This window comes from Ornithorhynchus anatinus, chromosome 11, assembly GCF_004115215.2.
Source record: "Ornithorhynchus anatinus isolate Pmale09 chromosome 11, mOrnAna1.pri.v4, whole genome shotgun sequence".
NCBI classification, from domain to species: domain Eukaryota; kingdom Metazoa; phylum Chordata; class Mammalia; order Monotremata; family Ornithorhynchidae; genus Ornithorhynchus; species Ornithorhynchus anatinus.
The window spans coordinates 3317025-3377972 of NC_041738.1; the positions used below are offsets into that span (position 1 = coordinate 3317025).

General features: G+C 68.0%; 1 protein-coding gene across 7 annotated transcripts; it reads left to right on the top strand.

Moving 5' to 3' along the window:
* The first annotated feature begins 3985 nt into the window (after positions 1–3985).
* HIPK2 (homeodomain interacting protein kinase 2) lies at positions 3986–57732 on the top strand. 7 transcript variants are annotated; one of them, XM_029075305.2, is made up of 15 exons: positions 3986–4292; positions 22758–23844; positions 32286–32409; positions 38360–38479; positions 39205–39291; positions 40444–40628; positions 41861–42023; positions 45433–45559; positions 46744–46865; positions 47802–47953; positions 48064–48246; positions 48725–49039; positions 54875–55122; positions 55789–55982; positions 57060–57732. In XM_029075305.2, exons 1-15 carry the CDS (start codon positions 4232–4234, stop codon positions 57528–57530), a joined length of 3639 nt encoding a protein of 1212 aa, XP_028931138.1. In that variant the 5' UTR covers positions 3986–4231; the 3' UTR covers positions 57531–57732. The 7 variants fall into 7 exon arrangements, with proteins under 7 accessions (XP_028931138.1, XP_028931139.1, XP_028931133.1 ...); XM_029075306.2 differs by having other exon boundaries at positions 47805–47953; XM_029075300.2 differs by having other exon boundaries at positions 45340–45559; positions 57060–57731.
* Positions 57733–60948: the final 3216 nt, after the last annotated feature.

Below are 60948 nucleotides of genomic sequence, written 5' to 3' on the forward strand. Positions count from 1 at the left end.
CAATCGGTACCGCCGAACGGACGGACGACGGGTCCGCGAAGCGCGCGCGCGTCGGGGCGTGAGGACGGGCGGGACGGGGGTCGGCGAGCGCGCGCGACGGCGTGTCCCCGCCCGGGACCCCGGGTCCGTCCCGAGCGCTTAGGACGGCGCTCCGCTGGCAGCAGACGCCCGGCGCGTCGCCTCGAGGGAACGGACCAGGCGCTCGACGAATACCGTCGGGCGAACGGGCGCGCGTCTGGGAAATGTGGGATCGGGTCCGGGGCTGGGTGGTGGGTCTGACGGTGGGCGGGGACGGGCGTCTGGGAGTGTCAGCGAAGCGTGCGCGCGACGGTGGGCGTCCGGGTCCGCGGCCGTGCGGCTCTGCGTCGGCGCGCGGAGCCGGGCCGTGTGACGGGGAGGGGCGGCCAGGGTGTGCGTGTGACGCCGCGTGTGCGGGTGAGGGGGGACACGCGGGACCGGGTCTGTGATTGCCCGGGCGCGCGGGGGGGGGGGGGGGGGGGCGTGCGTGTCTGCGTGAACGGGCAGGAGCCAGGGCGCGCGTCAGTGCCCGAGGGCGCGCGGAGGGGTCCGGGCGCGCGAGCGCGTCCGTGTCCGCGGCGACCCCGGGCCCGCGGCCGGCGCCGTGCGGTCGCGGGGGACGGTTGGAAACGGGGGGCGACGCGGAGGGCGTCGCACCGGGCGCCTCGCCCCGGGGACCGGGTCGTCGGGGACCGGCGCTCCTGGGCGGCGCGCTTTCCCCAGCGCTGAGTGGGGCGCGCTGCGCGCGGTAAGCGCTTGGGTGAACGCGAGCGAGGGAGGGAGGGGGCGCCGGCGGCGGGGCGGGGGGGGGGAGCGAGAGAGGGGGTCGGGGTGGGGGGGGGGCGGCGGGGGTCCCCGGGGGTTCCGGGCCGAGGGGGACGGGGAGGAGGCGACGGCGCGGTGGCCGGAGCCGTCGGCTTGGTGCGGGGTGGGATCGGACGCGCGCGCCCGGGCGGCCTTTCGGCCATTTCGTCGTGTGCCCGTTCCCTCCGGGACGGATGGAGCCGGGGGGCGTCCCGGGGGGACCCCCCCCCCCTTCCTCCGGACCCCCAGGGGGAAGCCGGGAGGGGAGAGGGCCCGGCTGCCCACTCCGATCCTCCCGTCGACGCCCGGGGGCCGATCCTCCCCCCTCCCCGGAGGTGAAAACCCTACGAGGCGACCCGGTCGGCGAAGGGAATCCTCGCCGCTCCCCGCTTCCCGGATGAGACCGGGTCTCCGTCCCGATTCGGCGGCGCCCGCGTCCTACGGACCGTAGATATCGTTTGGTTTTCCTCCCCGCCCCCCCCGCCCCCCAACTCTCCCAGAAACAAAGGGGCCGTTGAGAAGGCCGCGGAGAAAGAGAGGAGCTTTCCCCTCTGGTTCCCGAGAACACAAGCCCCATTTAGGACTTCCCCAGATCGGGCCCGCTTGGGGAAGGCGCCGGGCCCCCCCCCCCCCCACCCTCGGGGAGCCCCGGCGGGGAGGGGGGCAGCGGGAGGATCGCTTAGAGCCCGACCGGGATTTCGGCGGGGGGGGGGGGGCGGACCCGTCGCTTCTGCGGAGAAGGCCGCCGCGGTCCCGGCTGGAACTGGCCGGAGGGTTCGGAGGAGACGATGTTTCGCTTTAAAGAGATCCCGTGGGCTCCCTCTGCCGGGTTCCTCGGCGGGAGAGACCTGGCGGCGGGAGGGTCTGGGGTCCCCTTCCCCCCCGGGTGGGGGGCGGAGAGGGAAGCGGGCGGGCGGCGGAGGGTCTCGGGGGGAACCTCTTTGCGGAGAGGACGGCGCGTTGGCGTCGACGCCAACCGACGGAGGAGGTCGCCCGGGGACGGGCGGGGGGCGTCCCTCCCGGCCTTCCCCTTCCGGCCCGGCCCGGTGACCGTTTCGCCCCCCGGCCCCTCGCCGCCCCGGCGAGCGGCGCGGCCTCGCGGACGGGGCCCGGGAGTCAGAGGGTCGCGGCTCCCGATCCCGCGGCCGCCGGGTGACCTCGGACGCGTCGCCCCTCCGGTTGCCTCCTCTTTAAAGCGGGGATGGGGGCGCGAGCCCCGCGCGGGACGAGGGACGGCGTCCGACCCGCTTGACCCCTATCCGCTCCGGGGCCCGAGACGGCGCCGGACGCGCGGGGGGCCCCCGGCGAGCGTCGTGACGGCGGTCGCCGTCACCGGAGGTCCGGCTCTTTGAGCGTCCGCCGGGGGCCCTCCCCGACCCCCTCGGGCCGCGCTCGTCCGCAAGGGCCGCGGTCGAACGGGCGGACCCGCGCGCCGCTCCGCGCGCCGTCGGCGCTTAGTCGGTACGCTCGAGTGAGGGGGACCACCGGGGCCTCTTGGGAGAGAAGCCGCCTCGGTTCCCCGGAAGAGGAGAGAGAAGGGGCGCCTGACGGGGCGGGGGAGCCGGAGCGGGAGATCGGCTTCGGGCGCCGCCTCCGGGACGGCGTCCGCGCCTTGCCCGTCGCGGGACACCTGGGGGGCTCCGGGGAAGGGGCTCCGGGAGGGCCCCGCGGGGAGCTTCGGGCTTCGGTCCGGGGACCTCTCCCGGCCAGACTGCGGGAGAATGAGATGCGGAAATCCTTCATCTGGGGAACTCGGAAACCGAGAGCGAGAATTGGCGGGTGGGCTAGGGCACCGCTAAAAGCGGCGGCGTGAGGACCCGGCCGCCTCGTCGCTGTCACTGGGGGAGAGCCGGGGGCGTCGGGTGGTCCGTGCCGGTGTCGCCGAGGGAGAATCGGGGACGGGGGGGGGGGGGGGGGCGTCGGATGGTCCGCGCCGGGTCAGCGGGGAGAGCCGGGTGTGTCTCGTCCCGCTTCGCTCTGCCGTCCGTCTCCCCCGATTAGACCGTGAGCCCGTCACCGGGCGGGGGTGGTCTCTGCCTGTTGGCGCGTAGTACGGCGCTCTGCACGGAGCAGGCTCTCGATGAATGCGATGGAGTGAAGTGAATGAAGGGCTAGATGGCCCTCCCAACCACGAGGTGGGTGTCCGGGCGGGCGGCCGGCCCCCGGGTTCCCACGCGTCCCGGTGCCCCTGCTTGGAGACGGAGAACCCGGGCATGGGTAGATTAGGAGGCTGAGCCGGCGGGCACCTCCTCGACGGTCTGACGTCCTTATGCCGCTCGCCCGGCTCAACCCCGCCCCCGGATTTCCCGCTCCTCTCGGGCTCCGCAAGGAATCCCGCCGTCCCGGATCTCGGCCCCGGCGCGGAGCCCGGCCCAGAGCGGCGCTCCTTCCCCTCCGCCGCCCCTCCCCGTATCCCGGAGGATCCGTCCGATGCCGGGTCCGGGAGTCCACGGCTGCCCCCCGCGTCTTCGATCTCGGGAGGCGAAGGACCGGTGAGCCTCGGTCGCGCCGGGGCGGGGTCGCGGCCCCTGAGAGGAAATCGTATTTTAATCGCCGGGAGAGCGCGATTGCGATCTCTGCCGGGGGAGGGGGCGAACTCCAGTCCGGTCCCTCCCTCCCTCGAACGGACTTCCAAGCGACGGTCCGGTCGGGGACCCGGGGCCCGCCGCCGGCTGCCCGCCGCGGACGTCCGGGGCCGCCCGTCCGCCGGGCTCCGGTCCCCGGGGTCCCCCGGGGGACCCGGCCCTGCCCGGCCCGACCCTCGGGGGGGCCCGGAGACAACGGCGCCTCGCACCGCCGGGCCCGGGGCAGTTGGGCGACTCGCCCGAGGTCATGCCGAAGCGGGTGAGCGAGGGCAGCCCCCGGCCCGAGGGCCGGCTTCTCTTCCCGCCTCCGCCGCCCCCCCGTCTGCCGCGTGGCCTCGGCCGAGTCGCCCTCTCCGATCCTCGTCACCTCGCCCCGTCACGCGGGGTCCGGGGGTCCGGAGCGGGACGGGAAGCGGTCGGGCCGATTCATCCTCTAGCTGCCCCAGTGCCCTCGCGTAGCGCCCGGCACAGTCGCTGAGCGCTTGGGAGAGACCATCGGAAAGAGAAATCGAGAGGGGCGGAGCCGGGACGAGAACCCGGTCCTCTGACGCCGGGGCCTATCCTGCTTCCACTAGGCCTCGCCGGCGTCTAACGGAGGAGACGATGGAGGAGACGGATAGGACCGGCAGAGCGATTTACCGGAGGAGGAAGGCCAGCGAAGAGCGGAGAGCCACGGACGTCCGAGAGAGACCGTCTCGCGCCGCAGTCCGGACCCCCGGGCCCTTGGGCCGCCCGCCCCGCCCGCCGCCCCAGAGAACGTTGACTCGGTTTGCCTCCCCTCCCTCTGATTTCCGTTCACGCCCGTCTTCTCCGTTGGAACCGAAATGCTCCCCCGAGCGCCGGGATCGTCCCCGTTTACCCTTTCGGACCCCTCCCCGGCCCCCGGTACGGCGGACCGGCGGGTACCGCCGGTCGACCCACCGACCGATGGCGAGACCGGCCGACGGGGCGCGGGGCCGGAGCGGCCTCGGGCCGCGGCCCGCCTCGGGGGGTTCGGGACGGCGGACGGGCCGAGCCCCGCTCCCGGAGACGCCCCCGGCCCGCCCGAGGCCCCGGCCCCGACTCGCCCGGCGGCTTCGGTTCGGGTGTCGCCTCCTCCCGTCCGCTGCCGGCGAAGAAGCCGCCCCGAGACTCTCTGGGAACCGCGTTTTTACTGCGCCGGCGGGCGGACGAGGCTACCTGCCGGGCCCCGCCGTTGAACCGTCCCCGCGGACGAAAGGTCACGGCCAAATGAAACGCTGGACCCCCGACCCTCCTCCGCCGGGTCGGAGGGCACGCCGGTCTCCCCGTCGGGATGGCGTCCCCCCCGGGCGGGTCGGTCCCCCCCGAGCGCCGATGGCGGCGCCCGATCCGTCCCGGCGATCCCGGCGCAGCCGGGGAGGGAGGATGGGGCCTGCGGGGGGGCCCGTCTCGCAGACGGAGAAGCGCAGTCCCCGAAACGAGAAGCGGCGCGGCCTGGCGGATGGGGCGCGGGCCGGGGGGTCGGAAGGCCCCGGGTCCCGATCCCGGCTCCGCCGGGTGTCTGCCGCGTGAGCTCGCGCGGGTCCCCTCGCCGCCCTGCGCCTCGGTCGCCTCGTCTGTGAAATGGGGGTTCGGCCCGCGGGCCTCACGCGGGGCGGGGACCGTGTCCACCCCGGCGGTTGGGACGGCACCCGGCGGCCCTCGGCGACCGCCACGCCGCCTGTTAGACGGCAGAGCCCCTCGGTCGATCCGCCGGGCGGTCCCGACGCCCGGCCCGGGGCCCCGTGACCGCACCGCAGCGTGATAACGTCGGCCGGGTTACCGTGGCGACGGACGACGGTGACGGGTCAGCGGGGAGCGCGGGCGCCGACGCGGCCGGGCAGCCCTCGTTGTTCCCGGAGGGCTGGCCGGCGAGCGCGGAGGGAAGGAAAGGCGGCTTCCCGGGGCCAGGGCGGGTTCCGCCCGCCGGCGCGCGTGCGCCCGGGTCCTCGTGCGCACTGCCGCCCGCCGGATGCCGCGGCGTCCGTTCCGTGCGGGCGGGGGCCGAGGGGCCGCGCCGGGAGCCCCTCCGCCGGCCACGCCGAGCGGGGCGTCCGGCCGGGGCCTCGCGGGGTAGGGAAGGGCCCCCGGGGCGGGGCCGGAGAGGAGGAGGAGGGAGGAAGTGGAAGAGCTGGCTCGGTGGGTTGGGGTCATCGCTCCATCCGTGCCGAGCCCCGTTAAGTTCTCGCGGTGGCCCGGAGAGCCGGTCTCGAGGCGGGACCGGGCCGGACCTTCGTTAGAGCGCTCCCCCCCCCCCCCGGCCGCCCCTCCGCCGACCCCTCTGTCCCGTGAGGCTCCGGACCTCCGGGACCCTGCGCCCGGAGGCCCCTTTGGGCAATCGGAGTCGGGGGTGTTGGATCCGCGGGGCATCCGGAGTCCTGCGAGACCGAAGGCCGTCCCGACGTCGGAGGTCACCCGCCCTCGGGAAGCCCGGGTCGCCCCGAGGTTCGAGCCCGGACCCCTTGGGAAACACGGGGTCTCCTTAGGGTCGCCGTGGGGTAACCGAGGTGCGGGGGGCCTCCTCTGACCCGGGAGCCGACGCCGGGCCCGTCGGCTGCCGCGGGCCGCGGGGCCGGGGTCGGGGGGCCCCGAGGCGGCCGTGTCTCTACCGGGGAGGCTTCTCGGCCCGCTCCGTCACTTTCTCGGTTGGCGGCGTCGGCACGGGGCCGGGGGGGGGCCGGCCGGCCCGGCGCCCGGCGGAACGCCTCCCCCGCTTCGTATCGGTCCGCCGTCCCGGGCCGACGACGGATCGATCGACTGCCGGGCCGCCGGGGCCGGCCTCGGGACGGTCGGGATCCCAGCGCCCGGGGGGTGGGGGACGGGGGGGGACGGGCGGGCCCCTCGCGGCCCTCTGAGCTCCGAAAAAGCGGGGAGGGAGAGCGGGAAGCGGGGGAGCGATCCAGCGGGGACGGGGGCGGGAGAGACCGGGCGGTTCGGGCCCGGGATGGTCGGCGGGCGCCGCCGGAGCCGGATGCCCCCCGGAGTTGCCATCTAGCAGCAGAAGGAGCGATCGGCGAGCGCCTCCTCGGGGTGCCGGGCTCGGCGCCCGGAGAGGATCCGTCCGCCCCGGCGCGGCGGCGGCGCCTCGGCCCGTGTCACCCCGGGAGCGCTCCTCCGCCGGAGAGCAGCCGGCTCGCCTCTCGCTCCCCCTCCCGCGTCTGCCGCGGCGATTCCGCGCCGCCGCCCGCCGCTCTCCCCCTCCCCGTCCCCTGACCGGCGGTCGGCCCCGAGGCCCGTCCGTCCACCTCTTGCTCCGAGCCGGTCCGGAGGGGGAGGCGGCTGTCGGCGTCGCCGCTGTCGCTTTACCGTGTTAAGCCCTCGCTTTTGTGGCGATCGCTCTTCCGGGCGCCGGGGTCGTCAGGGATCAGTCGGGTCGGACGCGGTCCCCGTCCCGCGCGGGGTCGCCGGCTGAGCTCCCCTCCTCTCTGCCCTCTCCCCTGCCCCCCGGCCCGGTCGTGCCGGGCGAGGGGAGGGGATTCCAGGCGACCGGCGGCGGAAGCGTCCCGGGGACGCTCGGCCGGGCAGCCCGGGCCAGTTCGGGGTGGTCGGAGGGCGGGGGGCCGTCCCCGTTACCGACTTGTCCGTTCCGGTCGCTTAGTCCGGTGCTGTGCGCGTAGTAAGCGCCCAGTGAACGCCGCTGAATGGATGAACGAATGGGGAGACGGATGGACGCAGACGACAGCGACAGATAGAGTCGAGGGGCCGGACGTCTCGTTGACCGGAACGAATAGGGAATAAAAATAGGTACGGACGACCGGCGCGGCGGAGGGCGGAGGGAAGGGAGAGGGGGAGGAGCGGGGGAAAGCGGGGAAAGGGGGCTTAGCTGAGGGGGGGGCACGAGAGGAGCGGCAGGGAAAAAGGGGAACGCTCAGCCGGGGAGGGCCTCTTGGAGGAGGCGAGCTCTCGGTAGGGCTTCGAAGAGGGGAAGAGGGTTAGTTGAGGGCGAGGATCTTCGGGGCCGCCGTGGCCATCCGACCTGTCCCCCGGGAGGCTGCGCTCGGGTTGCCCCGGGGTTCTCTGGGTCTAGAGCCGCAGAGGCCGTTGGTTCAGTCGTATTTATCGAGCGCTTACCGCGTGCGGAGCACCCCGCGCGCCCGGGAGCGGACCGGGTCACGCCGACCGGGGGGGACGGGGGCGGGGAAGCCAGTCAGGCACCCCCGGCTCGCCGCCTCCCTTGCTCCCTCCCGTCCTCCCCCCGCCCTCCTCCGCGTTCCGGCTCGCACGCGCGCTCTCTCTTCCCTTCCCCCCTCTCTTTTTCCCCTCTCTCCGCCCGAGTCCGCCCGGCCCGGTGGGCCGGAGCGGGGCCGTGTCGGGGGGGGGGGGGGGGCTCTCCCCGCTTTTCTGGCTCCCCTCCGTCGGCCCCCGGGGTTTCCGGAGCCGGTCAGAGTGCGGGATCTTCCCGCTTCCCGCTCGGGTCTCGCCGCCGTCTGGGCCTCGGCGGAAGCCAAGGGTGCAGACTGGCCCCCCCCGAGATCTCCCCGGGTGTGGGGGGTCGTAACCTGGCCAGGGCGAGTGGGAGAGTGTCATCGTTTTTTATCATCACCGCATCCGTGGAGCGCTTACCGTGTTGGCATCCGAGGCGCGAGCGCCCTTCTCGGCGCCGGGGCGGACACGGGCTCACCGGGGTCGTCCCGCGCGAGGCTCGCGGTCTCCGTTTTCCGGATGAGGGAACCGTAGGCCCAGAAGAAGCGAGGCGACTCGCCCGCGGTCGCCCGGCTGCCGGGCTCTTGCCGCACGACTCGGAGCGCTGGGGGGACGCACCGGTCGATCGGCCGGACGGCGCCGTCCCTGTCCCGCGCGGGGCCCGCGGGCCAAGCGATCGAGTATCGGAGGGACGATGGGCGCTCAACGGATACCGACGTTGTTTTTATCACTGGGCGCGGGGGCGCGTACCGATGCCGGCGAGGGTAGGGTGGAACGATGAAACGGACACGGCCCCCCGCCCTCGGGGAGCTTACGGTCTGGGGGGGGAACTGGGGTTTCCCAAGTCAGCGGAGGGCGATCCCCCCCCCCCGCCCGCACCGCCGCGGTCTAGCGATAGGGCCCGGGCCGGGGTCGGAGGAATCCGGGTTCTAATCCCAGCTCCGCCACGTGCCCGCCGCGTGACCCCTGGGCCAGTCGCTTCACGCCTCCGGCGCCTCAATCTGTCAAACGGGGATGAAGACGCGAGCCCACGTGGACGGGGACTGCGGCCGACCCCGTCCGCTCCGTCCGCCCCGGCGCTCGGGCCCTTGGTTGTTCAGCGGTACTTACGGAGCGCCGACTGTGGGCGGTCGGCACCGTACCGGGCGCTTGGAACGGACAGTCGGGGCGACGGAGCGAGACCGTCTCCCGAACGGGAGAGACGCAGGCGCGGCGAGACGGAGACCGGTGACCGGCGCCTGGTCGGCGCTTGACAGAGATCACGGTTATCGTCATCGCCTTCGTCGGTTATTCGTTATCCGGGAAGCGGCGCGGCTCAGCGGAAAGAGCCCGGGCTCGGAGTCACGGGTCGTGGGTTCCGATCCCGGCCCCGCGCCTGTCGGCTGGGTGACGCGGGCGGGTCGCTTCGCTTCCCCGTGCCTCGGTTCCCTCGTCTGTAGGACGGGGGCGGAGACCGTGAGCTCCCCGCGGGACACCCGGGTCGCCCCGGATCTCCCCCGCGCTCGGGGACGGTGCTGCTCGGCGCCCGGGAAGCGCCCGACGGACACCGATGTTATAATCGTTATCCTCTGTGCCCTCGGTTCCCCCGTCTGCGAAATGGGGACGAGGTCTGCGGGCCCTACGCGGGACAACCCGATCGCCCCGTGTCTCCCGCGGCGCTCAGAGCGGCGCTTGGCGCACGGTAAGCGCTCAACAAATACCGACCTCATTTTTATCACTGCTGTCGTCACGGTCCTTCGCCTTTGTCCCGGGGCGGGGGGGGGGTCCCGGTCCCGGCGCTCCCAGTTCGGCCGCCCCACCCCTCCCTTCGCAGCCCCGAGGAGCGGCCGAGGGTCCGGGCGAGCGCGGGGCCGGCGGGGGAGGGCGGGAGACGGGGGATTTCGAGGCCGACCCTCTCCGCGGCGCTCCGCGACGGGCGGCCGGTCCCAGGAGCCGATTCCATCCGCCCGCGGCGGGGGCCGTCCGCGGGCGGCGGGTGGGCGCCGTCGGGGAGACGTCTGGCGATGAAACCCGACGGACGGACGAGGACCGAGGGGCCGGAGCGGCCGACCCCGCCGACTGAGCCTCCGTCGCCGCGGCCCCGGCGGTCGGTTTGTTCCCTCCCCCTCCGCCGCCCCCCCCGGCCCGGGGCCCCGTGCCCCACGTCCGGGGGGGGGCCCGGTGACGATAATCACGGCATTCGTTAGGCGCTCACCGTGTGCCGGGCACCGTTCCGAGCGCTGGGGCGGATACGGGGTCGTCGGATCGTCCCTCGCGGGGCTCACGTCTTTTAGTCCCCGGTCTTACAGACGAGGTGGACCGAGGCGCAGAGGAGTCGAGTGACTCGGGCCGGGGCCAGGCGGCGGAACGAGCGGCGGACGCCGGGATCGGAACCCACGACCTCTGACTCCCGAGCCCGGGCTCTTTCCGCTGAGACCGCGCCGGTAGAGCGGGCGGACGTGCCCGTCCGCCTTCGAGGAGCCGACCTGAAGACGGAGGTCGATACGCCGGGGAGGGTGCCTTCGCCGGTGCGACGCGCCCGGCGTCCCCGTTCCGATCGGCCCGGGGGCCGGGGAGGGGGGCGGGGGGGGGGCCGCCCGATCGCCGGCCGCCGCTCCGGACGGGGGCCCGCGCCGGCGACCCGCCGGGGTGGACGGGCCCCTCGGGGCGTGTCGGGGCGGGCGCGGGCGGCCTAGGCGAGGTGGGGAGCCCAAGAGGCCGGCGGGCGGTCGGGCGGACGGGTCGATGGCGGGTGTCGGGGCGGGCCCGGGGCCGCCCCCGTGATCTGGACTCGGAACGCTGCGGTGTTCGTTGAGCGCTCACTCTGTGTCAGGCGCCGTACTAGGCGCCGGGGTGGATGCAGGCAGATCGGGGTGGGGACTCACGGGCCTAATCCCCGTTTTACAGACGGAGGAACCGAGGTCGCACGGCGGACAAGCGGCGGAGGCGGAATTGGAACCCAGGGCCTCCTGCCCTTTCCATTCGGGTCAGGCTGTTTCCTGACCCCGGTGGCGTCCGTCGACTGCTCCCCGGGTGCCGAGCCCCGGTTTAGATGCCCGAGGACCGGATCGGGTGGGTCCGAGAGGGCCGCAGCCGAAGAGGGAGGGAGAGCAAGTGTGACGGTTACGTTGGTATCCGTTAGGCGCCTACTCCGTGCAGAGCGCCGTTCTAAGCGCTGGGGGAGATCCGGGGTCGTCGGCTCGTCCCACGTGAGGCTCACGGTCTTCATCCCCGTTTGACGGACGAGGGAGCTGAGGCACGGAGAAGCGAAAGTACCCGGGCTCCGCTTTAATGACGACGACGATGATACTGGTATCGGTTAAGCGCTTCCCACGTGCCCAGCACCGTTCCGAGCGCTGGGGTGGAAACAGGGTCATCGGGACGTCCCGCGGGAGGCTCCCGGTTGATCCCCGTTTTCCGGGTAAGGAAGCTGAGGCCCGGAGAGGTTAGACTGACCCGAGGTCGTACGGCGGGCCAGCGCTCGACGGATACCGACGTCATCATCGTGACGGTCACTGTTGAACCCGCGGTCGGCCGGGGACCTCGGGCACGTCGCGTCGCTCCGCCCCGGTTATCTCCTCCGTGTACCGGGGGTGAAGACCGCGCCCCACGGGGGACGGGGACCGCGTCCGGCCCGATAAGCTTCTAATCCACCTCGGGGCCCCGGCGCGGGGCCCGGCACGTAGTGAGCTCTTAACAAATGCCACAGGTTATTATTACGGGGACTTGCCCCGGACGGGTCGCTTGGGGAAATTACGGGGAGAGGAGACGGGGCGTTCGGCCTCGGGAGGGTCTCGGGTGTCCCCGGGGGAGGCAGGCCGACCGGAAGACGGAGCCCGGGGACCCCCGGGGAGCGGGGACTCCTAGACCGGCAAGCGAAACGCCGGACGGGAGCGGGACCGGACCCGGAGCCCGCCGCCCGCCCCGTGGCCTTCCGGAGGACGAGGGGAGCGGATCACCGAGCCGGAGGGGGAGGCCGGCGCTCTGAGACAAGGCGGCGGGCTCGGCCGTCATCGGAGGAAGCGGCGGGAGTCCGCCGGGAGACGCTGCGGGTTGTTCGGCCCCGCGTCCGAGGCCCGCGACGACGGGCCCGGCCGACGGGCTCCTCTCTCGGCTTCCCGGGAAGAGCGAAAGATAAAAGGAAACGAGAGCGGGGAGCGGCTTGGGGCTCGTGCGGTCAGCGAGGCCACCCCTTCCGGGCCTCTCCTCGGCGGCGGCGGCGGCCGGGACTACCCGGGGAGGTCCCCGGAGAAATTTCGCCCTCTCGCCCGAACGGGCCCGGACGGACGGAGCGCAGACGCGTGTGAACCCGGCCGGATCCGGACTTGAGCGCCGGTCCGTGGGCACCGTCGGGGGGGGGGGGGGGGGGGCGCGGGCCCGCCCGGCTGGAAGCCACAGACCCTCGGTGTTTCCCCGGGTCCGGCCCGCGGTGGGCCCGGTCGATTCACTCACTCAGTCGTGTCTACTGAGCGTCTGATCGTGCGCAGGGCACTGTACTGAGCGCTTGGAATGGACGTCTCGGCAACGGGGAGAGACAATCCTTGCCCGACGGTGGGCTCGCGGTCTCTCGCGTCTCTCTTTCTCGCCCTCTGACGGACTCCTAAAGGGCTCTAATGGGAGCAGGCTTAGGGTTTCCTTTTCCCTTAATCTGCCTCCACTCCCTCATTCCTTCCCTCCTTTACTCCTTTCTTTCCCTCGGCCTCTCTCCCTCAACTCCCTCGTCCTTTCCCTCCCGTTCCTTTCTTTCCCTCGGTCTCCCTCGTCCCTTCCCTCCTCTGCTCTTTCCTTGCCCTCGGGCTCCCTCCCTCTCCGATCCCTCGTCCCTTCCCTCCCTCGCGCCCTTCTTTCCCTCGGTCTCCCTCGTCCCTTCCCTCCTTTGCTCTTTCCTTGCCCTCGGGCTCCCTCCCTCTCCGATCCCTCGTCCCTTCCCTCCCTCGCGCCCTTCTTTCCCTCGGTCTCCCTCGTCCCTTCCCTCCTTTGCTCTTTCCTTGCCCTCGGGCTCCCTCCCTCTCCGATCCCTCGTCCCTTCCCTCCCTCGCGCCCTTCTTTCCCTCGGTCTCCCTCGTCCCTTCCCTCCTCTGCTCTTTCCTTGCCCTCGGGCTCCCTCCCTCTCCGATCCCTCGTCCCTTCCCTCCCTCGCGCCCTTCTTTCCCTCGGTCTCCCTCGTCCCTTCCCTCCTTTGCTCTTTCCTTGCCCTCGGGCTCCCTCCCTCTCCGATCCCTCGTCCCTTCCCTCCCTCGCGCCCTTCTTTCCCTCGGTCTCCCTCCCTTAACTGCCTCGTTTCTTCCTTCCGTACGGCAGTCCGTTCCTCCTCTCTCCCTTCTCCCCCCCACTCCCCTGCCCCTCTCCTCCTCCTCCTCCTCCTCCTCCTCCTCCCCCCCCGGACGATCTCCCTCAGGCCTCTTCCTCTTTCTTCTCCTCCTCTCTCCCGGAGCCTGAAACGTCGGACGGTGGCGGAGGCCCCCCGCCCGCCGGCGGGCCGGCGGGCAACGACGAGGACTCGCGCTGGAGCCCCGAGGAGGCGGGGTAGAACTCGGGCGCTCAGAGCTCGTGGCGGGAACCGGGTGAACCGCGGCCCGTTCCTGCCAAATCGGACTCGGGAAACGATCCGGCGTCCCCGGCCGTTGGCGGTGCCCGCTCTCCCTCCGGCGGGAGCCGGGGATCGTGCCCTACGCGATCGTCTGGCATCTGCCTCGGTGCCCGGCGCACGGCGAGCACTTAACGGGTAGCGTGATCATCGTTACTGTTGATCACGACGCTTCCCGTTAAGCGCTCGCCACGTGCCAAGCGCCGTTCTAAGCGCTGGGCGAGACCCGGGTTTAATCGGGCTGGACGCGGTCCCCGTCCCACACGGGGCTCGCCGTCTTAACCCCCGTTTTGCAGATGAAGTAACCGAGGCCCGGAGAAATGAAACGACCGGCCCAAGGTCACCCAGCAGATAAGCGGCGGAGCCGGGTTTACGACCCGGGGCCTGCCGACCCCCAGGCCCGTCCCCCGGCCGCCGAGCCTCGCTGCTTAGCGGTGTCGGCGGGACCGTCCGGCGGCCGGGGGATCCGGCGGTCGGCCCGTCGGTCGATCGACAGGATCGACTGAAGCGCTTCCCGATCGCAGAGCACTGTGCTGAGCGCTCGAGAGAAATAGAGTTAAAAGACACAGTCCCTCCCATCGAGGAGACCGCGATCTGTAAAAGAGCGCGTCCGTGCGGACGGACGTGCGTTCGAGGAGCGGGGCTCGGCAGATGGAGCACGGGCCCGGGAGTCAGGAGGTCGTGGGTTCCAATCCCAGCTCCGTCACCCATCGGCCGCGTGGCCCCGGGCGGGTCACTTGACTTCTCCGGGCCTCGGTCGTCTACGAAATGGAGATCAAGACGGGGAACCTCACGCCGGACGGGGATCGGGTCCGTCCCCGCCCGCTCGGATCGACCCCAGCCCTCAGGACGGTGCCCGGCACCTAGGAAGCGCCTAACCGACGCCGTGATCGTGCACGCGTGCGCTAGAAGCGGTGCGATTGGAGCCGTGGAGCCCGGAGAGGCGAAGGCGGGTGCGGACCCGGACCAAAAGCGGCACCGTCCTCTGCCAAACCGCCGCTTGGCCCGGCCCCGGTCCCTCCCTCTGCGGCCCGGGTCCGGGGTCCCCGACCGAGTTCGGGGGGGGGGGGGGGCGGGGCGGATTGGCGGTCGTTCGCCGCCCGGCCGGAGGAAACGGGCGGAGGGTCAGCTGGTTATCGGGAAGCCCGACGCCACCGCGAAACGGATTAGACGTCGGGACGACGGCCCGGTGGAGAGGGGGCCTCTCCCTCCCTCCCCGGGGGACCCGAAGGGTCACGCGGCTCACCGTGTGCTCCGGGTGGTTGAGGGATGCCGTCCGGAGGCAGGAGGTTGGCCCGTTTGGCCTCTTTCGTCCCCCCCCCGGCTCCCTGATCGTCTCCGCCTCGGAGGGACCCGTGCCCGGAAACGGCCCCGTCCCCCGGCCGGGGAGCCGCCGGACCCGGGCCTCTCCTTGACTCCTGGGGTGTCGGGGGCGTGGGGGGCGAAGTCGGGGCGGGGGGGGTGGGGGGGTGGGGAGGAAGGAGAGAGGGAAAGAGGAAGTAAACAGCGCGAAAGGAGCACCGGGACCGGATGCGAGCGGTCTTCCCCGGCCCCCGTCCCGCCGTCCCCGATCCGGGACGAAACACGTTCTGTCACCGGGGTGTCCGCCCCTGCCGCGGCCTGGGCAACTCCCTCTCCCATCACCCCGGGTCCTCCCCCTCGCCCCCAGAGGCCCCGCCCCCGCAAGTCCCCGCTGGCAAGAGGCGGCTTCTTTTCCCGATCCGAGGGCGGAACGGGATACTTAGAGAAGCAGCGCGGCTCAGTGGGATAGAGCCCGGGCTTTGGAGTCCGGGGTCATGCGTTCGAATCCCGAATCGAATCGTCAGCCGCGTGACCGTGGGCGAGTCGCTTCGCTTCTCTGCGCCTCGGTTGCCTCATCTGTCGGATGGGGATGAAGACCGTGAGCCCCACGTGGGACCTCCCGATTCCCGTGTCCACCCCAGCGCTTAGAACGGCGCTCGGCACGTAGTCGGCGCTTAACGGATACCGACGTTGTCGTCGTCATTATTACGTCGGCCGCCTTCCCTGCCCGGAAAACCACGGGACCGAACCCACGGCCCCGTCCCTCCGCCGGGCCCGGCGCCCGTGGTCCCGACCCCCGGGGCAGGCGCCCGGGCCCGGCTCGGTCCGGGCTTGACGGGACGGGCGGAGGGCGGTGAACCCGCCGAGGGTCGATAAACGAATCGGCGGTATTTACTGGAGGGCAGCCAACCGGAAGGGAATGAGCGGAGGGAATCTACCGAGCACTCGCTGCGTGCGGAGCTCTTCGCTCGTACGACCTGACGGAATCGGCGGCCCCGGCCCCTGCCCGTAAGAGGCTTCCGGTCTGGAGGGGGAGATGAAGAGACGAAGACTTGCGGGCGAGGAAGGGGGGCCGGGGAGGAGAAGCGGGAAATGAGACGGGATCGACTCCGAGCCTCGTGTGAGCGTGCCTCCGCTTTGTGCCGTCGGGTCGTCCCCGGCCCGTCGCGACGCCGCGGACGCGTCTCTCCCCGGGCGCCCCGCCTCCGTCCGCGGTTCTCTCGGTAAAGGTACGGAAGCGGATTTTACCGTCGCCTCCTTCCGGCCGGTAAGCCCGGGTCCCCGTCCTCGACCGTCTCCCGTCACGGGTGAGCCTTGACTCGCAGCGGACGGCCTGCCGCCTGCTAGCCACCGTCACAGGCCGGGAATGGCCCGGGTGGGCCACCGCTCGACTCTCCCTCCCGTCGTCGAGACCGGTAGAGGACCGGAAACCCGCCGGGGGCGACCCTCAGAGGGGGACTGCGTCTCACCCGATTATTTGGAGTACGGCTCGGGACGCAATAATAATGGGAACAGCGATATCCGTCAGGAGTCCGCCGCGAAAGATACGAGGTAACGGGTCAGATACGATCCCCGTCACTCGTCCAGTAGTATTCGCTGAGCGCCGCCGACGCGCGGGGCACCGCACCGGGCGCTCGGAACGGACGGCTGGACCACGGAGAGAGAGCATCCCCGCCCGCCGACGGGCTCACGGTCCGATCGGGGGAGACGGACGGACAAAGACGAGACAACCCGATCACGATGGATAGAATCGCAGAGAGGTCGCGATCCACGTGTAGGAGGAGCTTAATAAATTACGTACGTCGTTACGGTGAGGGGAGTCAATCGGGGGAACCCGGGAGGAGAACGAGCCGGCCACCCTGGTGGCGTCGGGGGACTGAAAGAGGAGCTCGGGTGAGGCGATGCCGGGGAGCCGAACACCCGGCGGGTGAAGCAGCGTGGCTGAGTGGAAAGAGCACGGGCTTTGGAGGCAGAGATCGTGGGTTCGAATCCCGGCCCTGCCACCCGTCAGCCGGGTGACCGGGGGCGGGTCACTTCGCTTCTCTGGGCCTCGGTCACCTCGTCTGTCCAATGGGGATGAAGACCGGGAGCCCCACGTGGGACGACCCGATTCCCCCGGGTCTGCCCCGGCGCCGAGAACGGTGCCCTGCACGCAGTAAGCGCTCAACGAATGCCAACGTTATTAAACCCCAGGGCGGGGCGGGGGGTGTTCAGATCTTGCTCCCGGCCTCCCTTCCCCCACTGCCGCCGACCTCGGTTCCTCAGACACCCCTGGCCCCTTTCCATCCGGACGGTCCCGGCTCTGGCCGGTTCCTCCCCCTCCGTGCTCTCGCTCCGTCCCCGGGCTCGCGCTCCGTCGCCGTCCTCGTCGTCGACGGTATTTATCGAGCCCTCACCGCGTGCGGGGCGCCGCACTAAGCGGTCGGGAGAGTCCGACGGACCGGAGCCGGCGGGGACGTGCCCTGCTCCTGAGGAGCTGGCGGTTTAGAGGGGGAGACGGCCCGGCCCCGACCCCCCCCCCCCCGCCCCCGCCGCCTCCCCGGCGGCAAGCCGCTTCGCCCCCGGCCCTCGGCAACGAGGCCCACCGGAATGAACCCGGACGTCGCTCTTACGCCGTCAGTCATGAGAAACGACGCTATCGGCGCTCACTCGGTGCTCCGTGCTGCCAGATCGTCACGTCGGACACGGTTTCCGTCCGACGCGGGACTCGCCGTCCAGGGAGGGAGGGCCGACGGGCGTTTGGTTCCTAGCGTGTGGATGAGAAAACCGAGGCCCGGCCAAGTGACCCGTCCGGGGTCCCGCGGCAGGCAAGTCGGGGAGCCCGAACTCGAACCTGGACGTCTCGACTCCCGATCCCGGGCCGCTCCGTCAGGCTGCGGTGCCGCTTCCTCGATGACTCTCCCCCCTCCCAAGCCGGACGCCGCCCGTCGTATAACGGTAGCAACGTTGGTATCCGTTAAGCGCTCGCTGTGGGCCGAGCACCGTTCTGAGCGCCGGGGGAGACCCGGGGGAATCGGGTCGTCCCGCGTGAGGCTCACGGTTAATCCCCATTTGACAGACGAGGGGACTGAGGCACAGAGAAGCGAAGTGACTCGCCCACGGGCACGCGGCCGCCGGGCGGCGGAGCCGGGAGTCGCGCTCGTGACCTCCGACTCCGAAGCCCAGGCTCTTCTCCACTGAGCCACGCTGCTTCCCGTATCCTGCTCACACTCCGCCCTTTCCCCTCCCGCTCTCCCAGACTTCTCTCCGTTAGTGGCGTACTCTCCCAAGTGCTTAGGACTGCGCCCTGCACACGGCGAGCGCTCAGTGAATACGACCGATTCGGTCAATCGTATTTAATAATAATAATAACCACGTCGGCGTCCGTTAAGCGCTCACTATGGGCCCAGCGCCGTTCTAAGCGCTCGGGGGCGTGCAGCTAAACAGGGCGTCCCGCGTGAGGCTCACGGTTAATCCCCATTTGACAGACGAGGGGACTGAGGCACAGAGTAGCGAAGTGACTCGCCCACGGGCACGCCGCCGCCGGGCGGCGGAGCCGGGAGTCGGACTCGTGACCCGTGACTCACAAGCCCTTGCTCTTTCCACTGGGCCGCGCCGCTTAGCTAAGCATTTCTAAGCTTTTCTTCTAAGCCCTTCTCTAAGCCTTTATTGAGCACTTAACGTGTGCGGAGCACCACTAACCGATCGGGAGAGTACGATACCGCAACAGACAGGAAAGCACCCCGGACCGAGACCACCTCGGCCTCCGGCACCACCGTAACCTTCATCCTCTCCGCCCCCCCGAAGCGCGGCCGCCTCTCCGCCCCGCCGGCAGAGGTGATATCGATCGACGGATCGATGGCGTCTATCCCTGCCCGCAGAGAGCTTCCGGTCCAGAGGGGATCTGTGTGCCGACTCGCGTCGCCGGTGAACGTTTCCGGGCCTCGGCTGCGGACGCGTCTCATCGATGCCCGGTCGACACCCACGGGTCGAAACGTCTCGGGATCGGGGACTGCGGACGCTATCCGCCGCCGGTCCCGCGGGGGACTGAATCCGGAGCCCCGCTCCCGGTCGGGGGGGAGGCGGGGCCGCGTCCCGGCTCACCCGCGCGCACCCGCAAGCCCGAGCTTGCACGCGGCCACCGCGTTGGTGTCGGGGGAGGGAAGGGAAATCGGATTCCCCTCCCCGTGCCCCACGGGCGACCCCTCTCCGGAGGGGCCGGGGCGGGGGGCCCGGGCAGGGCAGGAGGGGGATGGCGGAGGTGACCCTCCCTTGGCCTTCCAACTCTCCTCCCCTCCGTCCTCCCCCCCCCCCCCCCCCGGCCCCGGGCCGGATCCCGTTTAACGTCTGCAGCCCGGGAAGGGGCCTGGGGGAGGCGGGACGGGCCTGCTTTCCGTCCGCTTCGGAATCATCCGGCCGACCGGCTACCCCTGGGTTTGTTTTAAGGCTGTTCACGCGCGTGTATGTGTGCGAGGGAGACCGCGCACGGGCCGGACGGGCGTCTCCGTGAACGTCCTCAGGCGATTTTTCTGAAAAATGTGATGTCGGGGGGGGGGGGTGGGCCACGGTACCGGCGTCCCCCGGATTTATGAAGCTTCTGAAATCCTTCAGCGGGGCCGTCGCTCGAGAGCCGTCTCTTTGGCGCTCACTCGACCTGGGAAAGGGACGGGCCTCAGAGGACTTAAGAATCCAATTTTAAGAGGTCATAAATACACATTCCCCGCGTGGAGAGCTCTGCGGCCCTCCTGTCCCTCCGCAGAGAGGAAATGTTTGAAACCCCCTCCGAGGCGCAACGATGCCTCGTGGAAAACTCTGAAATATGTTCTGTCCGTTTGGGAACGAGTCGGGGCGTACTCCGTATCTTACGGATCTCTGCGACGGCCGGACGGGAAAATAGGGTCTTTGTTTCTTTATCGATTCATCTCTCCCTGTTGCTCGCTCCCCCCCTCCCGTGCCGCCGCCCCGCCCCCCGCCATCCCCCCCCCCGCCCCCAACTCCGGCCCTCTGGTCCGTGACATCATAGTCGGTTGCCGCGGAAACCGGCCGACCCCTTCCATCCCCAGAGTTCCTCGCGTTCTCCTCCTGGACCTGTTTCCCCAGCTGCCCCTCTTACGTAGAAATGGCCGAGCCCCGCACTCTCCCGAGTCGCGGGATGGGGTCGTTCAAATGATAGTATTTGTCGAGCGCTCACTACGCGCCAGACGCTATACCGGCCCCGGGGTGGCCCCGGCCAATCGGGTGGGACGCGGCGCCCGCCCCACGTGGCGCTCACGGCCTCAAACCCGTTCGACGGATGAGGGAACTGAGGCCCGGAGAGGTGACCCGTCACGCGTCTGCCGCGTGACGGCGTCGGGATCGGAACTCCCGACCGTCTGGCTCCCGGGCCCGTGCCGCCGTGCCGTGCCGCTCCTCACGCCGCTCCGGGCAGGCTCGGTGCCCCTGCTGGGCGGAAGGCAGCCGGAGGGAAGGGCGGCAAGGGTCCGGGCTCCTCGGCTCCCGGGAGCCTGGGGGGGGGGGGGGTGGTCACGGTCTCCGGCGGCACTAAAGGATTCGGATCTCCCGTTGCCGGGCATCTTCCTTGGCACGTCCGTGATCACGTCCACCGGCGATGATAGTCACCCGGCACGGGGATGGTGCTTCGCAGACGTTCGCGGGGCCCACGTGGCGGCCGCGGAGATCCTCTCTCTCCCCGCGACCGTCCTCACTCCGTTCTCCTGCCCGGATTATTCTTCTAAAAGGAGAAAAACCCGTGGAGTTCACGTTCTCCCGCTCCTCGAGACCCTCCAGTGGCGGCCCGTCCGGCCCCGCGTCGACCAGAAACTCCTTGCGGTCGACTGGACCCGGTCCCCGTCCCGCATGGGACTCGCTCGCTCGTCCCCATTTTGCAGACGAGGTGACTGAGACCCAGAGGAGCGAAGCGATTTGCCCGAGGTCGCGCCGCTAGATGTAGGGCAGAGCCGGGATCGGGACCCGGGTCCTTCCGACTCCCAGGCCCCTGTCCGCTAAGCCGCCCCGCTCAAGGCCTCGGTTGCCTCACGTATAGAATGGGGAACGAGCTACCCACCCGCCCTCCCGAGAGGCAGCACGGCCCAGTGGGTCGGGCCCGGGAGTCCGGAGGTCGCGGGTTCGGATCCCGGCTCCGCCGCGTGCCCGCGGCGGTCTGAGCCGGTCGCTTCACGGCTCTGTGCTTCGGCTACCTCGTCGGGAAGATGGGGACGGAGACCGGGAGCCCCACGTGGGACGGGGACTGCGTCCGCCTCGATTCGCTTCCGCCCACCCCGTGCTCGGTCCGGCGCCTGGCCCGTAGCGAAGCGCTCAACAGAGGAGAGGCGGCGCGGCTCGGTGGGGAGAGCCCGGGCTCGGGGGTCAGAGGTCACGGGTGCGAATCCCGGCTCGGCCGCCCGGCGGCCGGGTGACCGTGGGCGGGTCGCTTCACTTCTCCGGGCCTCGGTTCCCTCGTCTGCGAGACGGGGCCGAAGGCCGTGGGCCTCCCGTGGGGCGACCCGATGACCCCGGATCTCCCCCGGCGCTTAGCGCGGTGCCCTGCACGTAGTGGGCGCTTAACGAATACCAACGTCGTCGTCATCACCACCAACGAAGACCGTAATCGTCGCGATTATCTTTAGATGGCGGGCCCCGTGTGGGGCGGGCACCGAGGCTGAGCCGATTCTCTGACGCCGCGGGGCGGAGAGCCTCTGACGGGGGTCCGTTTGGGGGAGGGCCGAGTCACGGTGTGCGGAGGCCAGCCTGTGGGCCCCCCGGGTCCTCCTCCCCGAGGCCTCTTCCCCACGTCTCCCCTACGCACCCCCCTCCCCGTATCCGCCTTCCCGGCGCCACCTCCTCCCGGAGGCCTCCTTGGGAGCGGGGCCAGGCGCCAGACCCCCGGAGAGAAATAAAATTCTAGACTGCGAGCTCGTTGTGGGCGGGAGATGTCACCGTCTATTGTCACGGTGTACTTTCCCGAGTATTGGATAACGTAGGACGCCGTATCCCATAGGCGCTTAATAAACACGACCGGATGAAGGAAGGAGGGCCATTGAAATAGCCATTAAATCCTAGCGGTTTAGACTGCGAGCTCATCGTGGGCAGGGAAGTCTGCCAAATCTGTCGTATCGCACTCTCCAAACGCTTACATTCCGTTGTACTCTACTCCTCTCCGAGGGCTCACCGCGGTGCTCCGCGCGGCGACACCCTATTGCCCTATTTGTCTCGTTAACGGGGCGTCCGTCCCCTTGATTCCGTTTACCGTGATTACGTCGTCCCGTTTTTGATAACGATAATGTCGGTATCTGCCGAGGGCTCACCGTGTGCCGAGCGCTCTTCTGAGCGCTGGGGGAGATACAGGGGAATCGGGTCGCCCCACGTGAGGCTCGCAGTTAAGCCCCGTTTTACAGAGAAGCGGAGGGACTTGCCCGGAGTCACACAGCTGACGAGCGACTGGACCGGGATTTGAACCCGTGACCGATGGGGTAGAATGGGGATTCGACGCCCGTTCTCCCTCCCGCGTAGCCCCGCGAGCCCCACGTGTCTGACCTGACTAGTTCGTCTCTACCCCGGGGCTCAGAACGCCGGCTGATCCGTAGTCGACGCTTAAGGAACACCGTAAGGATCGCGATAACGGGAACGATACGTAGAATAAACAGCCTCGGGGCCAACCGGAGGCCCCGGGCACCGTTTAGTACATAGCAAACGCTTAAGAAATGTTCATTCGTTCGTTCAGTAGTATCGACTGAGCGCCTCCCACGTGCAGGGCCCTGTGCTAAGCGCCTGGAACGGACAACTGGGCGACAGACAGGGACCGTCCCCGCCCAACGAGGGGCTCGCGGTCTGAACGAGACGGGCTCGCGGTCCGAACGCCGTGACGATGACGATAACCAGAATAATAATTATAATGAACCCCCGCGGGGCCGACCGGAGGCCGCCCCCGCCCCCCCGCCCCTCCCGCGCGCGCGCCGGTGTCCGGATTCCACCTCTCGAAGAACGTTGGCATCGGAGCGTGGGGGTCGCCGGGGCGACGGGCTCGAAGAGCGGCGCCCGCGCTCTCTACCCGGAGGCCTCGGCCCCGCTTTCCGCCCGCCCGGGCTCTTAAACGGAGAGCGGGTCGAACCCCTCCGGGTGCCCCGACTCCGCCTCCAGCGGGTCCGTCGCCGGGGGGCCCCCCGGGGCGGGACGGGGGGGGGGCGGCGGGGCGGGGGTCCGCCGGGCGCCGGCGGTTTGACGTCCATCCCGTCCCGCCCACCGTCGGGGCCCGGCGACCCCAGCCGGGCGGGGAAGGGGCCCGGGGAGCCTCCGCCGCGTCTCTCGCCTCCCGCGGCTCACTCTCTGTCTCTGTCTCCCCCCGCCTCTCGTCTCCCGGCTAGGCATGGCCTCGCGTGTCCAGGTCTTCTCCCCCCACGCTCTCCAATCGAGCGCCTTCTGTAGCGTGAAGAAGCTGAAAGTGGAGCCGGGTCCGACCTGGGATATGACCGGCTACGGCGCCCGCGGCAAGATCTACGGCCAGAGCGAGGCCGGGCAGCAGGCCGCCCCGGCGCCGGCCGCCGCCGCCGTCGGCTCCTCCCTCCACGGCCCCAACCCGGGCGCCCCGTACGAGCCGCCCGCGCTCTTCCCGGGCGGCGCCGGGCCCGCGGCGGTCGCCTCGGCCGGCGGCGCCTCCGGGCCGGCGGCCCCCGGCGGCCCCCACAACCTGATGCGGCGCAGCACCGTCAGCCTCCTGGACACCTACCAGAAATGCGGGCTGAAGCGCAAGAGCGAGGAGATCGAGAACACGAGCAGCGTGCAGATCGTCGAGGAGCACCCGCCGCCGCCGCCCATGGCCCCGACCCACGCCGGCGGGGCCGCCGACGCCTCCGCCGCCAACGCCGCCAAGACCGGAGGCTCCGGCGGAGAGGGCGACTACCAGCTCGTGCAGCACGAGGTGCTCTGCTCCATGACCAACACCTACGAGGTCCTGGAGTTCCTGGGCCGGGGCACCTTCGGCCAGGTGGTCAAGTGCTGGAAGCGGGGCACCAACGAGATCGTGGCCATCAAGATCTTGAAGAACCACCCGTCGTACGCCCGCCAGGGCCAGATCGAGGTCAGCATCCTGGCCCGGCTGAGCACGGAGAGCGCCGACGACTACAACTTCGTGCGGGCCTACGAGTGCTTCCAGCACAAGAACCACACGTGCCTGGTCTTCGAGATGCTGGAGCAGAACCTGTACGACTTCCTGAAGCAGAACAAGTTCAGCCCCCTGCCCCTCCGGTCCATCCGGCCCGTCCTGCAGCAGGTGGCCACGGCCCTGATGAAGCTCAAGAGCCTGGGCCTCATCCACGCCGACCTCAAGCCCGAGAACATCATGCTGGTCGATCCGCCCCGCCAGCCGTACCGGGTCAAGGTCATCGACTTCGGCTCCGCCAGCCACGTGTCCAAGGCCGTGTGTTCCACCTACCTGCAGTCGCGCTACTACAGGTCAGACCGACGGCCGCGCGGGCGGGCGGGCGGGCGGGCGGGGAGGGAGGGAGGGAGAGGAGGAGAGGCAGGGAGGGAGGGAGGGAGGGAGAGGCTCCGGCCCCGTCCGTCCGGGACGTGACCCGCCCCCCGGGCCGCTCACGCCTCTGGGACTTAGAGATCGTAAGCGGCCTTTTTGTCGATGTTGATTTCCGTCTCCCCCTCTGGACTCTTTACGGGCGGGGGACGCGTCCGCCAGTCCTACCGTACTCTCCCGGGCGCTCGGCGCGCGGCGCCCCGCACGCGGTGAGAGCCCTACCGTCGATCGGCGGGGGCTCCCCGCGCCGAGCCGCCCCCGCCCCGGGTCGCCGGCCGCTCCGGCCCGGGGTCCCGGCGGAGGTCCGTCCTTCCGGCCCCGCGGCCGTCTTCGGTCTCGGGGCTGGAGGCGCCCGATAAACCCTACGCGTCCCGAAGTGCCCGGGCCCGCCCTCCGCGGGCAGCCGGCCTCCTTCGGTCATCCCCGGGAAGGGGCCGGGCGGGCAGAGGGCGACGGCCCGGAGGCATCCGGGCCTCGGGGGAGGTCTTTTCTGCCCGAGCCGGGGTCGTCCTCGGTGCCGTCGCTCGGGTCCCGGGCGTGGCCGTCACCTCCCGTGGCTTCCCGAGGTCCCTCGGGGTTGACGGTCCCCGTCGCTCCCCGGCCTCTGGGGCCGGCCGGGGAGACGGACGCGCAGGCGACCGAGTCGGGGACCGGAGAGGGAGCCGTCAGGCGATCCGCGGTGTCTACTGGGCCCCTGCACCGCGCGCGGGGGATTGGACCGAGCCTTTGGGAGGGTACCCTGGAATGAACGGGCTTGACCTCTCCCCTCGAGGAGCTCTCGGTCTAGAGGCGGACAGCGGGATCGGTCACGGGTGGGAGGAGATACGAGAACGCGAAGACCGGCACTCACGTGCTTCCGGGGTTTGAAGGGGGAGAGCGAGGAGGCGAGGGCAGCCCGCCGGAAAGAGAATGGGCCCGGGAGTCGGGGGACCCGGGTTCTGATCCCGGCTCCGCCGCTCGCCTGCCAGCCGACCCCGGGCAAGCCGCCTGTCTTCTCCGCGCCTCGGCTTCCTCCGGCGTGGACGGGGTTCTCCCTCCTGTTCGGGCCCCGGGCCCCATGTGGGACGGGGACTTGGTCCGACCCGATCGAGTCGTATCTACCCCGGTGCTTAGAACGGTTCTGGACACGTAGGAGGCGCTTGAATACCGTAACTGCGTGAGTGCCCGGGTGCTCCGGTGGCGGCTGGGGGGGGGGGGCGGGGTCTGACGGAGGGGTGTCGGTCCGAACCGCCCGGGTCCCGACGGAGGGTGTTGGGAGAGAGTGACCGACCTGCCCTTTCAGGGGCCGGATCCTCTCCCCGCGGCCGCGGGCCGCCTGCCCTCCCGCCTCCCGCGACGGCGGGGTGGGGAAGAGATCCCCGTTCCCGTGCCTCCCGAGGAGCCGGGCGACCTCTCCGTAATCCGCGGGAGGTGGGGACCGGTGCCCGGGCCCCGTCGGGATCGTCTTCCAAGAAGCGAGCCCTCGGGGCCGTGGTGGAGGGGCAGGAGAGGAATGGGAGCCCGGGAAACGGTCCACTTCTCCTCTCCCTCCCTGAGTGGCGTGGGGGGTGATGGAGAGGTGGGGAGAGGAGGGCAGACCACAGCCCCGCCGCTCTGCCCGGGGCAGTACAGGGTCACCTTAGCCCCCCTCCCCCCCACCCCATCCCCCCCCCGAGCCTCGGGGCCCTAGTGACGGCGGGAGGGTTAGCGGGAACTCGGCGCCCCCGTCGTCCCGCACCATCCGGTGGCTACCTGCCCCTCCCCTCTCCCCCCTTTTCCTCCTCCAGCCCGCGGGAGCGGAGCCGCAAGCGGGCCCGGCGACCCGAGGTGAAACCCGAGCGTCTCGGCCCCGGTGTGCAGCTCCGCCCCGGAGTGGGCCGCTCGCCCTGCCCGGCTGGACGTTCTCCCCTCTCCGAGGGTGCGGGGAGGAAGAGGCAGCGGGGGCCCGAGCGACGGGGGATCCTCCTGGATCCCTCAGTTCGTCGGTCGGATTTACCGAGCCCCTACCGTGTGCCGATCATCGTACCGAGCGCCCGGGGGAGGACGGTAGAACCGAGTCGGGGGCCGCGTTCCCCGCTCCCGGGGAGCTTCGGGTCTGGAGGGGAATCCCGCCCAAAGGACCCGTTCCCTTCCCTCCCTCCGGAACCCCATCCTCGGGGCGCGGGGCGAGGAGAGGGAGTGGCCGCGTCCGGTTGAAGAGAACGAAGCGGACCGTGGGGGTGGGGGGGGCGGTCTGGGGGGGCTCGAGGGTCTGGAGCGGGGGGACGCAAGGGGGACGGAGAAAGAGACGGAGAACCGGCCGAGACGGAGGATCGGCAGCGGGAGGAAGGGGGGCGGTCGGCCGGTCGTTCGCTCATTCGGTCGCATTCACCGAGCCCTTGCCGCGTGCACAGCCCTGAACTGAACGCTCGGGAAAGTAACGACACTAACGTCGGTATTCGTTAAGCGCTTACCAGGTGCCGAGCACCGTTCTAAGCGCTGGGGGAGATACGGGGTCGTCGGGTGGCCCCACGTGGGGCTCGCGGTGAACTCCCCATTGGACGGATGAGGTCACCGAGGCCCGGAGAAGTGAAGCGACTCGCCCGCGGTCACGCAGCTGACAGGTGGCGGCGCCGGGATTAGAACCCGTGACCTCTGACCCCCGAGCCCGGGCGCACAACAGCGTCCCGTTGGTGCTCGGGAAAAGCCAAGGGAGCCTGCTGGGGCCGCTGGAGAAGTCCTGATCGAATGTACCGAGCGCTTCCTGGGTGCACTTCCCTCAGCCCCACAGCACGTCCCGTCCGTATCCGCGGTTTATTTCTATCGACGTCTGCCTCCCCTTCTGGACCGCAGGCCCGTCGCGGGCAGGGGAGGCGTCTGCCAACTCTCTCACGCTGCATTCTCCCAAGCGCTCGCTTCCGTCTTCTCCACCCGGCAAACGCTCGATAAACAAGCTCGATGGATTGACTGGTCGACCGCGCCACGGCGAGAGGAGCCCAAGCCGCGTCCCCCGGCCCCGATGCCCTTCCTCCCCACGGAGAGGGACGGACCCGAAGATGGGTACGGGGGGGACGCCGAGTTGCATCCTCGTCCTCGGTATCGATTCGAGTCCCTCTGCTCACTGGGCCTCGTGCTCCTCCCCGGTCACGTCCGGCAGACCGTCCCTTTCCCCGTTTCCCGGGTCCTTCCGGAGTCACGTTTCTAGGAGGCTCTCCCTGACCCCTCTCTCGTTTCCCCCCCCGGACTAACGGCTCATTTTCCTTCTGTCCCCCCCCCCCCCCACTTCCGCGTAAGCGCCCTCCCCGCGGCCCCCACAGCACCTGGGAACGTACCTTTAAACTCCGGCCGGTTCCCCTCCCTTGTGCCGTGTCTCCCTCCCCCCTAGATTCTGAGCCCTTTTAAAGGCCGGGATCGTATCTTTATATGCCGTCGTACTCTCCCGGTCGCTGAATACCCTGCGCGGGGTAAGCGTTCGACGGACGCCGTCGATCGACCGGTGGGAAGAGGAAGCTCAGGAAGGTCGGGGGCTGGGGAGGATTCCGACGATTCGCCGAGTATCTGTCGTCCGCACCACTTGGGGAGGGTCGAGGTCTCGAGTGCCCTTTCGCCTCCTCTCTTCCTTCTCCCCTCCTTCCCTCCTCCTTTTTATTCTCTCTTTTTTGTCCCCTTCCCCTTATTACTGGCCGCCTTTCCCTGTGTAAAAGCTCCTCCCCTGGCTTTGGACTCCGGGAATTATGCCAGAGAGCGGGGCGTACTTATGCGAGTGATGGCCCGACTGAGGATCGAGAAGCAGCGGGGCCTAGCGGATAGAGCAGGTCACCGCGGGAAGGGAACGCGCCCACCAGCTAACGATGATAATTACGGCGTTTGTTAAGTGCCTGCCGGGCGCCAAGCGCCGTTCTAAGCGCTGGTACAGACCGTAAGCCCGACGGAGGGCGGGGACCGCCTCTGTCTGCTACCCATTTGTCCATTCCAAGCGCTTAGTCTAGTGCTCTGCACGCCGTGAGCGCTCAGTACGTACCGTTGGATGAACACAAGGTAATCGGGTTGTCCCTCGTGGGGCTCCCGGTCTTCATCCCCGTTTTACAGATGAGACGACTGAGGCACAGAGAATTCCCTAATAAGAATGTTGGTATCCGTTAAGCGCTTACTCTGTGCAGGGCGCTGTTCTAAGCGCTGGGGTGGACCCAGGGTCATCGGGCTGCCCCACGTGAGGCTCCCGGTCTTCATCCCCGTTTTCCAGATGAGGTCACCGAGGCACAGAGGAGTGAAGCGACCCGCCCCCGGTCACCCGGCTGCCAGGTGGCGGAGCCGGGATTCGAACCCCCGCCCTCGGACCCCCAGGCCCGGGCTCTTTCCGCCGAGCCACGCCGCTTCTCTCTGTTCCGCTGCGCTCTCCCAAGCACGCGGTAAGCGTCCCGTGAATGCGACCGATTGATTTAGTCGGAAGCTTTCCGTCCCGGCCCCGCCGCTTGCCTGCGAGGTGACGTTGGGCAGGTGGGCCGACCTCTCCGTGCCTCGGTCACCTCATCTGTAAAACGGAGGTGAGGGTTGTGAGCCCCGCGGACTGTGTCTTCCAGGCTCCGAGCCCGTCGCGGGCGGGGATGGTCTCTCTCGGCTGCCGAACTGTACTTTCCAAGCGCGCAGTACGGCGCCCGGCGCGCAGCCAGCGCTCGATAGATACGACCGAGTGAGTGAACGGCGCCGACGGAACCCGTAGCTACCCCGGCATTCGGTACGGTGCCCGGCACCTAGTACGTGCTTAGCCAGCGCCGCAAAAAAACCGAAAGAGAATTCGGTTTCAGTTCAGTGCCTTGCACCTGGTGGGTGGTCGATATATACGGTAACTAATACCGGTGGTATTTCCGACACCTCGTCTTGGGTCAAGAGCCCGGCCGCGGTTTCAAATCAGACAGCCGTTTTAGGCCAGCCGGCTTTCACCCGAAATAGATGGATGGGAGGCCGAAGTGAATTATCCCTGCGGTTCGGTCTCGTGGTCCCGACTTCCACCCGCCCTTCCTTCCCGACGGACGCTCCCCGTTCCGAGGCGTTCGTCTCCGTCCGCCCTCCGGTGCCCCGCTCCTAATCCCCGTGAGCGGCGGAGACGGATGGCCAGCGGCGGGGCTCGGGGCGGGCCTCCCGGCCCCCGCCCAACGGAGACAGGTGAGCGGACCGGACGGACGTAGGATGCGGGCTTCCCGGGACCCTCCCCCGGGCCCCGGGGCTCTCTCCTCTCCGCGGCGTCCGGCGGAGCCCGGCTGCCGGTCGATCCGCCGCCGCAGACCCGGAGAGGTCGACCGAAAGAAATGCCCCGTCGGGATGAAGCTTCGGCAGAACACGCAGAAAGGGAAACTGATATTTGCGGAACGGGGGAGGACGGGTCTGTCTCCGGGCCATCCAGCGGGGAGCCGGCTTTCGGCAGGGCGCCGGGCCCGGGTGGCACCGAGACCCCGCGGGATCAGGACCCGGGCGCGCCCCGGCAGCCCGGAGGGTGAGATCGCGGGGGGCTGGCAGCTCGACGCTGGAGGTGCCCTGCCCTTTCCCGTCGCCCACCCCCCCCCCCCCACCCCCCGCTCCCCTTAAACGGTCGATGGGTGCTGTCGACCCGTCGCTCGCAGAGGACCGTGCCAAGCCCTTGGGGGAGTTCCTTACAACAGAGGCGATATCCTCGACGGTGTTTATCGAGCGCTCGCTGCGCGCCATCTAATCGCGGGCGGGAACCTGTCTGCCAACCCCGTTGTAGCGCACCCTCCCGGATGCTTCACGCGGCGCTCCGCAAACGCTAAGCGCTCAGTAAACGCGACGGATCGACTGACGGTGGATCGCCGGGCCGAACGCTCGGGAGGGTGGCCCGTTGGTCGGTTGCCACGTTCCCCGTCCACAACGAGCTCACGGTTTAGAGGGGGAGGCGGACTTTAATACGAATAGATAATATATCATTTCTAGACACGGAGGAGCCGCGGGGCCCAGGGTGGGGGCGGCTACCAGATAATAACCGTGTTGGTATCTGCTGGGCGCCTACTGGGCGCGGAGCGCCGTTCTAAGCGCCGGGGGAGATACAGGGTCATCGGATCGTCCCCCGCGAGGCTCCCGGTCTTCATCCCCGTTTTCCAGATGAGGGAACCGAGGCCCAGAGAAGTGAAGCGACTCGCCCGCGGTCACACGGCTGCCAGGTGGCGGGGCCGGGGTCCGACCCCACGACCTCTGACGCCCAGGCCCGGGCGCTTTCCGCTGAGCCACGCTGCTTCCCGATGCCTAAAGGGCACGGGTCGAAGAGAAGAGGCAACCGGAGCTCACTGTCCCGAGAGGGGAGGGGGTGGGCAGGCGGGCTCGGCAACTTGTGGGGAGGAGGGGGCGCCGAGCGGATGCCGGCGAGGGACTCGACCCCGCCTCTCCCCGCTCCGTGGGGCGAGGAGATCCCGGGCCATCGCAGGGCTGGGACCGGGGGCTCCTCCCGGATCGGAGGCAGAGATTCGGACTTCTGGAACACGGCGGGGGGCAAGGTCACGCGTGCCGGGGCCTGCCACGGCGCCGACGTGCCGGAGCCCGCCCGGTTCTCCCGCGGATCGGCGCGGGGCCGGCTCTCCGCTCCGTCCCGCGCCCCCGGGACCCGGCCCCCCGATCCGGTGGGCCCCCGCAGCCCGGGGGGGCAAGGAGGAACCGGGACGGAGCGGTGGGCGTCCGCGTGGGACTCGGTGGGCTGGGCTCGGGCCGGGGAGGGGGCCGAGGTTTGCCAAGGGAGCCCATCGGCTTCGCTCCCTCCGGGAAACGGGGGCCGGGACGGGGCCCCGGCGGAGGGCGAGGAAGCCACATCGAAAGCCCGTTTCTGTCCCTCGGCGCCTTTTGGATCGCGGCTCGGCCGGGGCGGTGATGAAAATCTTGGTCTGCGCCAAGTGCTTACTGTGTGCCGAGCACTGTGCTAGAAACGGAATAATCCGGAAGGACAGAGTCCCCGGGGCCCTACCCGGGGCTCCCCATCTTAGCAGAGAGGGAAAGGGGGTATTTCGAGATAATCAGGTTGGACACAGTCTACGTAGGAGGGAGAGCGGGTGTCGAGTCTCCATTTTACGGAGGAGGAAACCGAGGCCCGGAGAAATCAAGTGACTCGCCCAAGGTCACCCGGCGGGCACGGGGTCGGATCGGGATCAGAACCCAGGTCTTGGGACCGCCGGAGCCGTGCTCCTTCCGCGGGGCCGCGGCCTCCTCTCTCTGAGTCTGGATGTCTGGAACCTGCCGCCGTCTCCTTTTTTGCACGGGTTCGAGCCGACCGGCCGATTTACTCCCTTGGTTCCCCGCCCCCATCCCGGCCCCAAAACCCCTTTGTCCAGATCCGTAATTTCTTTGCGTTAACGTCCGCTTCCCGCGTCGGATCCCGGGCCGGGGACCTGTCTGTCGTACTGCTGTTCTGTACCCTCCCAAGCGACCTCTGTCTGACCTGATTCGCCTGCCTCTACCTCGGCGCTCAGTACAGCAGTCGACCCGTAGTCGGCGCTTAAGAAATACCGTAACGGTCATCATCTGTTCCAGATGGACACGGGTCACAGCGAATGATCGGTCGGTCAGTCGGGAGTATTTATTGAGCGGGTACCCGTTTTCAGGACACCCAGAATGAGCACCGGGGAGAGTAGGTCGATCCCCTCTGCCTCATCCGGAAAATGATTCCGGCTCTCCCTCCTCCTTAGACGGAGAACCCCTCGGGGAGTCCGTTGGACCCGAAGAAACGGTGTCTACGCGTGCGTTCGCGCTCCGCGTTTGGCTGGTAGGGATTTTGAGAGAGCCCCGGCCCGCCTGGAATGATCGCACGGTGGTGCCGGGATAGAAATGATGATAGTAATAAAAATGATAATGATATCTGCGGAGCGCTTACCGTACGCCAGACGCCGTGCCGAGCTCTGGGGTAGATAAAGACGAACGGGTCGGGCGCAGTCCCCGTCCCACGCGGGGGCTCGCGGCCTTCATCCTCGCTTTACAGATGAGGTGACCGAGGCACAGAGAAGTCGGGTGACCCGCTCGAGGTCACCCAGCGGACGGGCGGCAGGGCCGGGATTAGAACCCGTGTCCCTCTGACTCCCGGGCCCGTGCTCTACCACTAGGCCTTGCCGCTGGAAAGGAACGGTCGGTGCGCCCGCCCCCGGGGCGGGATCGGGCCAGGACCGCGGCCCCCGTCGGGGGGTTTTCCGGAGCCGGCCCCCGCCGGGCCTCCGGAGGGCGGGGGCCGTTCCCCGCGGAGGACCGGGCGGCGGCCCCCGAGGGGCCCGGTGCGGGGGAGGGAGATCGATCCGGGGGCCTCCGTCCTTCCCCGCCGAGCGGGATCCCGTCCCCCCGGCCGGCCCGGCTCCGGGCGTCCGCGTGGCGGCCCGGCCCGGCCCGGCGCGGGACTGACCGGCGCTCTGGTCTTCCGTTCCAGGGCCCCCGAGATCATCCTGGGCTTGCCGTTCTGTGAGGCCATCGACATGTGGTCCCTGGGCTGCGTCATCGCAGAGCTGTTTCTGGGTTGGCCCCTCTACCCCGGAGCGTCCGAGTACGACCAGGTGGGTGCGGCGAGGGCGGCGGGGGGGCCGGGCCGACCGCCCGCCGCCGCCGTCGCTCACGATCCTCCTCCGACCCGGCCCGCACGCGGGGCTCCTCCGACGCCCACCTCCTCGCGCCCGACGGACCACCGCTCTCCCCGCCTCCGAGGCCTAATCGGAGGCCCGCCCCCTCCCGGAGGCCTTCCCCGATCGAACCCTCCTTCCCCCTTCTCCCGTTCCCTTCCGTATCGCCCCGACTGGCCCCCTTCATCCGTCCCCCGCCTCCCGGCTCCGAACCACCTACGTCCGGATCCGTCGCTCGTCGACCGGTATTCACCCTCTAGAACGGGAGCTCGCCGAGGGCGGGGGCCGTGGCCGTTATATTGTTTTACCGTACTCTCCCAAGTGTGCCCGATTCAGCGCTCTGCGCGCAGCGAGGGCTCGGCGAATACGATCGACTGACTGCTACCGAGGCAACCCGCGTGAGAGCTTTCCTAAGCGCCCAACGCGGTGCCCGGCGCGCAGTGAGCGCTCGGTAGACGCTGGGTCGTGGGCTCGAATCCCGGCTCGGCCGCCTGTCAGCCGCGGGACCGTGGGCGGGTCGCTTCGCTTCTCGCTGCCTCAGCGTGACCTCATCCGGAAAACGGGGATTGAGCGTGAGCCTCACGTGGGGCATCCCGACGACCCCGGATCTCCCCCAGCGCTTAGAACGGTGCTCTGCGCGTAGTAGGCGCTTAACAGATACCGACGTTACCGTTATCGAACGGGCGAACGGATGAGATGCGGACTGAAGGGGAGGAGGCCCGGGCGGGACCGAGCAACCGATCGGGGGGGGAGGGTGCGAGAGGACCCCCGGATAGAGCAGCGGGGGAGTCAGGAGGACCCGAGTTCCAATCCCGCCTCCGCCACCCGTCTGCCGCGTGACCCCGGGCAAGGCGCTTCGCTCCTCTGGGCCTCGGCTAACCTCATCTGTAAAATGGGGAGTAGGACCGCGAGCCCCGTGGGGGCTGTGGATGGGGTCCAGCTGGATCAGCCGGTGTCTACCTCGCCACTTAGCGCGGTGCCCGGCGCACAGTGGGAACTCAAGAGATGCCGCTGCGAAGCAGCGTGGCTCAGTGGAAAGGGCCCGGGCTTGGGAGTCGGAGGTCGCGGGTTCTAATCCCGGCTCCGCCGCCTGGCAGCCGTGGGGCCTTGGGCGAGTCGCTTCACTTCCCTGGGCCCCAGTGACCTCATCTGGAAAACGGGGATGAAGACCGGCAGCCCCACGGGGGGACAGACCGATTCCCTCGTGTCTACCCCGGCGCTTAGAACGGTGCTCGGCGCGTAGTAAGCGCTTAACAGATACCGGCATTATTATTATTACTGTTATTCGCGGGGCGGGGGGCGGGTTTGGAGGAAGGAAGCCGGGGAGCGCGGTCAGGGGTGAATTGCATTTGAGGCTCCGGGAGTTGTGCCGGGAAGAGTCGGAGGCGCGAGGGGTACGAGGTCGCCGAGCGGGACGGCCGTCCGGGCCGGAGCCGGGGATCCGGCCGGAGGCGGTCACCGCGCCCGCGGGAACTGCCGTCCTCCCCGGGGGAGCGTACGTTGAGGAGCTCAGAGCCCGGAGGGACGTCCCGGGGTCATCCGGAGGGAAGCGCTCAATACCAACGTTATCATTATCACCCCGGCGGAGGAAACGCGGAGGGGGCAGGCCGAGAATCGGGACGGTCTCGAATGTGACGGACCGAGGCGGGAGAGGATTTCTCAGGGAACGCCGAGCGGCTGGGTCGCCGGGCGGGCGAGAGATCGAGGGGGATCAGGACGGCGAGGAGGCGGGCTGGGGCAGAGACGCGGCAGCGGGACCTTAGGGGAAGTCAGGGGACCTGGGTTCTAATCCCAGGCTCTAGCACCTGTCTGCCGGGTGACCTCGGGCGAGTGACTTCGCCGCTCCGTGCCTCGGTTCCCTCATCTCTAAAACGGCGAGTCAACGCCTGTGCTCCCCCGCGCCTTGACCGTGGGGCCCGGGTCGGGGCTGGCTCCGACGCCACGCCCTTCTGACCACCCCGGCGCTTCGCGCGGTCCTCGGCTCACGGTAAGCAACGCCGCGGGGATTACGACCCGCCTCGGTCGGTCCGCGGGGACCCCGGGCCTGCTCGGGAAGATCTCGCGGCATCCGCCGGCGGGCTGCCGGCGCCGTCGGCCCTCGAGGTGTCGAGGGTGCCGGCGGCCTCCGGTTCACGAGCCGGCTCGCCCCGGGGGGATTAGATCGTCTTCTTCCTCGTCAGCCGCCGGATGGGCGGATCCTAGCATCTCTGGAAGCGGTTCAGCTTGGCGGGGGGAGGCGGGGGGCGGGTGCGCCGAGGAGCGTCGGAGCCGGATCGTATCCCGACGGTGCTCAGTGATCACGGTATTTCTTAACCAGGGTGAAAACGCCCGAATCCTACCCCTCTTGGGTGCCGTGAGGGGGAGATTAAAATAATCAGTGGAAGGCGCTTTGGCATTAAAAGCACCAAATAGAAACTCGGGCGTCATTATCCTCCGGACCGTTAGCTTGTCGTGGGCAGGGAGAATGGGGTTTTTTTAATGGTGTTTGTTAAGCATTTACTGCGTGCCGGGTACTGGCCTGAGCGCTGGGGCAGATACGAGAGAATCAGGTTGGACGCGGCCCATGTCTCGCCCGGGACCCGCGGTCTCAATCCCCATTTTACGGATGAGATGACCGGGGCACGGTGAAGCCAGGTGACTTGCCCAGGATCTCACGGCCGTGGAGCTGAGATCGGAACCCAAGTCCTTCCGACTCCCGGGACCGTGCTCTGTCCTCCGGGTCACGCCGCTTCTCCCTGTCCACCGACCCTGTCGTAGCGCACCCTCCCACGTGCTTAGTACAGTGCTCGGCACACGGTGTGTGCTCGAAATAGACGACTGATCGATCGATGGTATCCGAGTGCCTACTGGGAGCCGAGAACCGTATTGAGGACTGGGGCAGATAAAAGAAAATCGGCTCGGTCCACGGGCCCTGGGCTTCGCAGGCGAAGTAGGAGAGAATAGGATTTAATCCCCGGTTTGCAGGTGGGGAAACCGAGGCACAGAGGAAACGAAATGGCTTACCCGGGGGTCACCCGGCGGAAAAATGGCCGAGCCAGGATGATAATATTAATTACGGTAACTGGTAGGTGCTTATTACGTGCCAAGCAGCGTTCTAAGCGCCGGGATAGAGCCGAGGTAATCGGGTCGTCCCACGTGGGGCTCACGGTCTCGATCTCCGTTCTCCCGATGAGGTCACCGAGGCCCAGAGACGTTAAGTGACTTACCCGAGGTCACGCAGCGGACAAGCGAGGGGCCGGGATTGGAACCCGTGGTCTCTGACTCCCGAGCCCGGGCCCTTGCCCCGAGGCCACGCTCCTTCTTCTCCATCTTCCGACTCCCAGGCCCGGGCTCCTTCCGCCCGGCCGAGTCGCTTCCCTTCTGCTGCCTTGGAATTGGCGTCGGTAAGATCAACTGCCAGTTGGCCTAGACGGTGGGCGGGGCCCCTGAAGGCAGGAGTTTGGAAAAGGAAGACGGGGCCAGGCCAGGGGAAGCGTTCTAGTGGAAAGCACATGATGATAACGACGGTATCTGTTAAGCGCTTTCTATGTGCAGGGCACCGTTCTAAGCGCCGGGGTTGGTCCGAGGTACTCAGATTGTCCCGCGTGGGGCTCACAGTCTTCATCCCCATTTTACAGACGAGGTCACTGAGGCCCAGGGAAGTGAAGCGACTTGCCCAAATAATAATGATGTTGGTATCTGTTAAGCGCTTACTATGTGCCGAGCACCGTTCTAAGCGCCGGGGGAGATAGATCCAGGGTCATCAGGTTGTCCCACGGGAGGCTCACAGTTAATCCCCATTTTACAGATGAGGGAACTGAGGCCCAGATTCCCACAGGAGTCGGGGACCCCACAGCTCTTATGTACAAAGCTGTAATTTTATTGATTTATATTAATGTCTGCCTCCCCCTTTAGATTGTCAACTTGTTGTGGGCAGGGGATGTGCCTGTTATATTGTACTCTCCCAAGCGCTTAGTACGGTGCCGGGCACACGGAAAGCGCTCAGTAAATGCACCTGGGTTTGAGTCCCTGCTCTGCCCCCGGGCCTCCGGGAAGTCGCCTAACCACCCTGGGCCTCGGTTCCCTCGCCCGGAGAGCGGGGCGGAGAAAAGCCGCCTCTGACTCCCCTAGAGGGGTGGGGTGAGGAGAAAATAAAATGACGGATGTGAAAGTGCTCCGGGAAGGCCAAGCGCTATTCGGAAACCAGCGACTTCCTATTCTTCTCATTAAATGCTCGTCGTCGGCCTGGAGGGCACAGAGACACCCAGGGATCCCGGGGGCTTTCGGAAGGGGGAGCCGTGATGGCTCAGGCCCCACCAGCGGCCCTTTCAATTAATCCGTCGATCGATGGCATCTATCGAGCACTTAGGTGTGCGGAACGTTGTAGCGAGCGCTTGGGAAGACGCAACGGGTTCGGTAGAGGTGAGCCGGCGGACGTCAAATTAGATTAGGGGAGGGGAAACAGTAGAGTGTAAGGATGTTTCCGTAAATGCTGGGTGGCTGGGTTGATGCGGAGGGGAGGGTGGAGAGGGGAAATGAGGATTTAATCCGCGCGGGCCTCTTGGAGGAGATGGGATTTTAGGAGGATTTTGAAGGTGGGGAGGGTGACGGTGCGTTAGCGGTGAAAGGGGAGGGGGTCCCAGGCCCGAGGAGGGATGCGGGCGAGGGGCTGGCAGCGAGACAGATGAGATCGAGGTACAGAGAGTAGGTGGGTATTAGAGGAGCGCAGCGCGGCGCGGGTCGGTGAGGTAGAGTAGAAGTAGAGAGCTGAGTGAGTGCCTTGAAGTGAAGTCAGTCAGTCAACCGTATTTTTAGAGCACTTACCGTGCGCAGAGGCCGATACTAAGCGCCTGGGAGAGTACGCTGTGACGATTTAACAGACGCGGCGAGCTCACGATATAAAACTGATGACAAGGAGTCCCTGTCTGGTGCAGAGTTGGATGGGAATCCCCCGGAAGCCCTCGAGGAAACATGGACCGAAAGTGTCCCCAGGCACCTCTCGGCATCAGATCTGCAGCTCTTGCAGACTGAGGCCGAGGATGGATTTTTGTATGGCCACAAGATCTTCAGAACATCCGCTGAGGCAAGGCCCGGTCCCCGTTGCCTTCCCGAGGAAGACTACGGTGACGTTACTGGGGAACGTGACCCGTTCAGCGCGGTCGGAAATACACGGTGACCTTTTACGATCGGAGAGACAACCTGGGCGCCGGACGGGACAAGGAGGCACAAACGATGACCGAAATAATGACCGAAAGATGGTCACGGCCCAGGTGGGGCCATTCTTTTAAACATTCCTTGCCCGCAAAGAGAAACCACGTGGCTTATCGGAGAGAGCAGGGGCCGGGGAGCCAGAGGACCTGGGTTCTGATCCCGGCTCCTCCGCCACCCGTCTTGGGCAAGTCGCTAAACTTCTCTGTGCCTCACGCTTACCTCATCCGTAAAACGGGGATGGAGACCGTGGGCCTCGTGTGGGACACGAGCCGCCTCCAACCTGATTGTCTTGTATCCACCCAGTGCCCGGCAGAGTTGCCCGGCACATAGTAAGCGCTTGACGGATGCCATTTTAAAAAAAAAAAAATGTTCAGTGAGAATCCCCACCCTCTGGAGATTCTTCCGGCTCAACCGGATGGGGCGTTTTTGAGCATCCTCGGGTCAGTCATTCGGGACCTACTCTTCGCTGACGACCGCGCCCCGGGAAGACGATCTCATGTTTGTCTCGAAAAAAAGCCCTATCCCGATCTTCTCCCAGCCAACGCCACACCCCACGGAAAGATTTCCGTCACCGGCGACGGGCTGGATTCTGCCAGCGTCGCCTCCCCGAGGACCTTCCGGCCCCCGAGCATCCTGGCATCAGGCGACCCTTGACGACTCCCCCCCCCCCCCCGCCCCATCCCTTTTACTCTTGCAGATTCGCTATATTTCCCAAACCCAGGGGCTGCCGGCCGAGTATTTGCTAAGCGCGGGGACGAAGACGACCAGGTTCTTCAACCGGGACACAGATTCCCCTTACCCTCTGTGGAGGCTGAAGGTAGGGAGGAGGAAGGGGGTCGGGGGGGGGTCCCTCCCCCCCCCCACGTGACTCGGGTCTGGCCGAGGGACCGGGCCCACCGACCCAACCGGACCCAACCGGGCCCGGCTCGGGGTGGGGCTGCGACGGCGGGAGGGCTCTCGGGTTCGGTAACCGGGCCGGGCCGGTTGGGGCGGTGGTTACGGCCGACCCGGCTGCTTAAATCGCCTGGAGGCCGGGCCTTCCCCGGGGATACGGTAAGGGTCTCCCAAGGGCCTGGGGGCCAATTTGCCCCAGAGGGGAGGTCTTTCTTCACCGAGGAAGGGGGAGAGAGGGAGGGCAGGGAAGTGGGGTTTGCCCCGTCTGACTGCGGGACGAGGCACGACTCCAACCCGACTTGTTCGTATCCGCCCCGGCGCTTAGTGAAGTGCCTGGCAGGTAGTAAGTGCTTAACGGATACCCCAGCTATTATTGCAAGATGAGCGTCAGGAGGACCCGGGTTTGAATCCCCGCTCCGCCACTTGTCTGCTGTGTGACCTTGGGCAGGTCACCTCACTTCTCTGGGCCTCAGTTCCCTCATCTGTCAGATGGGGATTAAGACCGTGAGCTCCACGTGGGACGGGGACCGTGTCCGACCCAATTTTCTTGTATCTTCCCCTGCGCTTAGAACAGTGTTTGGTACCCAGTCAGCGCTGAACAAACACCATTATCGTTATTATTATTATCATTTCCTCTGTCTTGACCAGACCCCAGACGACCACGAGGCAGAGACGGGGATTAAGTCCAAGGAGGCCAGGAAATACATCTTCAACTGTTTGGACGACATGGCCCAGGTGAGTTTCCTGAGCACCGCAGCCCTCCCCGCCGGTCTGATGAACCCCTCGCCGATCCACCGCCTCGCAGTGTCGCCCACCGTCTGTTCCGGGGCCAGGCGCCGGGGAGGGACCCGGCAGGGGCGGGGTGGATCGTCACCTCCACGATGTCACCCCGCGCCTTCGGAAATAGGGTCGGGCGTCTCTCCGGGCCTCCGGCCGTGCCGTCAGGCGGGGACGTGAGTGTCCCGCTGCCGGCCGGACGTGTTCTCTGGTCACCTGGACCGCGGCGGGAAGGGTCCGTGGCCGATCTGCGCTCCGGACCCACGGCCGGCCCGAGGTTTTGGTGAATGGCAACAACCCAGAGCACCCTGTAGGCAGGGAACATGCCGCCAACTCTCCCAAGCGGTTAGTACGGTGCTCCGCGCCCAGCGAGCGCTCCGTAAATACGGTCGATTGGTTGATAACTGGGCCTTGGGATGTTGAACCCCGGGCCTCGGGGATCCGGGTCTGTGGATTCTCCGAGAGGAGTTCCCGGCCCGCCCCGGACCGCTGACCTCGGATGGGCCGCTTCTCCCCATTAAGGCCGAGCGTCGCGTGTCCGACCTCCCCGCCCCCGAAAGGGGCCAGGCAATGAGGAGGCGGTTCGGTCAACGGAGAGCGAGGTTTCGGACCGCGGCCTGTCGGCGGGACCCCTTGGGACTTTGACCGGGACAGAGGCGGCTACGGTCGAGGGGGGCCGCCGGGGGGCTGCCCCGGGCTAGGCCCCTCTCCGCCGTTGGCCTCCAGCGGGAGGGCCGAGGTCTCGGCCGGCAGCCGCCGTGACCGGGCCTCGCTGAGCCTCTGGCCGCTCCTGGGCCCGCCGCTGTAGTCTGCGGGCCCTGGAGTTGCCGACCTTCTCTCCCGTTCTGCCCCGCTCCGTGACGCCACCCACCCAGGGGCCTCGGACCCCCCACTTGGGCCGGCGGTGGCGTTGGAACCGATCCCTAGGAGGTTGACGGGACCTCCCCACACCCAGCCTCGGTTCCTGCCCTCGCCCCACGCTGGAAATCCCACCCACTGCCTTCCCTCCCCTAAGGCCGTCCTGCCGTCTCTTTCTCCCTCGCGTCCCTCTCCCTCCCCGTCCCCGTCTCCCTCCCCTCCGCTTCCGGCACCTCCCCGCCCCCGTCCCAGGTGAACGTGGCGACGGACCTGGAGGGGAGCGACCTCCTGGTGGAGAAGGCCGACCGGCGGGAGTTCATAGACCTGCTGAAGAAGATGCTGACGATCGACGCGGATAAGAGGGTCACGCCCATCGAGACCCTCAACCACCCCTTCGTCACCATGACCCACCTGCTGGACTTTCCCCACAGCTCCCAGTACGGCCGCCTCCCCGCCCTTTCCCGCTTGGGTTCGGGGGGAGGCCGCGGGGACGGGGGGGGGGGGGGGGACCCGTGGCCTGGAACCCCCGGTCCCCCAGGAGGGCGAGCCGGGACGGACCGTCTTCCTCGGAGGGGGGTCGGGGGGGGCGGGGGGGGGGGGCGACCCGAACTTTAGGCGATGACGACGTTTCCCACCGCAGCAAGCGAGGGGCCGTGGGCTCGGCTATCAGATTGGGTCCGGGCCCCTAGAGCCCAACCGGCTGACCCTCCCACTCGCTCTCTCTGACTCTGGCTCTCTCTCTGTCTCTCCCCTGCCCCCCCGACTCTGTTTCTCGCTGTCTATCTCTGCCTTTCTGCCTCTGTCTCTCTGCCTCTCTCTCCCCCCGTCGCTCTCTGTCTCTCTGCCTCTCTCCGTCCCCCTCGCTCTCCGTCTCTCTGTGTACGTCTCTACTCCTCTCTGCGCCTGTCCCTTTCTCCGCCCCCCTCGGTATCTGCCTCTGCTCGTCTCTGTCTCCTTCTGTCTCTCTGCGTCGGTGTCTCTCTGCCTCTCTCCCTCCCCCTCGCTCCCTGTCTCTGTCCGTACTTCTCTCTGTGTCTATGCCTTTCTCCACCCCCCCTCGCTCTCTGTCCCCGTCCCTCTGCATCTGTCTCTGCTTGTCCCTGTCTCCCGTCTCTGCGTCTGTGTCTCTCTGCCTCTCTCCCTCCCCCTTGCTCTCTGTCTGTCTCTGCTTCTCTCCGTTTTTCGGTGTCTCTCTGCCTCTCTTCCTTCCCCTTCTTTCTCTCTCCGTCTCCGCGTTTGACTCTGTCTCTCTCTGCCTGTCTCTCTCCGTCTCGCTCCCGGCCCCCCCTCCCTCTGACTGTTCCTCTCCACCTCCCTTCCTCTCTCTGTCTCTTGATATCTCTCTGTCTCTCTTCTCTGTGCGTTTCTTGCCTCCTCTCTCTCTATCTCTGTCTCTCTCGTCTCTCTGTATTCCTTCCTCTCTCTGTGTCTCTATCTGTGTCTCTCGTCTCATCTCTCGCCTCTGTATATTTCTCCTGCCTCTCTCCGTATCTCTATATCTGCCTCTCTTGTCTCTGCACCTTTCTGGCGGCGTCTGGATCTCTGTCCCTGACTCTGTCTCCCTCCTTCTGTCTCTCTGTCTCTCTTTCCCTTCCTCTCTGTTTCCTTCCCTCCCCGTCTCTCTCTCTTTGGGCCCGCCTGTCCGTCCCTCCTCCCCCGGGGGCAATAGCGTCAAGTCGTGCTTCCAGAACATGGAGATCTGCAAGCGGCGGGTGAACCTGTACGACACCGTGAACCAGAGCAAAACCCCGTTCGTCACCCACGTGGCCCCCAGCACGTCCACCAACCTGACCATGACCTTCAACAACCAGCTCAGCGCCGTCCACGGCCAGGTCAGGCCGCGCCCCGAGGCCGGAGGACCCGGGTCGAGGGCGGGTGCGAGAGAGGGCCGACCGGCGGGGCGGGGAGCGGGGTCGGCTGCCTCCCGCCGGGGCCGGGCCTCTTAGCTGGACTCAGGAGTGTGGCCTGCTTATCCTCAGGCAGAGCTAGAGCTGCTCCCTCCGTGTGCGCGCTCGAGTGCGGGTGGGCGTCAGAGGTCATGGGTTCGAATCCCGGCTCCGCCACCAGGCAGCTGCGTGACTGTGGGCGAGTCACTTCACCTCCCTGGGCCTCAGTTACCCCATCTGTAAAATGGGGATTCACCGGGAGCCTCACGTGGGACAACCTGATGACCCCGTATCTCCCCCGGCGCTTAGAACGGTGCTCTGCACATAGTAGGCGCTTAACAGATACCAACAGTAGTAAGGGAGCGTGGCTCAGTGGAAGGAGCCCGGGCTCGGGAGTCAGAGGTCGTGAGTTCCAATCCCGGCCCCGCCGCTTATCGGCCGTGTGACTCTGGGCAAGCCCCTTCACTTGCCTGTGCCTCAGTGACCTCATCTGGAAAATGGGGATTAAGACCGTGGGCCCCACGTGGGACAACCTGATTACCTTGTACCCCTCCCAGCGCTTAGGACAGTGCTTGGCACACGGTAAGCGCTTAACGAATGCCGCCGTCGTTATCATTATCATCATTTAGGTCTGCATATGGGTGTGAGTCTGTGTATGTGGGGGCGCAGGTGGGTGTGCATTAGTGTCTGGGGGCGGTGCAGGCAGATGTGCGTTTGTGTGCGCAAGCGGGTGTGCGTATACGTCTCCGCGGGTGTGTATTTCTGTCCGTGTGGGCCTGTTTGTCGGTGCGTGCGTGTATTTGCCTGAATGTGCATCGGCCTGTGTGTGTCTTCACTGTTTGCATGGTACCTGTTAAGCGTTTATTGTGTGTCAAACACTGTTCTAAGCCCTGGGGTAGGTACAAGTTAATTAGGTTGGACACGGTCCCTGTCTCACACGGGGCTCACGGTCTAAACAGGGGGGAGAACAGGTACCGAGTCCCCGTTTCAGAGTTGAGGAAGCCGAGGCATAGAGAAGTTAAGTGACGCGTCCGGGGGCGCACAGCAAGCAGGCGGAGTCGGGATTAGAACCCAGGTCCCTCCGACTCCCAGGCCAGTGCTCTTTCCACTAGGCCGGGCTGCTTCCCCGTGCCGGGGGCGTACGCTCACTTACGCGTGTTTCCGGAGGGGATTTTTCCGGCCGTGTGTGAATCCCTAGGGCGGGATGTGCGTACGCCTGTTTGTGAACTTAGGTCTTCGTATGTGTGAGTCTGTAGGGTTAGTATGAGTGCCTGGCTACGCGTGCATGTCTCTGCATCTGTACTGGTGCCTTTGGAGAGGTGTGTGTATTCCTGAACCTGTACGTGTTCACGTGTTATCCGATTATCTGGGGTCCCTATGTTTCTGGGTTCATGGCTACGTACCGGGGATGGGGGCGGTCACCGAGCCTCTCTAGGTGGGTTCATTCACATCGTGTGCGTGTCTTCCGAATCGGTGTGTTTTACGTCTCTGTGTGTGCTGGGGGTCCGAATCGGTGTGTGCCTCTCTGCGTTGTGTGTCTCTGTGTGCGTGCCCGTTCTCTCCATTCCCCTTTCTCTCCCCGCTCCCTCCGACTCAGCCCGCTCTTTTCCCTCGTCCCTTTTCCTGCCCCTCTCCCCGCTCTCCCCTCCCCACGGCTCTCCCCACTTCCCCCACTCTTTCCGCTCCCCCCAGCCCCTGTGCTCTTCGCACCCCTTCTCCCCTCTCCCGCCCCCACCACTTCTCTCCGCTCCCCACCACTCTCTCCACTCTCCCCACTTTGGGCTCTGGGCCGAATACCCACCCCTCAACCCGCAAGGCTCGAGGCCCGGGGCCTCCTCCTCGTCAGGTGTCCTTGCGGTTACCCCAGCCGTGTGCGTCCGTGCGCGCGTGCGCACAGGCGAGGCCCGGGAGGGGGCCCGCCCGGGTGCGTGGGTGTACGTGGGTGAGGATTGAGGCACGGGTGCGCGTGCGTCTTCGGGTGTGCACGGGGGGGGCTCTTCCATTCCGGCCACGTGGATTGCCCGGGCTTGCCCGGCCCAAGAGGAGGAGGAGGAGGAGGATGAAAAGGAGGAGGAGGAAGCAGAGGCGCTTCCCGGGGCGGGCTCGGAAAACCGGGGTCCGTGCTTGGAGCTGGCGGGCGGGGCCGCCGGGATGAGTCCGAGGGCTCGGCCCGTTCCCCAGGTCTCTGGCAAAGGGGTTTCGGGACAAGAGCAGAGGGAGGATTCCCCGGCTCGACCCAGCCTAGGCCCCCCCCCCCCCCCGATCCGAAACCTTGCACTGCCTCGGACCCCCGCCCCCTCTTCCTCCCGACTGCGGCACTCGTTCCTTCTCTGCCCTTGGGCTCATTTCCCTAGGCCAGACCGGGGTCCCCCACCGTGGCCTCGCCCGCAGCGGAGGCCTGCTCTCCCGATGCTCCGACCCCCGAACGGACCGTAAGCCCGTCAGAGGGCAGGGACTGTCTCTGTTACCGATTTGTCCATTCCAAGCGCTTAGTACAGTGCTCTGCACATAGTAAGCGCTCGATAAATACTGTTGAATGAATGAATGAATGAATGAATGAATGTCCCCGAGATTCAGCCGAAGCAGAGGTGGGGGGCGTGGACGGGTACCTCCCCCCGCCGTCCACCTTCTCCCTCTCGTCACCCGTTAAGGCCCGTTAGGCCCCGGGCCGCCTCCTCCCGGCAACCTCTCACCCATCCCCTTCCTCCTCTACCTTCTCCCCAGTCCCCTTTCTTCTCCTCTTTCCCCCCTCCTCTCCCCTCCCCCCCGACCCCCTTCCTCTTCCTCCTCCTTCCTCTACTCATCCTCTCCTCCGCCCACCCTCCCCTGCCGTCGCGTGGGAGGAGCAGTATCCGCACCTCAGGAGGAATGCCCAGCTTGCGTGGCAGGAGCGCCCCGGTCCTCGGGCGACTGCCTGGCAACCTCGGGGGTTTGCTGGGGGCGAGGAGAAGGGAAACTGAGGTCGGGGTGGGGGGGGGGGGGAGGACACGCCCCCTCATCCCACTCCCTTCTGTCACCTCCACCGATCTGGTTCCTCCCCCTAGCCCAGGGCCCCCAGGCCGAGGAGGGTCGAGCGGGCCGGCTGCGGGTCGCCCCGCCCCCGCCCTTCCCGCCCCCTCGTCCTCATCGGCCTGCCCGGGGGCCGCCCCGGCCGCTCGGCCCTCTCCGGGGTGGGTTCCGATCGGCGTCGCCCGGCACGCTCCACCTGCCGCCTCCCTCACTGTGGCTTCGTTGTATTTTTCTTTAATTCCCGCGCTCCTAGGCCACCAGCCTGGCTCCCACCTCCTCCAAGGCCACTGTTCCCCTAGCCAATCCCGAGGTCTCCATACTAAACTACCAATCTGCACTCTACCAGCCCGCAGCGGCGTCCGTGGCCGCCGTGGCCCAGCGGAGCATGCCCCTGCCCGCGGGGACGGCCCAGATCTGTGCCCGGCCCGACCCGTTCCAGCAGGCCCTCATCGTCTGCCCGCCCGGCTTCCAAGGTAAGGGGCCGACGGAAGGCGGGGACTCCCCCCCCCCCACCCCCAACCCGGCACCGGGGGACCCGGCGACCGACCCTCAGGTACCCCAGGATGGCCCCGCCCCAGATGATGTGGGAGACCTCCGACTCGGAGCGGCCAGAGCCCAGAGGGGTCCCGCAGCCCCCGAGAGGGGCGGATCCCCGGTCGAGGCCGATCCCGGTCGCCAGTCCCCCGTAGCCGACCGGCCTCCCCCTTCAGGGGAGGGAACCCCCGCCGCCTCGTCCCGGCCGGGTTTCCTCCGGTTTGACGACGCGCCGGAGGCAGGCGGTCCTGGGCCGCGACTCCACACGGGGTCACGACGGAGCCGGGCGATGGGGGGCGGGGAAGGCAAACGGGGAAACTGGGAGGCTCCCGGCCCCGCGGGGCTGGAAGGACGCAGGTGGCGATGGGACGAGCTTGAAGTCTACCGCCCCGGGGCGGGGGTGGACGGAGCCGAAACAGGACCGTCGTCCCCCCAAATCCCACCCGCACGTGAGAAGGGCAGCTGACGGGAACGGGTTCAGAACAAAGAGAAACGCTTCCCCCCGTGGTCGGAGCGGCGTGGGGAAGACTTTCCTACGGGAAGCCGGGTAACCGGAAAGAGCAGCAGATCCTGGGGAGGTCTGGCCTGACCCGAGAGCAGGCATTCCGTGCTGGGACCCCGGGGAGGAGTCAGCGATGGAACGGGGAGGGTCGGAGATGTCGGACGGTCCGTGCTGGGGCCCCGGAGGAGAGTCGGGGTCGGACGGGGGAGAGTTCAGGGGTGTCAGACGATCCACGCTGGGTCCCCGGGGGAGAGTCGGGGTGTCGGAAGGTCGGTCCCTCGCGACGCGGGGGGGGGGGGGGGCGGGCCGTCCACTTAGGGTGACCAGCACATGGCCCTCCGAGAGTCCTGGGGTCAGTCTAGAAATGACCCAGCTCGTGGTCTCGTGTCTCACCGCTGGAAAGTCAGTCATCAGTCCTCCTCTGGCCCTCCGCCGGGTCACACCGGTTCAGCTGGAGTTCGGATTCGATCACGTCCCTCGAAGGCCCCGACCGCCCCCCGAAGGGTGGGAATGGCCCGGGGCCCCTCAGGCGGAGCCGATCCCCGAGGTCCGGTCCGGCGGGAAGGGGGTGACAGAAGGTGAAAGCCTCACCGTCCTCTTCCCGTCCGTTTGCCGGAGCAGGGCTGCGGGCCTCGCCCTCCAAGCACGCCGGCTACTCCGTGCGCGTCGACAACGCCGTTCCCATCGTCACGCAGGCTCCGGGAGCTCAGCCGCTCCAGATCCAGCCGGGCCTGCTCGCCCAGGTAACTACCCGCCCCTCCGACCTCCTCCCTCAGCCCTTCCCGCCGTCCCCTGGCAGCGTCTCTTCCCGATCCTGGTCGGAAGCTCCCGGGGGTGATCGGAAACCCGGGCGAAGGAGGCCGGGACTCCAGCCCCGTCTGCTGCGTTATTTAATCCCGGTGGTGGGTAGTGGGGGGCGGGCGGGGTTGAGGCCCCAACTCTAATGCCCCCCCCACCGACCCCCGGACCGGCCCCCGGGTGGATAATACTAATTACGGTATCTGTCGAGTGCTTACTATGCACCAGGCACCGTACTAAGCGCTGGGGCGGATGCAAGCAGATCGGGTCGGGCGCAGTCCCTGCCCCTCGTGGGGCTCACGGTCTCAGTCCCCATTTTACAGATGAGGGAACTGAGGCCCAGAGAAATCGAGTGACTTGCCCAAGGTCCCGCAGCGGACGAGTGGCGGATCAGGGGTTAGAAGCCGTGACCTTCTGACTCCCAGGCCCGGGCTCATCCACCAGGCGATCCCGCTTCCGTATCCAACGCTCGGGCCCGGGAGTCAGAGGCCCCGGGTCCTAATCCCTGCCATCTGCCGGCTGTGTGGTCTCGAGCAATTGGCTTGACCTCTCTGGACCCGTTTCCTCATCTGAAAAGTGGGGCTAGAACACCTCTTCTCCTTCCCACGTGGGACGTGAACCGTGTCGTAACGAGATGGTCCCGTATCTCCCCGGCATTCAGCGCAGCGATTGGCACGTAGCGAGCGCTGACAAAAACGGCGCCTCTCATTAGTCTCAGGGACCCCGGCCCCCCCCCCCCCCCACCCCCTCGATGGGCCGGCCGGGCCTCCGAGACCTCAGGGGGAGCGTCAGGCCGCGGGAGCCGCGGACCCGGGGAGCGATTCCTGGCCCTAAGAGCGCCCGGGGGCCGGCCCGGTCCTCCCCCTCCCCGTGCCCCACAGCAGGCCTGGCCGGGGGGCACCCAGCAGATCCTCCTCCCGCCGGCGTGGCAGCAGCTGACCGGGGTGGCCGCCGCCCACGCCTCGGTGCAGCACGCGGCGGCCGCCGTCCTTCCCGAGACCGTGGCCGGGACCCAGCAGCTGGCCGACTGGAGGTGAGTGGGGTCCCTCGGGGCCCCCCACGGTCCGCCGGCGCGGGCGCGCGGGCGCGTCGCCCCTGTTAACCCTCGATCGTTCCCCCACCGCCCACCCCCGTCCCTTTCAGGAACGCCCATGCCCACGGCAGCCATTACAACCCCATCATGCAACAGCCCGCGCTCCTGGCGGGTCACGTGACCCTCCCCGCCGCCCAGCCCCTGAACGTCGGTGTGGCTCACGTCATGAGGCAGCAGCCGGCCAGCGGCGCCACCTCCTCCAGGAAGAGTAAACAGCACCAGTCTTCGGGGAGGTACGGCTTCGGGGTCGCGGCGGGAGCCGTGGGAGGGTTCCCGGGGGCCCGGGGGGTGAGGAGCTCCCGGCGTTGAAACCTAGGAGGACCACTTTTCCTCGAGGCCTAGCTGTGGGAGCAGCCTGAACCTCAAGAGGAGATGGGGAGGTCCCGGAACCCACCCGCTGCCGTGCAGGCGTTGAGGGGCCGGGGGTCCGGCAGGCAGAGAGGGCCAAGGGGCCCGGGCGGGCTTCCGAAGGGATTCCGGAGCGGACCCACCCGCTCTGGTCGCTGTTTGTTTTTTTTTTTTTTAACGGCACTTGTTACGCACTTGGGGACTTAACAGATACCATCTTCCGTCCTTATTACGGTGCCATTTTAGCGTCTCCTTGCTCGACGGTGCTCACCCGAGCGCTTACCGCAGTGCCTCGAACACGGGAAGCGGTCGGTACCAGCGGCGGCCCGACTGACTCGTCGGCCCGTGTCCCTGTCGTTGCAGAAACGTGTCGGCCTTCGAGGTGTCCTCCTCCTCCTCCTCCTCCTCTTCGTCCACCTCGTCCCAGACCCTCGGCTCCCCTCAGCGGTCCAAGCGGGTCAAGGAGAACACCCCGCCGCGGTGCGCCGTGACCCACGTCGGCCCGGCCTGCGGCCCCTCCGTCACCTGCGGCTGGGGGGACGGGGCCCCCGGCGCCCCCCGCGAGCGCCAGCGCCACACCATCGTCATCCCCGACACGCCCAGCCCCGCCGTCAGCGTCATCACCATCAGCAGCGACACCGACGAAGAAGAGGAACAGAAGCACGCTCCTCCCCCCAGGTGAGGCGGGCGGCGCCCCCGGGGGCGCCGGGCTGGGTTCTCCGGCGCCGCACAGGCCGGTCGGTGGCGCCGCCCTGCGCCCGTCGACCCGGAGGTCCGGGGGCAGGTCCCTCGCGCTCCCTTTCCGTCCTCTGACGGTGGGTCAGGGTCCACTTTGTCTCGCCTTGCCGTTAGCCAAGCGGCTGTACTGAGGGAGCACCGACTCAGAGCAGAGCACTGTCCTCAGCGCTTGGGAGAGCACCGTGGCAGACGGCGGTGTCGTCTAGTGGGTAGAGCCTGGACCTAAGAGGACCTGGGGTCCAATCCCGACTCCGTCACTTGTCCGCCGTGTGACCTCGGGTCAGTCGCTTCACCTCTCTGGACCTCAGTCACCTCATCGGCAAAACGGAGATTAAGACCGTGAGTCCGTGAGGGACGAGGACCGTATCCAATCTGATTACCCTGCATCCGCCGCAGAGTTCGGAACAATGCCTAGCACATAGTAAGAATTTAACAAATTCTCTCTTTTTTTTAAAAAAAAAAAAAAAAAAAAAAAAAAGGATCCCTCAAGGATTTTACAGAGAGACCGTCAAGTCAGTCAACTTATGGTGTTTACTGAGCGTCTGCTGCGTCCCTCTGGACTACGCTGATTATGGGCGGGGAACGTTCCCGTCGACTCTCTTGTATTTTACTTTCCCAAGCGCCTTGTACGGTGCTCTGCCCATAGTGAGCGCTCAGTGAACGCTACTGATGTTGATGATGGTGCAGTGCACCGTCCCGACTGCTCGGGGAAGTACAGTAGAGTGAGTAGACGGGATCCCTGCTCTCAAGGAGCGTACAGTCTAACGGGAGAGGCAGACATTACAGTAAAGTACGGCCCATCCGACCCCGCTCGGGCACAGGGTAGGCAGACCACTGGGCGGGCGGGCGGGCGGTTAGTCGTTGCCCGGGGCCCTTGAGTGGCCCCGGGGCTCCTCCGTGTGGAAGGCGGAGGCTAAAAATAGCCCTCTACCGCAATGCCCGGCCCCCCGGGCCCAGACGGATCGGCCTTCCCCCGCTGGGTATTTTGACCGGGAAGATCAGTCGGTAGAGCGACCGCTGGAGTCTGCGGCGGGCCGGGCCTCTGGGGGACATCCCGGACCCACAGCCCCGCTGGGGGAGGTGCCGTCTGGGCCGGCGGGAGGGCGTCCCCAACTGCCGAGGGTGGGATCCGGCGGGAACCTAGAGCTCCGGGGGCGGGCGGGGACACCGAGTCTCCGAGGCGGTAGGCGGGAATGCTGCCGTCTCCCCCGACGGGATGCTCGGGAGGAAGGGCCCGCTTGGCACGGCGGGCAGAGCTGAGTGGGTCTCTGGGCGCCCCCGCTCTGTTTCAGAGCAGGGTCCCGTCCCCCAGCTGGCGGGCGGAAGGAGCAGAGCGAGGCCGGGCCACCTGCCGGGGGACTACCGTCCCAGGCTTCGCTTCGCCAGTAGCGTGGCCGTGACCCCGAGCGGCAGGGAGCCATCCGTCGATCGCCTCTGTTGGATACCTACGGCATGCAGAGCGTGTACCGAGCGCTCGGAAGAGGACGACAGAGTCGGGGGGCACGATCCCTGCCGTCGAGGGGTTTGTGGCCCCGGAGGGGAGGTGGGTGCTCAAACAGATGGACCGTACAAGATGTGAACTTAGGTGAAACGGGGGTGGCGGAAACTTAAGTGCTCAGGTGGGGCAGAGATAGGGTGCGGAGAGGAGGGGCGAGTCAGGGAAGCCCCCCCCCCCCCCGGAGGAGGCGGGGTTTCAAGAGGGCTGTGAAAACGAGGAGACGGGTGGGTTTGTCAGATGTGAAGGGGGAGGGCCTCAGCAAGGTGTCAGCGGTAGGAGAGATTCGAGTGGGGCATCGTGAGCGGGTAGGGGCGAGAGGAAGCAGTCGACAGGCCGGGGGCTCTTGGGACTCGGAGTTCGTGGGCGGGGAAAGTGTCCGCCAACTCCGTTGGAGTCCACTCTCCCGAGTGCTCAGTACAGCGTTCTGCACCTCGCAAGTCCTCAGTAAGCACCGTGATGATCCCCTTAAACCGGATCGACCCATCAACTTCCCCTAGCGGGCTTGAACTGATCTATGGACACTCCTCGAGGAAACTTGTCATTCCGTTATTCTGGACCGCCCGAGCAGTGCCCTGCGCTGAGTGGGTGCTCAGTAAATGCTGCTATTATATTACTCCTATTACCACCCGTCCTCCTGCACTCGTGTGTGGGTATCTGCGTGTGGGTTTGTAGAGCCAGTCAGTCGTGCGGGCCTTGTTTATTTTGGGCTAATCCTGGACGTATTTCAATGTCTGTCTCCCCCACCGGAGTGCGAGCTCTTCGTGGGCAAGGGAGGAGCAGCGTGGCTCAGTGGAAGGAGCCCGGGCTTGGGAGTCGGAGTTCATGGGTTCGAATCCCGCCTCCGCCGCTTGGCAGCCGGGGGACTGTGGGCGAGTCGCTTCGCTTCTCCGGGCCTCGGTTCCCTCATCTGTAAAATGGGGATCAACCGTGAGCCTCACGTGGGACGACCCGATGACCCTGTATCTCCCCCAGCGCTTACAGCGGTGCTCTGCACCCCGTAAGCGCTTAACAGATACCCACGTTATTATCGTTGCTTTCCCAAGGTTAGCGCACCCGGGGCTGGTAGCCCCAAAGGGTGCCCGGTACATATCGCCGCTCCTGCCCTGCTGCGTTTGAGCCGCTCGCCCGAATGAACAATACAGGGGTTCGGGTTGGGGCCGGGGTGGAGGTGCCGGGGCGGGGGCTGGGGCAGAGGGCACAGGGCTGAAGAGGCCCCCCCCCCGGGAGATGGAAGTCTGAGCGGCCTCTCCCACCCCCTGAAGCCCGACCTCCCCCCGCCACCCCGGAGCAGCCGACCCATCTGCGGAAGCGCGGGTTGCCGTGGCGACAGAACGCGCGGCGCGCGGAGACGATTTTCTGGCATTAGCAGCCGGGCGCCGCCATGGGGAGGAGCCTCCGGAGCCGCTCCCTGCCGCGTCCTCCCCCTCCCCTTCCTCGTCTCTTCGCCCCCGAGCCGGCTCCCGAAATAAGGGGAATTCTGGCTGCGCCGGGGTACGCGGCTGAATGAACTCTCGGGGGTGATCTCCGGAATGTAGGGGGTTCCCTACATTTTATGGCGGTCTTCCTCGTGCCCTATGTGTGCGTGAGTGAGACAGAGAGAAAGAGAGAGGGTAGTTAAAAATGCAAGTATCTAGAGTTAAAATAGGTCAAAAAGGGGCCCTAGCAAAGAGATTCGCCGAGGACGGTTCTGAGCCCGGCCACCTGACCCTACGGGGTCAGCCCTGGAAGAGTCCAGATTTAACGATCCATAAATCAATCAGTGGTGGTATTTACTGAGCACTTCTACGCGCAGAGCGCTGTACTGTAAATGCTTGGGAGCGTACAGCGCGGCAGAGTCGACAGACGCGTTCGTGCTCTCTCTGCTCCTCTCTCCTTTTCCCTTTCGCCACCCCACTCTCTATCCATCTTGAGGACACGCGTGTGCTTTCTCTGTCTCCCCGAGGACGCGGGTCTGCGAATGTGAGAAGAGAAGCAGCGTGGCGCAGTGGAAAGAGCACGGGCTTTGGAGTCAGGGGCTCGCGAGTTCCAATCCCAGCTCTGCCATTTGTCAGCCGTGTGACTGTGGGCAAGTCACTTCACTTCCCTGGGCCTCAGTTCCCTCGTCTGTAAGATGGGGATTAAGACCGTGAGCCCCACGTGGGACGACCCGATTCCCCTGTGTCTACCCCAGCGCTTAGAACAGTGCTCGGCACACAGTAAGCGCTTAACAAATACCAACATTATTATTATGTGGTTTGGGCGTCTGCGCGCGCCCGGGCGAGCAGAAGCACGTCCAGGGCTCTGAACCGAATGCTTCCCGGGTGACTGAGAAATAAAAGATGATGATAATTATTATGGGATTTATTGAGCTCTCACTACGTGCCGAGCATCTGTACTAAGCACCGGGGCGTCCGAGCCGACGCAGTCCCTGTCCTACGAGGGGCTTACGGTCTCGGTGCTGTGCCGTCTCTCCCCTTGAATTAGAGGATCTTACAGTCTCATGGAGGAAGGCAAACAGCTACCAACTTCCTGATATGCAACAAAGCGAGAGGTGCGATAAAAATAAACAAATAAGTAAATGATGGTACTTGTTAAGCGCCCGCCTTGCGCCAAGCACCGTCCCAAGCACTGGGGCAGAGACGAATTAATCGAGCTGGACACTGTCCCTGCGCCACATCGGGCTCACGTTCTTAATCCCCATTTTATACAGACGAGGTACCTGAGGCACAGAGAAACTAAGTGACTCGCCCGAGGCCACACAACAGAGAAGTGGCGGAGCCGGGATTAGAACCCGTGGCCCTCTGACTCCCAGGCCCTTGCTCTATCCAGGGCGCCACGCCGCTTACGAAAGTAAATGAGAGTAAAGGGGGGAAGCAGCACGGCCTAGCGGAAAGAGCCCAGTCCTGGGAGTCAGAGGCTCTAGGTTCCGATCCCGGCTCTGCCGCTAGTCGGCTGCGTGACCTCGGGCGAGTCACTTCCCCTCGCTGTGGTTCAGTTACCTCGTCTGTAAAATGGGGGATTGAGACTTAACAGATACCTTTTTTGAGAAAAGGCCAGTCCTAAGGAAAGGAATAAAAGTGGATCAGCCCACGTCTGCCGGCGTGAGCGGGGGGCTGACGTGACCGGAAAGGAGGGAGATCTAGCAGGGAAGACTTCCTGGAGGAGGGCTCGGGAGGGCTCAGGGCTGCCCGGAAGGCGAGGAAGGACTTGGTTGGGCAGATTCGGGCGGGGACAGGATGCCAGGATGGGCAAGCGCATCAACGGCGGATCAGAGGCGGGAGAGGCAAGACCAGGGAATGGCTCGGAGGTTTGTCCGGGAGGAGTGGTGGGGTAGCGAGGTAAGAGAGCAAACTGTTGGTCGGGGGATTCCGTTCCGTGACGGCGGTGGCATTTGCTAAGCACTTACTACGTGCCGAGCACTGTACCGAGCGCTGGTGAAGACACAAAATAATCAGGTCGGACACGGTCCCCGTCCCACGTGGGGCTCCCAGTCCAAGCGGGGAGGGAGGACGGGTATGTCCGCTTGTGAGAACCAGACTCTCGGGGGGGGCACCTCCTCACCGACAACCCCCCTGCCGCACATTCTCCTCAACTCCCTCTTCAGCTGGGAGGGCCTGCTCCTCCCTCGGAGCCCAGCCGGAACCTGTCCAGATTACGCAAGAAGAAATGGGGAGCGTAATAGGGTGAGGGGGGAGAGGGAGAGAGAGAGAGAGAAGGTTGCATTTTAGCTCAGCTGAGTGTCAGGCATCGTACTAAGCCTTTGGGAAATTCCCATATCTAAGTAGGCACGATCCCTGCCTGCCCCTGAGGAGCTTACAGTCTAGCGGGGGGGGGGGGGGGGGGGGCACCCGCTGGGCCCTGGGCACTTCACTGAGTCTGTGGAAAGATCCCCCAGCAGCCGTCCAAGGGCCGACGGTCTGAGGAAGGCGACGGAGTCGGCCAGAGCGAGAGTGGGAGGAAGAGCGAGGTCGCAGCGGGAAACGGCGGGGCTGGATCCGCCGTGGGTGGCGGCGGCCCAGTCCGAGCGACCCGGTGGATGAGGCGGGCCCCGGGGGGAGCCCACTCACCACTTGGGGGTCCCCAGCACACGAAAGGCGAGCCAGGGAAGCCTCGGCGCCTGCCTCTCTCCCTTCGGCGCTGGGGGCCCCTCACCCGGCCTCTCGACGTCCCCGTCCCCGGCGTCGGGCTCACCGGGCCGGCCCCCCGGGCTCCTGACGGCCCCGTCCCCGGCACCGGGCTCGGCGTGCCGGCCCCCCACCCGACCTCCTGACGGCCCTCCCCGTCCCCGTGTGTTTCAGCGCCCCCTCCAAGCCGAGGAAGAACGTCATCAGCTGCGTCACCGTGCACGATTCCCCCTACTCCGACTCCTCCAGCACCAACAGCCCGTACCCCGGCCGGACCCGGGCCGCTCACCCCAACGCCAACGCTTACGATGGCAAGGGGGCACTGGGGACACCCGGCGGCGGGAACCCCCGGACCATCATCGTGCCGCCCCTGAAATCCCAGGCCGGCGAGGGGCCGGCGGAGGGCGACGGCCCGTTCCCGGGTAACTCCCGCCGCCCGGCCCGGCCCGGCCCGGCCGTTCGGACCCGGGCGGAGGTCATCGGGGGCCAGGGTCCCGCGTCGGGATGGGGGCGGAAGGAGGGGGCGCTCTGGGGATCCGAAAATTTCCGGGGGGTATCAGAATAGAGTGGCAATCCACCGGGGAGCCCGCGGATGTCTAAAAATAGTCTCGGCCCCAAAACGCTACGGAGCGGTCCGCCCTTCCCTCCCGCGACGTAGGAAGCCGGCCGGAGCGGAGTCTGTTGGGCGCAGACGAGGGAGGGTGGGGGCGGGTCCCCGCTGGGATGCCCTCGGTTCAGGGCCGGGATCTCGGGAACGGGCCTCAAGGAGCACCTGCCCGGCGGGGCCTCCGGGAGGGACCCGCTCGCCTGTCCACCCTACCCCGGGCACCCCCACGCCGGCCGGGCCCGGCCGCCGGCCCGGACCCTGCTCTCCCCGACTCTCTTTCTCCGGCTCCGCCCCCCGGCCTGCCGTCCCGACCTCCTCTCGGGGGGCTTCCGGCAGGCGACGGTGGCCACGCGAGCGGCCTGCGGCACGGCGGGGGGGTTCCCGGGAGGCCCCCCCCCTCCCCCGGGTGGCACGGGCCCGGGCCTCGGCGGCGTCGGGGGCGGTCAACCTGCAGCGGGAAATTTTCCCCGTCTCTGACCAGCCACCACCGGCCACCACTCCTCCTTCGCGCACAAGTCCAAGTCGTCCAGCACGGTGACCTCCACCGGGGGCCACCCCGCGGGGACCACCTCCACGACCGCCGCCTACAGGCAGCAGCGGCCCGGACCCCATTTCCAGCAGCAGCAGCAGCAGCAGCAGCAGCAGCAGCAGCAGCAGCCCCTTAATCTCAGCCAGGTGAGCAGCTAATGAGAGTAATCCCCGCGGTATCACTGTGGAGCACTTACTATGGGCTAAGCACCACTTTAAGCACCGGGGTAGATCCGTTCGGGCCCGGTCGCCCGAGGGACCCGTCTAAGAGGGTGGGAGGGCGGGTCTCCCAGCCCCATTTTTCAGATGGGGAAACCGTCGCGGAGACGTCATCCGCCTGCCCCGAGGTCGCCCGGCAGGCAGGTGGCCGGGCTGGGCTCGGAAGCCGGGTCTCCCGGCGTCCGGTCCCGTGCTCTTTCCGCTGGGCCACACTGCTCGATGGGGGCGTTGGGGGGGCGGGGGGGGAAGGAAGAGGGCTTCCAGCGTCGGGTAGCTCTCCCTGGGGAGAAAAGGGACCACCCCCGGGGGCGGGGGGCAGCGTCTCGGATAGGACAGCCCCCGACCCCTCCGGGAACTACCGAAGTACCGGGAAAGCGGGCAGTCCGAAAGCGAACGGGAGTCGCGGTAGACCAGATGGCTTCAGTGGGGGGAGGACGGTCCTCGGGGTCGCCCACCCCCGGTCACCCCCGGCCCTAACCTTCCACCCGGGGCCGGCCGCGGGAAGGGGGGCTTCCGTCTGCGGTACGGGAGGGCGGGGGGCCGTTCTCCCAGGGGAAGAGGTTGGAGGGTTTTGGCCGCCCCCCCCCCCCCCCCCCCCCCGTGGGACTCCGCCCCGCTCCGATCCCGGCCGGGGCGTGTCGGGGAGCTCCAGGCCGGTGAGGATCCAGATCCGGCCCCGGCCGACCCCGTGGTCTCCGCACGTCCCCGCGGCCGGTCTGGCCGGTGCGGGGGGCCGGGCCCGACCGCCCTCCCCCTGCGGGGGGTCCCCCCGGCCGGACCGGGCGTCGGCCTCGGCCACGGACGGGGCTCAGATCTAGGGGGGCTCCGGCCCGGGATTCCCGTTCTGCGGGATACGTCCCGGCCAGTGGGCGGCCGGGAGGGGGTGGCCCTACCCCGACCGGGCCGGGGTCCTCCGACCGGGGGCGTCGGCGATCGCCCTCCCCGCCCGTCGTCCGGGCTGACGCGGGTCCCCCGACCCGGCCCCCGGGGCCCGTCTCCCTCCAGACGCAGCAGCACGGGCCGCCGGACCGCGGCGGGGGCCCCCGGCGCCAGCAGGCCTACATCGCGCCCACCGTCGCCCAGGCCCCGTACTCCTTCCCGCACGGCAGCCCGAGCCACGGCCCCGTCCACCCGCACCTGGCGGCGGCCGCCGCCGCCGCCCACCTGCCCGCCCAGCCCCACCTCTACACCTACACGGCCCCGGCCGCCCTGGGCTCCGCCGGCACCGTGGCCCACCTGGTGGCGTCCCAGGGCTCCGCCCGCCACGCCATGCAGCACCCCGCCTACCCGGCCGGCATCGTCCACCAGGTCCCCGTGGGCGTGGGCCCGCGGGTCCTGCCCTCGCCTTCCATCCACCCGGGCCAGTACCCGGCTCAGTTCGCCCACCAGACCTACATCAGCGCCTCTCCGGCCTCCACCGTCTACACTGGATACCCCCTGAGCCCCACCAAGGTCAACCAGTACCCTTACATCTAAGCCCGGGGCCGGCGCGTCGGCGGGGCCGGCCGGACGGTCCCGGGGGAGACGTCCCCCGCTCGGCCCCGGGGACCGAGGCCCGGGCCCGGCTCCCTCTTCCGCCGGGCGGGCCGCGGCCCGCGGACCCCGCGGTCGGGCGGGGGGCCTCCACCGTCGGAGGGGAGCCGACCGAGAAGCGGACCCTCGGAGGAGGGGCCCGGGACGCGACCGAGGGGACCGGGGGGGGGGGGGGCGGGAGGGGATCCGTTCTACGCTTTTTATTTAAAAAGAGAAAGGGGAAAAAAAATATCGGCCACACAGACGAACCACGAACTGTTCTCCGCGGCACGGGAGAGGAGAAGAGGAGGGCGGTGGGGCCCCGGAACCCCGGGCGGCCCCCTCAACCGGCGGAGAGCTCTCCCGACACCTGGGAAAGACCGTTTCCGCCCGGGAGCGGCCCGCTCCGGCGCCCGCTGCCGCCAGGAGTTCCCGACGGGGATCCCGGGGCGTTCCGAACCGATTGACCGTAAGAACCGGGGGGGGGGGGGCGGTCTCGGCGAGCTAGAGGGTCGGCCCGTCTCCCCCCGATCTGAGCGGAGGGAGGAGACGGGAGGGGGCCTGGAGATTGGGAGGGGGGCCGGGAGGGAGGAGCCGGGCGGGGAGGACCCGGCCGGACCGGGCCGCCTGGGGTCCTCGTGTCCGGAGCTGGCCCCAAGGATTCGGAATCGCGCGGGGGCCCTTGAGGCCCACCGAGAGAGGCCCGCCCGCCCCCCCCCCCCCCCCGCCGCAATCGTGAGCAGGCTGGACAGATCCTCGTTCAGCGCAGCGTCCGAGGTGGTTTCACCCACTTTCAGGTCGGGACCGCCCCGTGTTCGGCCTTCGAGGTTGACCTCCCCTCCTCCCGTGGCCCCGGGATGTGAGGTGGAGGGGTCCCAGCCGATGCCGCCGCTCCCCCTCTCCCCCCGGTCTGAGAATGTAGCACTCCACCCCCAAACCCTCCCCCCAACCTGACCTCCTACTCTGGGTTGGACTTCGGCGATACCGATAGACTATTCCTCGACGCGATTGCACAAGAAAGGGAAAATCCGGTGACCTGACGGAGACGGGGAGCCGAGGCGGACGCCCGGGCCCGCGGGGGCGGGGGGCCGCCTCCTCCCTCTGCCCAGCCGGCACCCCCGTCCCCCGGGCCGGCCGCCCCCGCGCCCCTCGTAGAGTGCCTTACCGAACCGCGGGCGGGCTTTAGGCGCTTTCTCCTGAGGCGCCCCACGCTGACCGGGGCCGGTCGGATCGTCATCTCCGCTCTTCTCCATCGCCCACGTCAGTGTCCCACGCGGGAGGGACGGGGGCCGGGGGGGGGGGGGGCCTTCTTTCTCATTCTCTTTCTGTACCGGTGGTCTCGCGGGGACGGCCTGCCACCGCTCCCGGCCCCGGGGGGTTGCTCGGAGTGGAGCCGGGAGGGAGGGGGCGGAGGCCGGGGGATCCCGCCGCCGTTCAGGAGAAGGATTGGATCCGGGGTTGGGAGAGGCCGGGGGCGTCTGTTGACCGGCATTTGCGGATGAGGTGGGCGGGGGGCTCCGGGGTCCCGCCCGCCCTGTCAGAAGCAACTAACCCAGGTCAGGTTGCGGGCATCTTCCGGGGAGCAAGGAGGGGGCTGGAGAGTGGCTTGGAGGGAGGGAAGGAGGCAGCCCCGTTGACACCGGTTCCCGGCGGCTGATGGGCCCGGAGTTGGGGCACTTAGAGGCAGAGGCGGGGCGCCCGCTCCCGGCAGTGGGAGTCCCCCTGCTTGCCATAGCCTCCCCCATCTCCAGAGCTGCTCCATACCTCCGTCCCTCCCGCCAGCCACTCAGGACCCCGAGCACCCCCAGGATGACTCGGTTCGACCCCCGTCCCCCGGACCCCTAGCTCACATCCTCCCCCTCAGCCCCGCACGGCCCCACTTCCCGCACCCCAGAACACCCCCCCACCCCCGCGCACATCCGCCCACCCGTAGAGTCGGAAATGGCTGAGGGATGGCAGGACCCAAACTGCCCCGGGAAAAGGGACGGAATCCTGACTCTGACTCTCCTTTGTCTCGATTTAGACTCAGGTTTCCAAACCCCTCCCCCACTCCCCCACCCCTTTCCCAAGCTCCCGCCTCGGAAAACCCAGTTCGGCGTCGGGGGCTTGGGGATGAGCGCGGGAGGAAGGCCCAAGGGCTTCCCAGAATTCCACCTCGGGGGCTCTGGGTCGGACCAGGGGCGAGAGGCTTGGCTGGCCCTTTGCTGCGAGGCGAAAGAGGGGAGACCGCATCCCATCCAAGACGCGTGTCCGGGGGACGGCGATGCAGCCGAGCGTCTCGGGAAACGGGCGCCCAGTTTGGGTTCTCAAAGCGGAAGAGTCTGTTCCGCTCCTGGGTGCGCTCGGACTGGGTGGGCGGGAAGGCGGGGCTGCAGCCAGCACCCGGAGGGCCGGAGTCCCCGGGAAGAGGGGAAGCCAAAACGACCGGCAATCCCGTCAGCCCGCCGCGAGAGGAGCTGCCGGCCGACCACCCGGCCGCCGCGGCCTGTGGGAAAGGGGAGATCTCGGCTGGGCCGGGCGTGGCCCGGGGTGGGCGGCCTCTTCTACCGTCCCGACTCCCACACCGCCTGGCCTCCGTTATAAGGGATGAAAGGGCCATCCGCCGGCCCTCTTTCCACCCCAGTTGGCCTCGAAATCCCCGAGCCGGGACGCGCGGGCCGGGAGCCCGGCGGACCCGGTGTCAGAGCCGGAGCCCCCCGCGGGGTGGAACGGAAGGCTGACGTCAGCCGGTCCCGAGGGCGGTGGGCGGGGCGGGATGCCCGTTCCCACGGACTCGAGCGTCCTTCGGGTGATCGCGTTGGGTTGGCGCCCGGCAGGGAGGTGGCGGGGGACTGACCGTGGGGACGGCGGGTCCCAAATGGCAGCTAAAGAGAGCGGGATCCGGAGGGGCGGAGGGGTCATTGCCGCCGGCCCCCCGGGGAGGGCGCCGGTCAGGCCCCGGGAAACGCGGTCCGCCTTGGGCGAGGCCGGAAGAAAGGGTAAGAAGGCGCAAACTCCCCACGCTGGGTCACCCAGAGCCCGGGCAGCGCCCAGGGTTCTCGGCCCGGAGTTGGTGGATCCGAGCCGCGGGGAAGAGATTCTCCAAGGTCGGGCTCCCTCGGGGAGCGCGGCCAGGCCAACCGGGCACCTTCGCCGGTGAGGCCGAGAGACCCGAGGGCCTGAGCGCCCGGCTTGGCCCGGGACCTGATCTTGGCCTGGCAAGGGGGAAGCTGCCCCCGGAACAGCCCGGGTCAGTTTGGCCGGGTCTTTTGTGCCCAGCAGGTAATCGGTGACCAATCAGTAAGGAGCAGAGGAGGCCGGAGTTTCCCATCCTTCACTGTGAGCGGGGGGGGCGGGAGGTGAGCGGGGGCTCCGTGTAGGGGATGACGGGACCTAGAGCAAG

Coding starts and splice junctions, on each gene's coding strand:
- HIPK2 (XM_029075300.2), top strand. CDS start 4,232: ATGCTCCCCCGAGCGCCGGGATCGTCCCCGTTTACCCTTTCGGACCCC. Junction 32,410..38,359: donor GAGCGTCCGAGTACGACCAG/GTGGGTGCGGCG, acceptor TTACTCTTGCAG/ATTCGCTATATTTCCCAAAC. Junction 42,024..45,339: donor TCAGCGCCGTCCACGGCCAG/GTCAGGCCGCGC, acceptor CCGCGCTCCTAG/GCCACCAGCCTGGCTCCCAC.